At 44.6% G+C, this 52,877-nt stretch overlaps 2 protein-coding genes across 2 annotated transcripts; both read left to right on the forward strand.

Moving 5' to 3' along the window:
• The first annotated feature begins 14,335 nt into the window (after positions 1-14,335).
• Positions 14,336-18,894, forward strand: S100a11 (S100 calcium binding protein A11). Its single transcript, XM_059264860.1, has 3 exons — positions 14,336-14,444; positions 17,556-17,708; positions 18,577-18,894. Exons 2-3 carry the CDS (start codon positions 17,562-17,564, stop codon positions 18,730-18,732), a joined length of 303 nt encoding a protein of 100 aa, XP_059120843.1. The 5' UTR covers positions 14,336-14,444; positions 17,556-17,561; the 3' UTR covers positions 18,733-18,894.
• Positions 18,895-35,043: 16,149 nt separating this feature from the next.
• On the forward strand, positions 35,044-45,029 carry S100a10 (S100 calcium binding protein A10). Its single transcript, XM_059264861.1, has 3 exons — positions 35,044-35,173; positions 41,325-41,477; positions 44,626-45,029. Exons 2-3 carry the CDS (start codon positions 41,346-41,348, stop codon positions 44,785-44,787), a joined length of 294 nt encoding a protein of 97 aa, XP_059120844.1. The 5' UTR covers positions 35,044-35,173; positions 41,325-41,345; the 3' UTR covers positions 44,788-45,029.
• The last annotated feature ends 7,848 nt before the right edge of the window (positions 45,030-52,877 follow it).

A 52,877-nucleotide genomic window follows, 5' to 3' on the forward strand; every position in this document is an offset into this window, starting at 1 on the left:
ACACGCCCATCCTGCCCACCAAGGCTACTTAATCTTCGGCTGTGTAGGTATGTGGGGGATGGGACACCACAACAGCACTTCCCCCTACCTGCTAGCTCTAGCATCATTAGAGGCTGAGGGCCGGTGCGGGTGGGCGGAAGGGCGGGGAATGGGGAGAAGGGGTGGTGGGGAGTGGGGAGGCGGGAGGGCGGTGTATGTAGGGGCGGCGGGGGATGGAGGGGCGGGGAAGGGAGGGCGGGGAATAGGGGGGCGGGAGGGCGGGGAATGGAGGGGGAGGAGCGGTGTTCTGAAGTTTCCATTGCCCGAGGTATGGCTCTTATCTCTAAATCTGAGTCTGGCTGCTGAAGTCAGGAATGCTACGTCCTGCATTCTGGCCCCTGAGATCCCGCACTCAGCGCACCTGGCGGGGCCCAGCGACCCACCCATTCTCTTTAGGAGGGAAGGGGCTGGTGGTGCTGATTCAACAAATCTGAGTCATTTCCTGGTCGTTGCTTAGACACTTCGACTCTGCTCCAGGGCAAGACATCACCCAGCGGAATCAAGAGCATTTTTTTCAGACTCCGTCATCAAAACCCATACAGTTTCCTGCCCCCAGCCAGCTCTCTTTAACGGTTCCCAACAGTGGCGCAGAGCATCCACTAGGCTCAAGTCTACTGTCCACCCGGCCGGACCCTCACGGGTACCCCAGTCTCAGGATACTTGCATCCTATCCTCTGCACACTCTCATAGTCCACTGAACTGACACCCAATGTCTGCGCAGTAAAAATACACAAAGTCGTTTTCCCAAGTGCGCACTGTGGTCCTTTTCAGTTCGCTTTTTTTGGGGGTGGGGGTGGGAGTTGCCGCTGGAATTGGTAATAGGCTGGCATTTAATTTACAGGAATCTGGATTAAAGGCGTGTGCCACCTGCCCTACGTTTACACTGAAAATTCAAACTGCTTAGCTCTAGCCCAGTGTTTGATTTTCTCTCTTCCAGTAGGCCACGCCCTCCAAACCACAAGGAGAGGCACTAATAACTATGCCATCAAAAGTAAAATACATCTTTAAGAAATGTTAACTGGGAAATGGCAGACCGTTCCAGCAACCCGGGGCTAAGAAACAGGTAATTCCTGTTCGCTGGCTTTTTGCCTTAGCTCTGCATCATGAGATGACTAAGAAACCGGATTCCCACCAAGTGCTGAGACCAAGAGGAAAGAATGAGAGCTCCTGGACAGGCTGGGAAACTCAGGAGGGAGGCAGCCTGCCTCAAACAGCGCCCAGGGGCCACTGCTCCACAAGTGTCTCCTCAAGGTGAGACAAGCATGTCTAAACACTACTGTTTCATGCCTGGCTTTCCAAGCAGATATGCTAGCTTACAATCCTAAGAAGGGACTTGTTTTCCACTCCCTTAAAGCATTAACCCTTGAGGGGCAATTTTGTAGAATCCCAAATTTCCCAACGCTCAAATCTGGAAGCCACTGGTGTTCGATCTGGGAGGTTTTCTTCAGCGATATCTAGGCCTACAAATGATCTGGAGCATTTCTTGGGGAAAAATAAACTGCGGTTGCTTTTCAATACCAACTCACTGTTAAACATCCGATGTTGTGTCTCTATAATGAAAGTCAACTTAGTTGTTAAGAAGAATAAGACCCAGGCATGGTGGTGCCTGCCTCAGACAGGAGGATGTAGCGGTCAAGGCCAGCCTGGGAAATTTGAGAAATCCTGTCTCAAGAAAAAAACAGAAGAGTTGAAGAAGATGGAAATGTGCACTAATATGAAAAGATGTCCAAAGCAAATCAGTTGGTGAGTGCACCAGTGACTGTGTATCCTTAAGTCCAGCAATCCCTGTGTTTATTGTTTTTGGTTAACATACCAAAAAATGGGTTTCACGAGACAATTCATACATATTATTCCACATTTAATTTCCACATACATATCACTATACTTTGTTCACATTCACCTCCCCGACTGCCCTCCGCCACACCTTCTCTTCCCTCTTGGTTTGCTCCTTTCCCCCTGTTAATGCTCATGTGTCAGTTCCCCACCCCACCCCCCGCCCAACAAGACCGCCAAGGAGCCAACCTCCGATGTAAAGGTTTCATTTATTCCAGCCTAGGCAGGGACCTCCCCGACACCACTTTACAGTAGGTAAAAAGAGGGAAGGTCCTGAGCACCCACTTTAAGGGATTTATATAGAAAAGGTTCACATGCAGAATGTTATATATCTTGGGGGCTAGAGATGAGGTAAGCATAGGGTTACTAATTGCTAACAGGGTTCAGGGTATCTATAGAGACATAAATTTCTATTCCTTATATCCTGCTTTTGTTGACACATTCACATTTATTGTTGCAGTCCCATACTCTCTTGAGTTCAACTTCTGGTCAATTGAGCCCATTACTCCTCATATCCTGTTTTGCCAAGTCTAGGATACACAGATTTATTGTCCCAGCCTTATCTTTCTTTCCCATAGGTTTAACTTCTGGTCAGTTCAAAAACTGCTGGTCAGCAAATACCTCTAGAGGAAGAAGGGGCAAGGGGAAGGAAGGTCTCTCAAGATGGCTACTAATTTCTCTCTTTCACACCCAGTTACTATTCCCTTTCTCTTGTTGCCTTCTCTTGTTTCCCCAGCCTCAATTAATGATCTTAAATTTTATTTAAGAATTATAAATAAAACAGAACAAAGTAAAACCAGAGATCCGAGACTATGGGAGCCCCCCAAACCAGAGGTTCCAAGGACTCCGACCAACAACATCGAATTTCTAGGAAACAGAAGTGCTTTGTAGGGCTGGAGAGATGGCTCAGAGGTTAAGAACACTGGCTGTTCTTCCAGAGGTCCTGAGTTCAATTCCCAGCACCCATATGGTGGCTCACAACCATCTGTAATGAGATCTGGCTCCCTCTTCTGGCCTGCAGGGATACATGCAAATAGAACACTGTATACATAATAAATAAATAAATCTTTAAAAAAAAAAAAAAGAAGTGCTTTGTAGAGACAATTTTATTGGTTGCTTCACAATTACATGGTTGATTAGAGTCTCCTGCACTCACTACAGCTCACTTTCCCAGTTTCCCTTGTTATTTACCAGTGTGTGGAAATGTTCAAGGCCTGGGCTTGGGTTCCAGCTTGTCAGGAAACGCATGGGCTGGTTTGTCACAGCCTGGATATCCAGTGGCTCTTACTCAGGACATGGTTGGGGGAAGAAGGGGACATTGGGGGAACCCTGTAGAGACAATGGTCAGCTCCAGAAAGGATGGGCCCCTCAGCAGAGTCAGGATGAACAAGTAGCTACTTAAAGCCAAGAATCCTGACCCGCTGCTGTTTCTCCCCAAGTCCTGCTGTACACCTGGCTTCTTCCACTAATGGATTCAGCTCCAGGAATGCAAGCAGTGTAAAATCATCCATTCACCTAGCAAGTCCTTCTGTGTTTCAGTGATCCTTTTGAGAGAAGTCTCCAGGGACTAGAGAGGTTTTCCACTAGTTAAGGGTACTTGCTGCTTTTCCAGAGGACCTGGTTCAGCACCCACAACAGATAGCTCATAAACATCCGCAACTCCAGCTCCAGGGGATCTGATGCCCCTGGCCTCCACTGGCCACATGGCAGCACAAAACCATCTGTAACTCCAGTTTTAGTGGACCCAATGCCCTCTTCTGGCCTCTGAGGGCACCAATGTGAATATTATACACAGACATGCATGCATGCAAAATATCCATACATATAAAAAGAAATAAAAATAAATGTTTAGAAGAAAATTTTTTAAGTCAACTTGAGTCAAGTTTCTATGACTTGCACCCACAAGCCCTCTAATAGTTCCTTCTTGCTGTTCCTTCTGTATGCTGTGAACATGTGTTGCTATGATTGGTTAATAAAGAAGCTGCTCTGGCCTATGGTGAGTCAGGTTATAGCCAGACAGGAAATCCAAGAGGCAGGAAGAAGAAAGGAGAAGCAGAGGAGACACCAGCCTGCAGCCCAAAGAGCAACATGCCAGCAGACCACTAACACTATGGTCACATGCAATACATAGATGAATAGAAATAGGTTAATTTAAGGTAAAAGAGCTAGCTAGCAAGAATTCTTAGCCATAGGCTATACAGTTTGTAATTAGTATTAAGCCTCTGAGTGATTATTTTATAAGCAGATGTGGGACTGCAGTGAGAGAGATTTGACTACACATTCTAAAGACTAGGAACAGTCTGATTGTCCTTTGCTTTATATCTAGTATCTACTTATGAGTGAGTACATATCATGTTTGTCCTTCTGAGTCTGGGTTACCTCACTCAGGATGATATTTTCTAGTTCCATCCATTTGCCTGCAAATTTCATGATGTCATTATTTTTCTCCACTGAGTAGTACTCCATTGTGTATATGTACCACATTTTCTTAATCTATTCTTCAGTTGACAGGCAAATTCATAGAGACAGAAAGATTAGACATTATCTCAAGATGGAGAAGAAAGGAATATACAGCAATGATTTCCTAAGTACAGAGTTTCTGTTTTGTGTGATGGAAAAGCCCCACAAATGGACAGTAGTATCAGGACATAATATCATAAATATAATAAATAAATACAATTAATGTAACTAATGAATATCATAAATATAGTTATTGAATGAATACTGTAAATGTAATCAATGAGTACCTCAAATGTAATTAATATCGTGAGTGTAATTAATATCTTGAATATAATTCATGCCACTGAATTGTGAGCTTAAAAATGGTTACAATTGCAAATTTTATGTTCATTAAAAAAAATAAGGTGGAATGTAATCACCATACATTATATGTGTGTATGAAATTTAAGACAGCAATGTTCTAAAATAGAAAGTGGTGATGGTGTCATGGGCCATGAGGATGCTGGACTAAAGTATATCAAATTGTGCAAACAGGCAAATTGTATACTTTGTGAATTATTTGTCAGTAAATATTTTATAAAAACGTAAAAAAAAAAAAAAAGACTAGGAACAGCTGACCTAACCTATCCTCCCCTAACTGCCTCTAACTGTGGCAGGGAAGGGTTAATGCAGAAGAAACGAGGTCAGAGGACAAGAGTTAACTAACTGGTTTCCTGTTCCATATAAGGACTTTGTCCTCCAGAATGTGTCCTGAAGGAGCTGACGGCCTAATTAGGAAAGATGGTTAGCTGTCAAGATTGACTGTATCTCAAGGCAGCAGAAAAGTACAGATAAAGGGCACAGTAGTGATATATCCGAGAGAGAGAGAGAGAGAGAGAGAGAGAGAGAGAGAGAGAGAGAGAGAGAGTTCCCTCAGTTAGAAGATGAGTGAAGGCTTCCTAGAGAAGGTGGTTTTATGTTGTCATGTTTTCATTTTTATATTACGTGTGTGTGTGTGTGTGTGTGTGTGTGTGTGTGTGTGTGTGTGTATTTAGGGAAATGCTTGTCTGTGCCATGGTGTGGAGGTCAGAGGACAACTTGTGAGACTTTGTTCTTCCCCTCCACCATGGGAATCCTGGGAATTGAACTCAGGCCATCATGCTTGGCATCGAGAAGCTTTCTCTGCTGAGCCATCTCACCCACCTGAGGTATTTTGGTTAAGTCATTGTGTAAGTACTGTGTTAGCTTTCTAATGCTGAACAAGTGCCCCATAGAATCTATTAGGAGGGAAGAGCTGCTGGGATGACCGTTTGGGGAGTTCCAGTCCTTGCTCAGTCGGTCCTGCTACACTGGGGCCTATGGCAGAGTAGCACAGCATGCCAGAGAGCATGTGGTGAGCAAGCTGCTCTCAGCTCATGGCCAGGATACACAAGCATACATACACACCACATGTACAAATGTACACACACAACCAACACACATGCAAATATATACACACAACACATACACGCAATACTGTAGCTGGAGAGCTTCTCTCCAGGTCCTGCCGAGCCCTGGCAGTCCAACAGCCCACTTATAAAATAAACACACAGACACTTATATTATTTACAAACTGTATGGCTGTGGCAGGCTTCTTGCTAACTGTTCTTATAGCTTAAATTAATCCATTTCCATTAATCTATACCTTGCCACGTGGCTCGTGGCTTACCGCATCTTCACATGCTGCTTGTCATGGCGGCGGCTGGCAGTCTCTCCCTCCGCCTTCCTGTTCTCTCCTTTCTCCTCTCTGTTAGTCCCGCCTATACTTCCTGCCTGGCCACTGGCCAATCAGTGTTTTATTTATTGATCAATCAGAGCAATTTGACATACAGACCATCCCACAGCACAATACACATACAAATATATACACACAATGTACACACATATACACACAACATATATACAATTATATACACACAACACATACAAATATATGCACATACCACATACATAAATATATACACACAATACACATACGAATACATACACACAACACACACACTAATATATACACACATACACATACAACACATATACAATTATATACACACAACACATACACACAATACACACACACACACACACACACACACACACACACACACACCAACATATGCATTTCTCCAGGACCCTCCTGATAGGAGCCGAAATGGCTGAAGCCCTGGGGGGAACTTGTCTCCAGGGAAAAGATTTATAGCTGTCAGATGGCCTTGCAAGAAAGACTGAGCTGAGACAGGTGGACAGGGGGAAATTACACCTTGAAATCCATTAGTTTCACATATCTCTTGCTTTCTATTTAAGCCCTACCCTTGCGAGAAATGGTTTTGTTTTCTATTAAAGGTGGCTAGCCCACCAAGGGCTGATATTTTATAAACACCCCATCCTGTGAAATTTTGCTGTACGTGAATGTTTGCCTGCACAGCCCTGGGACTGGACTCTCTATCACCCCCTTCCCCTTTGCACCAATTATGAATTAGTCAATAGCATCAGATTGTGAGGCCCAGCTCTGGCCAGTGGGGTAAGACACAGTTACTGCCTGAATTAGAATAAAAGCCAGACGAACTTCCTGCTGTGGTGTGCTTGCTAGCCTACCTTAGGTTGTGCCTTGCTGGGTTACTTTCACTTAGTTGGTGTATTTCTTTGTGTGACACCAAGAATATTCTTTTCTGATGTCCTCATGTCAGGACCCTTGAAGATTGACTTGTGGGTATCGGGGGTTGGGGGTGGGGCGTGTTACTGGATCTCTTTGCCCCTTCTTCCTAATGTCCCTCTTCCACATTGAATAAATCTCCTTTCTCTGCTTTGCACTATAATTTGGATCCCTGATAATACAGACTGTGACCCCCCAAGTCCATGAACATTAATTAGCATGGCTGGAAACCAGTGATAATTGGTTCTTAACAGTGAAAAGTAGCTGGAAAGTCAACCCTGCCTACAGGTAGCAAAAGTTCCACTTGACTAGAGCTCATAGTGAGCACAAAGTAAACAACAACAACAACAACAGAAATAGTTGGAATTGAGCCACAAAAGAGTTTGAATTCCAAGATGAAGAAACCAGATTTTAAAAAATAATTAAGCAGCATAGAGACCCTCTGAGAGTAATTCACTAGTGTTGTCAGGTCACAATTGAGTGGACATGTGTCTTTTATGTCCTTGGAGTACATGTATGTCACAATTTTCTGTGGATCATTGTGAAAGAGCAAATGTCTCAATGGTGCCAACAGCAGTTGAAGACCTAACAATAGTTTTAAAGGGACAGTATAATGGCCTCTAACCACCAGCAGGAAAGAGGTCTGGAAAAATAGGAAGGAATATAACTGTGCAGGCAGGAGAAGAGGAAAACACACACTTTGCTCTCACCAATGTGGATAAGAATGCTGATGCTGCCTTAGAGATTATCTCTGCAACAAGATGAGGGAGAATTATGGGTGCCAGCAATTAAGGCCGCCGCTGTAGGAAGTGAGAGGAGGGAAGAGTCTGGAAGAGCAACAGTAATGATACCCTAAGTCTGCAAAGTGGTTACAAAGGACACTTTCATTTAATCCACACAGCAATAGTGTGAGGAGTTATTAACATTTGCATAACACTACCCCATTTAAAGAGCCCTTTTATATTTGTTATCTTCCTAATTATTAGTACCATTTAAAACACGAAAAGCCTGAAGCTCAGAATTGGAGAACAGCTGCAACTCACTAAGACCTTTGCTTTCCTTTTGCAGCATGTCCATTTCCGCTGTAGTGACATCAGAGATCCTGGGTCATTTCTCAGCTTTGCAGATGTGGCCTTAGTGCTCGAGGGAGCAGTTAGGTCTTATCTTTAAGAGGTAAAATTCTAGCTCTAGCTGAGAAGAGAGCCCCACCCTGAAGACTGGGTCAACACCTCCTGACTCAGGTGGCTGTTTTTTAAAGGTCTACTCTTGTTGTATTAACCAGATTACACTTGAGTATCTTCCAAGACCGGAATGATAACTTTTTAAAAATCTTTGTATACTCTGAATCCTACCTATTCAATAAATACTTGTTAAATAATTTGATGAATAAAAGAACAAAAATGTAAGACCTTCGAAATATCTTGAGAATCTTCTTTTAAAAAAATATGAAGAACCAAACAGTTATTGGGAGTGAGTTATTTAACACTGCCATGAACTTTAAATGGCACATTCCTTTCAATCCCATGGACAACCATTGTGTCATCCCATGTGCAAGTCGCTACAAATAACACAAACATGAGCAAAACAGATCTAAGACCTCAAGGAATTCACGTGGTGACTGAAAAGATAAAGCACTAACATCAGTTCTATAGACATATAGCAGAACATTATAAATTCTTGGGGTACAAAGGAGAGGGCATATGGATCAGCAAAGATTCATAATGGAAGAGAGTGGTTGAAGGAGCCATTGAATTTCACTGCAGGGAACTGACACTAGATCTGCCTAAAAGGGAGACAACACAAGGAATGGCAGAGATGTACAGAGGACTTGGGTAATAATCAGGGGTTCCACTTGATTAAAGCATTGATACCTGAAAGAAAATGGCAGGTGACATTTTGACACCCTCAGCACCAAACTATGAATGCCACACATGAGGCCCCTCAGACGCTGTAATCTGAACACATCCATCAGTGCAGATGGTCCACTCAAGCCCCTTTCTCCCAACTGCTGACTCCTTCCTGCTCCTTCCAGCTCTTCCTTTCCATCTCTGTGGAGTAAGTCCAGCTACCCCCAACTCCTCTGGGACTTAGTCACTTTTTTCCTGTGCATTTGGAGTCTTATTCTGATAGTTTTGCCACCGTAGATAAACCTACTTGAGTGTGTTTTTGTGGGATGTCTGACTTGTCACATGGGTGGAAGGATCTGAACTCTGGTCCTCATAATTGCACACTGAGCACTCTTAAACAGTGAGCCATCTCTCCAGCCCTTCCCATAAGTTTTTAAATCACCACTTCATCCTCATTTCTCTCTGGCTGCCTCTCCCTCCCTCCTCCTTTCATACTCAATGAGTCCATGAACACTCCACACTTCCCATCCCCACTCTTCATTTACCAATCGTTCCTCAGTCCACTGCCATCAGTCATTCTCCTTATCCTATGCCACATCTGCTCCATCAAAGGCCTCTAAGGATAAAATTCCCAAATCCATTGGATGTGTATCACCTTGTATTGTTCTCTGGCTCTGCGCAGTCTTTCTCCTTGTGAACCTCTCTCTCCCTGAGCCTTTGATGACACCAGAAGGTCTCCTACTCCCCAATCATTTTTCTTCTTACTTCTATGCTGGCACATCTTCCCACACTTGCCCTTTAGTTGCTGTTTATTCACTTGTGTTACACCTATAGAACAGAGCCTTTTCTGGCCTTGCTAATTACTGTCACCTCAGTGCCTAGACAGCTCCCTGCACACAGAGACCTTCCTGTCAGAACTGCTAAATGTTGGAAACACTGTAGTAATCAGGGCACCATCTCTGTCCTTCCTCTAGGGAGGAAGACAAAGTGAGTAGAAGATGCCAACAAAGTGTAGAAACAATGATGATACCAGAGGCTGTGGGAGAATGAGCTGGATATAGGACTTGCTTAAGCAAGTCCACATTGAATTGTCATGCTGGCCTCAGCTTCAAATGGAAGACAAGTGTCAGTATGGAACCATGATCTTCTACCCATCCCCAAATATCACACACTTTGTATTCTGTCCTGCCACCATGCCCAGCTACCAGCTGAATACGCAGCAGAACCCTTGATTCGTCTCTCTCTCTCTCTAACACGTATCCAAATAACAGCCAAGTGCTCTAGTTTGGTTTCTATCGTTGTGATAAACAGCAACTTTGAGGAAAGCATTTATTTTAGCTTACAGTCCCTTATGAAGGGTTGTCAGGGCAGGAACTTAAGGCAGAAAGTGAAGCATAAGCCATGGAGAAATTCTTCTCACTGGCTTGCTTCTCCTGACTTGCTTAGTTTACTTTCTTACACACCCCAAGACCACCTTCCCATTGATGACTGACTATGGTAGGCTGGGCTCTTCCACATCGATCATCAATCAAGAAAATACCCCCGCAGGCTTGTCTACAGGATAATTTGATGGGGACCTTCTCTCCACTGAGGTTTCTTCTTTTTAGATGACTCCATATTGTGTCAAGTTGAAAACAAAACCAAACCAAACCTAGCCATCATACCGAGCAAGGCTGAGATTGCCTTCCAGTGTTTGGCAGTATCCTGTCCGCATCACCATGGCCATCTCACTGTGGCTAGTAGAATGCCCTACTATGTTTTTAGCCTCTAGTCTCTCCTCTCTACTACCTTTTTTTACACTTATAAGAGTGAAAAAAAATCACCTCACTCTCCTGCTTAAAAATCTTCTTTGGTTAGAATCCAAATTCCCAGGCATAGCACTTAATGACCTGCATCTGCCTCATATTTACCATCATCTCATTTCAGGAAAGCCAGTGCTACTGAATCACCGGCATCTACTGATAACACACATCAGGTCCCATTCTTCTTTATAGTTGCACCAATTATTAAAACTTCCTCTGGAGATACTAATCAAATCCAAAGCATTCTACATGAATAACTCTGAATCTATATACCATTATTCTCTCCTGTATAGATGAGAGCAGGCAAATTAATGTAGCCAACATATCACAAGCACAGAGGATTGAACCCTAGCCTAAGTGCCACAGCCTGTAGCCCTAAAATGTTCCTATGTGGCCTGGCCTCACCTTGCTTCACAGTGGTACCCATTAACTGGTGACTTCTTATCCATTTTTGAATGCCCAACTCAAAATTGACGTTTCTCATGATACTTCCATTACTACGCCAGAGTTGGTTACTCATCCCTTCCCAGCAATGTCATGGTAGCTGGCCATGATCCTGTCAGCACATTCATCACACTCTTGTATGCCCATTAGGGATGTACTCAACCCTATACAGGAATCAACTTACATATGAGAATTACTCTGGACCGTGGAAATTCCCACATTTATTTCCTGATCAGCCCTTTCATTCACCTGTGTTACCTCATTTTTTTTCTTGCTACCAATTTACCAGTTCTTATGCACCCCCAACTTCTTAGCCCTTTTGATTGACTCATTGTTGGCCAACCTTACCAAACACCCTTTTTCCACAAAACTTCCGCCTTGGTCACACAGGAGTCTTTTTTTATTTTCAGTTACCAATTGACTTATTTTCTTCTCTTTGTCACGTACTTTTTCTAAATCTCACAGCTTGCACTTCCTCTTGGTGTTTTGTTCATAATTCCACTTTCTCCTGACTTTCTAGTTCTCTCTGTGCCTCAATTCCTTCTAACTGCCAAATTCTGCATGTGTTTCTAATTCCAGCTTGCAAGGATAAAGGACAGATTTGTCCCAGTTTATTTTTAGGATGAAGCCTTTACCACCTGCCATCCTATGCATCGGCAGGCCTTGAATCCAATCAGTTGTGACAATGGACACAAGGTCAAATCACAAGCAAACCTTGGACACCAAGTCTGCTCCTTCAGCAGAAGCTGTAAGGGAGGCATTTTCTCCCTAAAAAGATTATGATATGGGTATGTCCATGATTGGGGTACGCAGTAATTTAGACTAATGGCTCTTTAGTAACTTTTATTATAGATTTTTTGAGAATCTGATAAAAGCTATATATCTTCCTTTTGGAGATGGGGAAAATCTCTTATGCAGAAAACTGCTGTTGAATATTTTTTTTAAGATGGGTTAAATTTGTTTATTCTGTAGCACATTTGTTTTAATGATGCAAAGATATATTGCATTCCTTTATGTTGCATTTGTTTAACTCTGTGAAGGTGTGCTACTTTGCCTGTCTAAAACACCTGATTGGTCTAATAAAGAGCTGAATGGCCAAAAGCAAGGCAGGAGAAAGGATAGGCGGAACTGGCAGGCAGAGAGAATACATAGAAGAAGAAAGAGAGAGAAAGAAGATTGATAAGCAAGAGAGATCAAGGAGTGAGAAAAGAAGGGGCCAGCCACCCAGCCACCCAGCCAGCCATGGAGTAAGACTGAAAGTAAGCTTACAGAAGTAAGTAAAGAAAAAAAGCCCAGAGGCAAAAGGTAGATGGGACAATTTAAGTTAAAAAAACCAAAACCGAAAAAAGCTGGCTAGAAATAAATCAAGCTAAGGCCGGGCGCTATAAGAAAGAATAAGCCTCTGTGTATTTGTTTGGGAGCTGGGTGGCAGGCCCTCCAACTACAGGAAACCTCACACATACCTTTAGGATTTTAAAGAAGTCTAGCATCCACCTTCAATGCTCTGCCCCATCTGTGTGAAGTCCATCCCTGGAGATCCTCAAAGGCAGGCACTGTATCACACCCGTGTTTGTGTTTGCAGAGCCCAGAACAGTGTTTGGCACATAGTAGGTTCTCAGATGGAATCAAAAGAATAAGTTGACACTTTAATTTATTCGTTAGGGCTGAACAGGTTATTCAGAGCCAAAGGGGGCTAAGAAATTTAGATTTTAAAAAGTTATTTATTTTGTTATTAATTATTGTGTGTGTGTGTGGGGAACCTCATCATAGGTCACATGTGGAAGTCAAAGGCCAAGGAGGTGGCTCTCTTTTTCCATCTTGTGGGTTCCCATGATCAAGCTTAGGCTATTGGCTTGGAGGATGTACCCTTACCCTCGTAGCCAGCTCCCTGACCCTGGAAGTTTTGTTGATATAAAGGTACCAGAAAGTCACTTTGTTACTTTTATTGTATCACATCTTACTTACTTACTCAGTCGATCAAAGCTGCACATCAGGAAAATGTATTGTTTTTTATTGATTAAGTGTGTGTGTGTGTGTGTGTGTGTGTGTGTGTGTGTGTTTTATTGGAGGGCAAGGGCTCAGTTATAAAATCAAAGGAAAAAGGGAGTGGGAATGTAAATGAGATAGTGGGAGTGTGGTAGAATAATGATGGGTGGGTCCAAGTACAATAAAACTGACATTACAAGGGTCTTGATTTAAAAAAAAATTGTGTAAGAAAGACTTTTAAAAAAACATGGTGGTAATGTTTTCAAGTAAAGAAAATGGAAAAACGGCCACATCATTGGCAGAAATGGAGAAGTTGGGGAGGTATAGGGAGATCTAATTATTTCTTGAATTTTTGAGTTTGAAACACAAATGGGGCTTTTAAATGAGTTTCTTTTGGTTTGGATTTTAGTTTTCTTTTGAGACTCTGTAACCTAGGCTGGTCTGGAACTCACTATGTAGCCCATAGGTTGGCCTCAAACTTGGAGCAGTCCTCCTGCCTCAGCCTTGAAAGTGCTGAGATTACAGGCAAGAGCCACCATGTTGAATGGGGTTCTAAACACGCACTAGGAACTGTGAGTCGGAAGTAAAGATGAAATTGGAGAAGAGGATTTGGCCTCATGTACCCAGGAGTCAATACCAGAAGCTGGCAGCAGACTCTAGGACATATTCACACAACGCTCCACTCACATCTACTCTGCAGCTCTTGGGGTCCCCTCAAAGGCATCACTCTACGTCACAGTCCTAAACGTCTTCCTAAATAGTAAAGGCGACATGACTTGTTTCTAGATGAAAGCTCAGAGGGTTCTTGACAAAAGTACTGCAGTGATGTTATGGACCTAGGATTAGAAGCCAGAAGTGCTTCATATAATCCCCAACATGGAAGACCATATCTTAAAAATTTTTTTTTTTTAAATCACCACTGTTTATTAAATATCTTCAGTGTAGTATCATAGACAGCCCTGGCTCCTAGGGACCTTCTTGACAACTATTATCCATTCTTCTTCTTAACGGATTCTTCTGCTTATCCAACCTGAAGTGCAAATGGTCCCAGGCACGGAAATGACCTAGGAGTGTGGACAGACTTCCCCCAAAGGCAATGATCTTCGATCTTCGAGATTACAGGGGAGAGGGAGAGAGGCCTGTTATGTCCCAGGGACGACAATGGGTGTGCCTGTGCCTGAGTCTAGGCAAAGCGAGTTGGGAACGCAGCGGGGACAGGCCGAGGCCTGCGGAGGGGCGGGGGCGGGGGCGGGGACCGGCCCAGCCTGAGTCAGGCTGAGGGGCGGGACTGGGACCAGGGTCGCCACTCCTGTCCCCGCCGTCGTCAGCCACAGTTGCCGCCGGACCCCGCTCCTCACCAACTTGGTAAGCCTAATTTTTGAACTTTTAGATTTTTTTCCCCTTCCTCTTCAAAGAAAAGAACAAAGGGCAAAGCTACGCGTGCTCTTGGCCGGGTGTGTCTTGGACTAACGTGTGGACGTGGCAGAACATAGATCAGGAAGAAGAAACCGAGTAGGAGGCAATTAGAGAAGAGTGGAGGGCACGACGAAGCCCTCAAATTACACCCTAATGACAGGCCGGGGGAAGAAACGGGGATCTTTTTGTTCTCCCAGGCGAGATACGGTTTAGGGTTGGGTGCGGTCGCCTGACTGGCCTCGGGGCCCGGGTGGGTGCGGCCGCCAGAGTCCCCGGGCCGTGCGCCCCTGTGCTCAGCGGGCATCGGGGACCTCGGCCGAAGCCACCGATTCCGAGAATGCCAGGAACTCCACCTGAGAGCTGGAGACCTGGGGGAATTCTGGGCGGTGTCGCCAGGCCTTCGTGCAGACCAGAGAGTGAACGTTTCAGAACTTAGCCTTCCCGAGTTCTGGGGAAATCAGCTGCGGGAAGCCGCGGGCAAAGGGCCAAGGCACACACACGCACAGAAACTGCAGCCTGTTGCAGCCCGCGGAAGCGCGGGCAAGAAAGTGGGAGGAAGTCAGTCCCTCCCAGCCCGCTCCTTTCCTCTCCCCTTTACTCCCCTCCCTGCCATCTTTTTTAGCCACTCCCTGCATCACCTGCCTGTTTCCTCATTTTTTCTGACTTTCCTACTAGTTCGCCCCTAAAGTCTACTTCCCTTTGTCTCTCCAATGAAGCGGACAGCAGACTTTGGAGAGTGGCCCAAGTGGGTTTCTGCCCTAGCCCCAAGCTAAGCATAGATTTTGTTTTTAAATGGTTGGAAGACAGTCGAGAGGAAAATGATCCCTTGTGATACATGAAAACTATATGAAAATCAAATGTATAAAGTTGACAGGCACCCCCACACCCTTATACTTTATGTATCGTCGCCCTTGGCGCCAGGCTACGGTGAAAGAGTGACAGGACCATAGAGAGCTAAAATTATTCACAGCTGCCCCTTGATTTAAAAAGAGAAAAACTTTCGGACCCTGCTTTGGTGTGTCAATGTCTTATCACTTCCTACTCACTTTTTCCTTCTTCCCCTTTTCAGCACACAGGGTGCCTTGGGCCCAGCACCAACGGGTTGTAAGGTGGAGGGAGATGGATGAGACCCTGAACGCTGGAAGGAAGAGCGTTGGGGTTGGTTAAGAATGAAATAGTTAACTGGTGTATTTCACATGTTCCTGTCAAGGGGAGGCTTTCCTGTAATGTTGAATGTTTAGGGTGTGTTTTAAAGATTCTTTCAGTGTGTATTTTCTCCTTGCTCTCACTGTTCCCACCACACCAAGGGGTGCTGGTGTGGAGAGTGTCCTTTCTTTTAGCCACCGTGCCTTCCCACCCTTGCGATCCATCCGTTCTACAAGGGAAGGGGAAGGAAGCATCTGTAGGTGTGGGAGCCGGTCAGAGCTGGGCCCATCAGCCTGGAACCTTCTCCCCAATCCAAGCCAAACCTTCAGCTACCACGTGACACACTAATACTAAGGCAGGGAGATTTTAGTTCCGATAGGAGGAGCATGTCGTGCAAACACTTGTTTCTAGGCTATGGTGTTTTGTTTGGTCTCCAGGCCCTGAACCTACCAACACTTTTCTCTCCTTTAGTAAAAGTTCCCCATAGGGGAGTTTAAGTTCTTCAACATTGTGGCTGTTTAAAAGAATTTATCTCCACAGGGTTCAGGTGCTCTGAACTTTCCTAGGTGCAGCGGGCCACAGGAGTGCAACTTTGATGGTAAAGTGTCTAAAGACAGGAGGTGCTAGGAAGGGAAATCAGGGGCCATGCGGCTGCTAGCTTTTGTCATCTTTAGCATGTGTTATTGCACAGTCTGAATGCTTTCATCTTTTGTACCCAGGGAGTGCATTTTAGAGAGAAATCAAAGGCTAAATCCTAAGTTGCAATTGTTAACATGCATCCAAATTGTAGTTAATTACTATCAAGCAAGAAAGCTTCAGGGTGTGGCCAGGCGGGTTCCAAGAGATCCTGCAGTTGTGCTCTTATCCACCAGGGGGAGCACAACAACTCACTTCTGGGTTCTGGGCTCAGATTTCTGAATGACTCAACCCAGTAGAATTTCCTTTAGGAATTCTGCGGTGAGAAAAGCAGAGTCCTGCAGAGGATTTGAACTGATGTTCTTCCTGGTACAGCCACAGCTTTGGTTCAACTCTGTCATAAGAAATTCCAGCTACCATTCCTCTGGAAATAAGAGGCACTTGGATGAAGCAAAGGCAGATGTCAGCAGAAAGAAACCTGGGAGCCAAGAGCCGAGGGGGTGATCTGCCGTGGTAGTTCCCCTCTCATGCCTCAGTTCTGTACAAGTAAAGTTAATGGTATATAGCTGTCTGTTTTAAACACACACACACACACACACACACACACACACACACACAAAGTATATGTATGGTTTCACTAGTTAGGCCAGGTTAACCCAAACTCTTGATCCTCCAAGTATATGCATCCCCACACCTAGCGAATATACTTCTGCACATCTAATATGTCCTCTCTCCATCTTGGTGCACAATTCCAGATATGCTGTTCATTTTTCTTCAAAGAAATGCACAGGTTTCAAGAGTTTGGCGTTACTTTAATGGCGTCTCGATCATCACAGCAGCCTTTCCATGCTCTTGGGGAACAGGTCACTGTAATCTCCCTCCGAAGTTCAGTGTGTGTGTGGGGGGTGGGTGCACAGGTTATAGGTGTATTTACTCACCCTGTCTAAGTGTGTCTGGGTGTGAGTAAATACAGGCTATGCATGTATTTACTCACACTGTCTGAGACTATTAGAAAAGTTTCTCCCTCGTCTGAACCATGTAGTGTTTTTAAACACTTGGACTTCCATGTGGAATGCCTTACCGCACCGGCAACACATACAGTGGAGCTAAGAGAAAAAAGCTGTTGCTTTCTGTGGTGTCTGCACTTCTCTGGCCCCCTATAAATGGGCCAGACACTAAGAAACTGCTTCAACCTGAAACGAGGCACTGTGATCCTCCAGCACTCTCCATTCTCTAGCTATATATTTAATGAGCTCTGCCTTTTTGTTTTCTTCAAAGGCAAAAATGTCCAAACCTACAGAGACTGAGCGATGCATCGAATCCCTGATTGCTGTTTTCCAAAAGTACAGTGGGAAGGATGGGAAAAGCTGCACACTCTCCAAAACTGAGTTCCTCAGCTTCATGAACACAGAGCTGGCCGCCTTCACCAAGGTACCTGTCCCTGCCCCCATACACTGATTGCTCACCGAACAAAACAGGAGCCTGGCAGAATGGCCAAGCATGAAGGATCAGCATCTGTCTCCTTCTCCCTAGCTCCAGGCCAAGGGTCCATTTCTCAGCCCTTGCTGAATCCCTGGATCTTGGGGTGAGCCCCATGTGATCCATAGCAAGTGCCTGGCACCGAGAGTGGCATGTGTAATGGCATGTGCCATAACAGAAGCACTTCAAATTTTATTCCTCCACCCCAAGACTGTAGGGCAGCCCTGTCCAATCAGGTTTTCTGCAATGATGGAAATAATATTCTATCTTCACACAATTGATGTAGTAGCCACCCATCATTGGTCATGACAGAAATTCATTCTACTTGAAATATGGCTGAGGACTTTCTAAATTAATCTAGATGCAAATATAGATAGTGGTGATTGTGTGTGTGTGTGTGTGTGTGTGTGTGTGTGTGTGTGTGAGAGAGAGAAAGAGAGAGAGAGAGAGAGAGAGAGAGAGAGAGAGAGAGACTCAGGTGGGGGATGAGGCTTCTTAGGCAGGACCTATAACTTTCTACCTGAAACCACTCATTTCCATGTGATTTACATGTGGGACTTGCACACAACAATTTTACTAAGTTGAATAACCCTTAAAGTCACAGAAAAAACACAGGACAAGGAGCAAGGAAGTCTGGGTTCATGTCCAGGTCTGCTGCTAAAGCAGATCCCTTCCCCTCTTTGAATCTGTTACTTCATGTTGAAAAGGGGAATATTAATAACCCCTTTCCTGGACCTTATACTCTATTGAGAATAAGATGTGGCAGCATATTTGAAAGCACTGTAGAAAGTGAAATATAAAGATGGCCTTGTCTTTGCAGAACCAGAAGGACCCGGGTGTCCTGGACCGCATGATGAAGAAGTTGGATCTTAACAGCGATGGGCAACTAGATTTCCAAGAGTTTCTCAACCTTATTGGTGGCTTGGCTATAGCATGCCATGATTCCTTCCTCAAGGCTTCCCAGAAGTGTATCTAACCCTCCCACTTCCCAGAAGTGTATCTAACCCTCCCACTTCCCTTCAGCCACCAAGTCATCACATCCTCCCCCATCCACACCTGCACTGAGCCCACCACACTCACCATAACATGCAGCTCATTCTTACTAGCAGAAATAAAACGATGCCATTTTTTTAATGTATGCTGAGAGTTGGTAGATTTATGTAGGGGAGGGTGACTTATAGGAGGAATGTAATGGAAGCCGTTACCAGAAACTCCCTAGTAAACAGTGAAGATGTCTCTTGGGTGTGCACAAAATCATAACTATTGAGTGATACAACCAGAGTCAGCTCATATTTCTAAGGTTGCTGGACAGAGGCCATTTGTTGCCATCATTCACTTATTAAATGTCTATGTCACAGGCCCTGAGAATACAGTCAGACAGCCAAGCTCCTGCCTTGGATTTCTAGTGGGGAAGAGAACTAGAACCAAGGATTGTCTTGTGAGGACAGATGTCCCAAGAAGGAAAGGTAATGGGCATGTCACGGTGGCTGGATAGTGCACTGCTGATATATGAAAGACAGAAGAAGCAAGCATTTCAAGGCTGAAGAGGACATTTCAGGAGAAGGAACTCGGAAGGTTAAGGGACAGAATGGGGCAAGAGCTGTCAGTGCTTTGTGTTTGGTATGGACTTCCTCACCTATGACTGGCTCTAGCTGATAGAATGTCTTCTGTCTCCAGCTCCCCTGCAAGCTGCACAGAGAAAGGATGGTGAGGAGCCAGTAGATAACAGATTAGAGAGAAATGAGGTGAGAGAAGCAGGTTTCAGCAGTGCCTTATGCTTCTCAAGGAGTTAAGCAAAATGGACCAGACTCAGGTTGTTTTAGCCTGTGAAGATCCAAAATAAAAATTAGTGCCTCAGGCTAACTAGTACTATGCTTTTTAGGTATAAGTATAGCTTCCTCTAAAGGACTTCCTTAATTGGCTAGCGGCACATGAATGGGGGGATGTTTGTAACCTGTAAAGGTCTCCATATTCATTTTGCAGGTGCATCCTGTATTAAAAAAAATAATAATAATAACAAAACCCTAAAATTACCCCCAATGAAGAGATGGAAAAGTACCAAGCATATTAATGTTATACTGGTCTGTTGACCTACAAGAAATCAGTGACTCCCATTTGAGACATCAGGGTCCTAGGGGACTAACTGGGAGATCTTTACTTGCCTGGTGACACCAGATTCTGGTAAGAAGTAAGACCAATTAGTGTCAAGCTATTAACTGAAAATTTCAACAAGAAACCCTTATGGAGTGCCTGCTCCCTGCAAAGAGAATGAACGGTAGAGAGATGCTAGGAGAAGGGGCTGGTTTGCAAAACTGATGAGTTCAAGAGAGTGCTGTGCTAAGTGTGCATTGGACGGTCTAGGTACCAGGGACACACATCTCCTTACCTGGTTCTGCCGCCTGAGCTTCAAATCTGCCTCCTATGCCCCTTTACACAAAACAATACCAGGAGTTTTTGTTTCATGTAGTCATGAATTAAGCAAATACTAATTTGAACAGTGAGTAAGACTGTTCATAGCATCTCCCATGGAGTAATGAAAAAGGCAGAGAAGATTCTTGTTCTTGAGAACCTTGCACTCTCAGGTTCAACCTGTCCCAGGCTGAAGTTACTTACCGTCTTCCTCACCTGCAGCCCATCCTCTCTACTGGCCTCATCTCAGGCAATGACACATAGTGGTCCCACCGAAGAATGCAGAAATCAGCTTCAAACTCTTTTCTTCCATGTCTTACTTCCCCATCTGCCGGCAGCCAGTAACCATGTCAGAGGAACAGCAGGTGGCAATTGGGGTTCAAGGTGTCAGCCCAGCAGTAGAAAAACTCTCTGATAGGAATAACCTCATTAGGCAAGGCCATGAGACTATAGACACCAGAATGTCTTTCGGTTCTGTTATCCCTCTATATGTTTGCTGCTATAGTCTTTTCTATGGTATTTGACATGGTATATATGGAGGTGGGGAGTCTCCCACTGCCTGTATTGTAATATGTTTATCTCATGATAGCATTCTGATCTACTGGGCACTTATATCTGTGGATTGTCAGGAAGATGACTCCTCCTTAAGCTATATTGTCTAATTGACACAGAGTTTTGATGAATAAAAATAAATACTAAGATGTTTCATAGCTAAGGCCGATAAGCTCCATGAGGCTGATAATCACACTTAAGAGCTGTTTTAGATCACAGCCCAGATTCACGATTTAGGAAAACATTTGAGTCTAGGAGAGAGGCTAGCTCAAATTCCTTCAATCTTAAATGCTGAGAATTGCAGTCATAGGTTTCTTGTGCACCATTAGGTGATACTAGCCTCAAAATATCTTTAGACTAGACCAGATGCCTTGCTAATGGTTTTTAAGATAAACAATCCCAGATAAGCAATTTTTAGTTCACAAGGATATAGCTGAGCTGCCTGGCTAGATTGTAAATACAAAAACAACCCAATTATTGCTAGTGGGCAAATGATTAATTTTTTGCACCCATTCCTGACCTCAATTTGGTCAGGGCTTCAAAAACCGATTTGACTCTGTAGCCCCAAAATAAGGGCTACAGACTTCTTTCAATAGTCAAGAGTCACACACAGGACAAAGGGTACATTTTGAGATTTAAAGCAAAGTACATTTTGAGATCTAAAGCATCACAGAATCTTCAAATGCAGACTTGAGCTGATACTAAAAGATATATGGTATCTGAGCCTGAACTAGAGAATCTATGACACCCTTAGTGTCTTGTTGTCCCAGCACTTACCAGGCAACTCTAAGATCTAGGAGAATTCAGAATTTATGACTTCTTCTTCTTCTTTTTTTTTTTTTTTTTCGAGACAGGGTTTCTCTGTGTAGTTTTGTGCCTTTCCTGGAACTCACTTGGTAGTCCAGGCTGGCCTCGAACTCACAGCGATCCACCTGGCTCTGCCTCCCGAGTGCTGGGATTAAAGGCATGCGCCACCACCGCCCGGCGAATTTATGACTTCTAATTACAGAGTGTTTGTTCAAATTGTTCACATGGTCATTGGTTAGTTTGATTTGCCTTTTCCCTTCCTGGGACATGCTTTTTTTTTTTTTTTTTTTTTTTTTACTTATAATCATTCACTTGAGAAGTGGTACATAACTTCTCTATGACTCCTGTATTGTCCGAAAGAGTTAGTTGGGATATATAAGTTGTAAAAAGACACGAGAGAGGGGAGCAACAAAAGAGAACAACATGTGAGAGAATAAAGAAAGGAACCATCAAAAGAGTGCACGAGAGTCCTAATTTTCCCTAAACCCTCAGGTAGAAAAGTCATAGCAATCTGAAAGGATTTTAGCATGTAAATGATTAAAAGTCCAAATAAGTAGAACAAAAAAAAAATCAAATGCATAGAAAATGAGAACAAGACACATGAAGAAAAAAGAAACAAAGATTCTGTAAGTTAAATCATTATGCAAATATATAAAGGCTCCTGAACTGAGTGTTCCACCTTCAGTTCATGGCCCAGCTCCAGAGATATGGAGGGACTTCTTCCTCCCCACTGAGCCCCAGGAAGACTTGAGTGACTCACTGCACCTGCCCACCTCACAAGGACCCTATTGTACTGCCCAGTAACGGTGAGAGAAGCGGTGGGAAGAGGACCACACCCGAGTAGTAACTGTGATCATGCATACTTTGATTCTGACTCTTCTGAATCTCATAAGCCTCGCCCTATCACCACTAAGGGCATTCCTGGATGGCCACAGTCAAGGAGGAATGTTGGGAGGGAGAAGCAAGTCTGCACTGGCTGGGAAAGGCCTTCTGAATGACCTCAGCAGCCTGGGAACACAGCCAGCTGGGGGAGAAGGGAGCATCAGCTCGCCTGCCTGCACAGCCTCCTCCATTGGGAACAAAACCAAAGATAAGAAATGTCCCTGTTCCAGAGTCACTGCCTTTCCCCACCAGCAGCTTACTGTCATGACACCTCGCCTAGAGGTCGCCACGGTTTCTAGTAAGAATGCAGAAAAACAAACAGAAAGGACAAGGACTCAGGAATGCTGCAAGTCCACCAGCTGATTAATTTTCAGCAGAGGAAGAACCCCAGCGTGAAACCCTGAGAAAGGTTAAATTAACACCACTTTGGCAGCAGAAGTTGCAGGGTGGTCAATGCTGGCTCCCGCTTCTCACCCCTCCTCATCCACATGATGCATTCTCCCAGGAGCCAGAACCCCGTCCCCAGGAACCAACAGCCTGTTCTCAGCCTTTATCATCCTAAATGAACAGAACTGTGGGAGACACTGTCGATGGAACCCCGACATCATCGTTATTCCTACAACCCCACAATACCAGGCAGCACTCGTCCTTACATTCTAGAAAGCCCGCCATCCATCCCACTGGTTGTGTGATAATGGGCAAGTTCTGAGTCCCCTCTTCCTTCCTTAACTGGAAAACGGAGATAGAATAGACACAATTTGTTGACTGACTCTTAATTTTTCATTATTTTTATTTCATGTATATGGGTAGTTTGCCTGCATGTATGTGAGCACATTATATGCATGCAGCACCTGCAGATGCCAGATGACATCAGATTCCCTAGAAGTCCAGTTACAGATGGTTGTGAGTCACCATGAGGGTGCAGGTCCTCTGGAAGAGTGCTCTTAAATGCTGAGCCATCTCCCCAGTCCCCTAGCTGGTTGTTTTTAAATCTCCTGTCCCCTTTTATTTTCATCACAGAAATTTAAAAGTGTAGTCTGGATCACAGGTCTCCCTTGCATGCTTCCTGTTGATATTAATGGTAAAAATGGTCATAGCTAACAACTTACTGATCATTCACAGCACAACAGAGGAACTTTCTATCATTATCTGTTACTCCTCTTGACAGTCCTATAATATAAGCTCCACCACTAACAACTGTTTACAAGTGGGGAAACAGAGGCACCAGGAGTCAGGACTTTCCCCAGGTCTCAGAGCAAATAAGATGCAAGATCAAGCCAATCTGACTCTGAAGCCTGCCTGGAACCAGCAAGCTCTTCTTCCCTGTTCTCTCTCTCTTCTGTTTGCCCCATCCCACAGATTCTCCTGTGTTTACCTTGGCTTCTTTCTTTCTTTCTCTCTCTCTTTCTCTCTCTCTCTCTCTCTCTCTCTCTCTCTCTCTCTCTCTCTCTCTCTCTCTTTCTTTCTTTCTTTCTTCCTTTCTCTCTCTCCTCTCTCTCTTTCTCCTCTCTCTCTCTCTCTCTCTCTCTCTCTCTCTCTCTCTCTCTCTCTCTTTCTTTCCTTTTGATGTTGTTCATTTTGTTTTGTTTTCTTTAAGAACCCTTTTCCTACCCTGACCAGACAGCAATGCCTCTGCCCTAAATTCTTTCAGCATGGTCTGTGGAACACATCAGGGCTCACTGACATGCTGGTTTGGTCCTTTCAGCAGTAGACCCAGATCTCTGAGTCTAGGCGAGGCCTGAGACACTGCATTTCTGTCAACTGTGAGGCAGTTGTGAGTTCTCTGCTGCCTGTCATGAACCACACTGTTGAAGCCAGGATCCATAGATACACACATATACTTTTACCAAGTGTATTTAACAAAATACAGACAATAATGATCTTTGAAGACCCTTTTTTTTCTCTTGATGTTTCTATACTGTACTTTTTTACTTAATGAAAACTCCCACACCCCTTGGCTCTGTGTGTGTGTGTGTGTGTGTGTGTGTGTGTGTGTGTGTGTGTGTGTGTGCACTCTCACATTTGTGTACCCATGTGTGCACACAAGTGTGTTGGAGGGACATACGTGCAGTGTGAGAGTGAGAGCTCAATGTTGGGTCTTCTTCTACTGCTCTCCACTTTATTTTTTGAGACAGGGTCATTCACTGAACCCGGAGCTCTGAATGGACAGGTCAGCAAGCCACCAGCTGCCTTACACATGCCTTTTTTTTTTTTTTTCTGTTGTTTGTTTTTTGGCAGTCATCCCTCTTAGATTGAGTTCTCCAAGAGAAAGACTGTATCTTTATTTTTTTGTCCATTGTGTTTTGTAGTTCCAGGCCTATAGCTGGCACTCAGTCAATATGTAAATAAATGTACCTTTCCAAAGTGAGGCGATCAAATTGATCTGTTTCTCAGTATACACAGGGCAATTGGTTCCAAGTCTCCTAAGGGTAAAATCCAAGGATGTTCAAAAATGGCACAGCACAGTATTTGCATATTGCCTATGCATGTCCCTTCATATTTTTTAAGATAGGCTCTAGATTATTCATAATATATAATACAATATAAAGGTTATGCAAACCATTGTTTCACTGTGTTATTTAGATAATAGTGACATCTTCATGTTCAAAACTGATGGTTTTTAAACTTTTCTTGCATATTTACCATCTATGGTTAGTTGAATATGTACCTGCAAAGCTCATGGACTCGGGTTCAACTTTATTGGTTATTGTCCTCAAATTGATGATAAAGAAACAGAAGTTAGGTGACTTTTCCTAAGTTACAGAGCTAATTAATGGGAACCCCTGAACTCAAATCCCAAATATCTATTTTACTGCAGCTTCCCCATTGAATATGAGTGAGAAAAAATATTTTGTCTCGTGTTGGGTCAAGGTGATGGACACATGTCTCATAATGGGAAACCACTTTGTCCTTAGCAGACCTTGACAAAGCTCAGGCTAGTGCGTCCACTGCTACCTTTAGAAACTGATGGAGTCAAGAATATGAACATCTTTTAAAAAGGGTCAGGCATTAACTTATTTGATTGTTAGAATAGGTCATATATTTTAGAAGTGGAAATGGGGAAAGAGAGGGAGGGAAGGAAGGAGGGAGGGGAAGATGGAAGGAGGGAGACAGACAGCATTCAGACTGAGACAGATTGCAGTACATAGGAAGAATCCACACATCCACTCTTGCTCTCCTCAGATGCCGATTGGACTTGTAAAAGTGTGCCAGATCACTCTCCTCAGTCATCACTGTAGTCCTCTGGTTTCCACTCTCCATCAGTCTCCACTTAGAGACTGCACTATCCCCTTAGACAAGCATCCTGTCCCCCAGGAATCTTCCAGCACTGAGGGAGCAAAGTTGTGCACAGGTGGTGACAAGGGGCAGGAATCAAGGGGCCACACCCAACTCTAGGCTAGGGAATTCTGTGGAGCTTCAGGGGGAAATAAACACCTTCTACTCAGAACCCTAAGACTATGTACTCCTACAGCCAGTCCTCAGTTGGCCTGTCAATCTTTGATTCCCTTCACCACCTTCCTTAAATGCAAGGAATGCATCACTTTTGTCTGTCCATACCCTGGAGCTTTCAGCTCCGTGTCTGCACCCAACTCCCCACCATGCCTGTAGACAGATGGCTGAGCCTGTCATTCTGCCTAATCCCATCCATGAAACGTGTGCCAGGGGCCGGGTTTTTCCCAGGGAAGTGGTTCTCCATGAAGTCACAGTTGGGAAAGCCCCAATCTACACCACTAGGTTTGGATTTAAGGCCAACTCCATGAGATGGAACCCATGCCTGACACTACTAGGGTGGCCAGGAACCTGAGACTAGATAGGTCAAGGATCTAGAGGAAACCAAATACTATTGCCCTGCTAAGAGAACATAACAATAAAATGACTTCTAATGACATTTGATATACTCATAGAGAGAAGCTTCTTCCTGCAGTAGATGGGAGGTAACACAGAGACCCACAACTGGACAATATGCAGAGTGAGAGACTTTGGAGCACTCAGTCCTAAATGAAATGTCTTCATCAAACCCTTCCCCTTAGGGCCCAGCAAGTTATACAGAGGAGGAGGGGGAGGATGGGGGGAGGATGGGGGAAGGAAAGAGTGTAAGAGCTAGAGGGAATGACTCCAAGAAAACAGTGCTCTCCAGCACAATAAGATTGACATAGGTATGAATTCACAGAGAACTGTGTCACCAAGCCCAGAGCATATACAGGTTCAAGGCAGAAGGAGTCCCAGCAGTGAGATTGGGTAGTGGACACAGGCACCCACCCCTAACCAAGAACTATCTGTAAATGATACCATTTGTGAAGGAAAAATTAGTTTTCTCCAAAGGGGTCTCACTGGATATATTCACCAAATTTTCAGGATAAGCTCCATGCCCAGGAGTAATTGACCAGCAAAAACCAACTCAGCGGTATTTTTTGTAGGCTTTTTGTCTCATATTGCTTTATTCGGGCTTTTTTTTTTTTTTTTTTGTCTTATTGGTCTTTTGCTTCTATAGTTTAGTTTCTAATTTTGTACTTTTGTTGGGAGGTTTTGCGTTTGTTTTAGAGGGTTTGGGTTTTTGCTTGTGTTTTAAAGAGAAAGGGCATGGAGTTGTGTGATTGGGAAGGCAGGAGGGTCTGGAGGAGGTGAGGGAGGGAAAGTGTGACCAGAATATACTGTACGAAAACATTTTCTTCAATATAAAAACAAATCGAACTCAATAGGTTATTATTTTTGATGGAAATTAAAAAAAAAGAGGACACGAAGTCGAGAGGGGGTAGGGATGGATCTGGGAGAAGTTAGGGAGAACAGGGTATTATGATCAATGTACACTATATGCATGTATAAAATTCTCAAAGGCTTAATACAATATATTTAAAATAAAGATGCATAAGATACAATGGATTATTACTAGAATCACAACACTAATCAACCAAAAATGATGTTTTTTTATTCTGGGGTTGAATCCAGGGTCCCAGGCCTGCTAAGCATGAGTTCTACTTCTGAGCTACACCACCAGCCTCTTGAGATAATTCTACAAAACAGAACACGGTGAACTATAAAATCATCCGGCATCTTGAAACAAACAAACAAAAAACTGAAAATCCTCTAAAATCATTGTGGCATTTCATCAGGAGAGACATAGACTTCTCTTTGGCTCTTGTATGACATGACCAAGGTACACCTCTGCAGTGCCCATAGATTACCAACCACTAGAGCTTCAGCAGCTAGGTTCTAGACTGTCAGGGAACCTGTGCTCAATGGCATCAGGATGAATTTACTTAGAAATCCACCAATGAGACTGAATTCTATGCCAAAACTCAGTTTTGACACATCTGGAACCCAACAGAGTTCAATCAAACATTTCTCTGTTCACCTTTTTTAAAAAGCACCCAACGCATACAGGATTCCTTTCCCCGCGGCTCTGAGAAGTTACCAAAAACGAGAGCACACAAGGCAGGATGCAGACCTCCATCAGCCTGTGCTCAGCCAAGTAGGTCGTCTTCTCAGCTCTGTATTGGATTTTCGGAATACAAACACTGTCTCTGCTTGAGCCACTGAAAATCACACAAATCCCACCGAGTAGCTATTCTCTCTGTGGCCACCAGAGGGTCCCACAGCATTAACTAGAAGACGAGGTCACACCCATTCCCAGCACAACACCCAGTTTCCAGCCAATAGGAGGGACTGGGAGGCCAGTCCTAAAGGCTTTTACAGTCCGCCAACATTTTACAAGAGGTTTGGGCCACTGGAGTTCCAAGGAGTTAGGTTTCTGTGAGTCTGAACATTGCCAGGCACATTTCAGTTTCACTAATTAACAAAGAGTAGCTATAGTTCAAGTAACTGTTTCTCTCAGATGCGGTCCCCAGGGTTTCTGCCAGTGGCATTTGTGTTAAGGAAGGGAAAGCTTCTAGACTGGCAGTTGGCAGCCACGAGGGGCATGCTGTGTCTCGCAGGTCTTCCCTCAGTGCCAAGCACTGGATTTGGGCACGCTAGCATTCCATTCCAGCCTAATTACTCAACTCAGGGTGTAAGGGTGTGTTTTCTCCTCCTTGGAAGAAAGTCGTGGTAATAACCGGAAAATCAGTTTTGCTGAGGACTAGAAAACGGTAGAAAATTCCATCTTCCCTTGGCCAGCTATTATTCTAGCAAACTCAAATGTTAGAATTGATTATCATTCTGGTTCTGAATCTTCTTTTTTCCCTGGCTTATTAATCTGGTTCTAAATCTTTTTTTCCCCTAGCTTATTAACAAACTGGAAAGGGGGGCTGGAGAGAGAGAGAGAGAGAGAGAGAGAGAGAGAGAGAGAGAGAGAGAGAGAGAGAGAGAGAGAGAGAGAGCGCATTTGTTAAGAGCATTGGTTATTCTTCCAGAGGTTCTGGGTTTGATTCCCAGCAACCACAGAGTGGCTCTATAACTCCAATCGTCGGGATCCAAAGTCCTCTTCTGGCCTTTTCAGGTACTGCATGCATGTGGTGCAGAGCTGCACATGCAGCCAAACACACACACACACACACACACACACACACACACACACACACACACTGAAAGCTAAAAGTTTTTAAAGAGACTGGAAATATTCAGGAAAAATATTTTTAAACAACCAAAAGGTTTATTTAAAGGATTATTTCAAAATACAAGGCATGAATGACTCCTTCAGGATGGCTGCAGGGTAGGAATTTGAAATCCAAGTCACAGGTGAAGAAAAGATGCAGCAGAGACTTTCCCATTGCACAATGCACTCACATCACAGAAGCAGGTTCAACAGAGGTCTGCCTGGCTGTCTCCCATGCTCTACCTATTAGTAAAAGCCATATCTAACTTGAGAGGAGTACTTACTAGATGACAGGCACTCTGCTAAGTATTCATATGTATTTTTTTTATTTATATTCATAAAATCCCTGTGAGGTGGGTGTCTGCTATCAAGTCTCTTTCCAGAAGAGAAAGCTGGGCCTCAGGAGCTTGGGTAACATATTCAAGATCTCATAGATAATGAAGGGCAGAGAAAATATGATTCACTCCCAAGTTTATCTTAATCTGCTGAGCCTGCTCCAGTTGGTAGCTTGTTGTTTGTTCTAGTGCCAGCAAAATATTTGAACAGGTCCCTGTAAATGCTACCTTTGTAGGCTCATCTCCCGTCACTACTGCCCTTATTCAGGGTGCTTCAGACACAGGGGTGATTTTTCAGTTCTGCTATCAGACTAACATTCACATCACCTTTCTTCCTTCCCTCTGGAGACCTCCCATCTCTGCTAGCAACTCTAGTGCCTCTACTGCTTCTAACTCTGGGTTTCAATGTCCCCAACTCACAGCAGCCTTCTCTGACCTTCTACCTAAAACAGGATCTGTCCATTCTTCTCATAGAATCTTATTTTTTTTTCCATTATGGCACTCATTGCAAGTAACAGATTTTAGTTTTCATCTTCATTTGCATTTCATTTGTCCTTTCCACTACAAAATGATGTCTTAGTTGGGGTTAGTATTGTTGTAATGAAACACCATGACCAAAAACAGATTGGGGAAGAAAGAGTTTATTCGGCTTATGCTTCCATACCATTGTTCATCATTGAATAAAGTCATGGCAGGAACCTGGAGGCAGTTGCTGATACAGAGGCCATGTAAGAGTGCTGCTTACTGGCTTATTCTTTATGATTTGCTCAGCCTGCTTTTTTCTTATACTAAGGACCACCAGCCCAGGAAATGGCACCACCCACAATGGCCATCCTCCAACAATCACTAATTAAGAAAATGCCCTACAGGTTTGCCTACAGCCCAATCTTATGAAGGCATTTTCTCAGTTGAGGTTCCCTCCTCTCAGAAGACACTAGCTTGTGTCAAGTTGACATAAAACTATCTAGCACAGCTCATCAGGTCAGTGATTTTCTGTCTGGGTTCCAGTAGCCATTACTGTGGGAATTAATAGGTCACTCCATAAATATTTCACAGATTATAATCATTCACACTTGCATCTTTCCTCCAGAAGGAAGTGATGATTTCCAGTACTAAGCTAAGGGGACTGGAACACGGTTCAGCAGTAATTTCAGTAATAGAACTGTTGCTCTTTCAAAGAACATGAGTTCAATCCCCAGCACTCACATCAGGCAGCTCACAACTGCCTGTACTTCCAGCCTCAGGGGATCCAACATCCTCTTTTAGCCTGTGCAGGGACCTGCACACATATGACATACACTCACAATGGCACACATACATACACATGAAAAATAAATCTCTTTTTTAATGAGAGATCTTTTGTAGGATAAAAAAAAAAACCAATAACACTAGTCTTTTGAATTCCGTCACTTTAAGGTAGCAGTAAGTTATGCAGCCTTGACTGAGTCGTCCCCCGCCCCCCCCCCCACACCTTTGGTAGTGGCAAACAGTCCAGCCTTGTTTTTCTAAAGCTACTTCTCTTGCAAAAATAGAAGATTACACAGAAGAGGTGGGACCTGCTGGGACCGAGCTGGACAACTTCATGTTCATTAGACAGCTTGGTCTTCTCCTATGCACTAGAAGATGAATCCACCCCCATTTTACCCACAAGGAAATGGGCTGGCTGTGGTGATGTGCCTAGAGCATAGGGCTAAGTAGGAGAGTTGCTCACTTCCTGTTTACATTCTGCAGTGGCTTCTCATTACCGTGGAAACAAGCTCCCACTTCCTAAGTAGGTGCCAACAAAGGCACCAAGTACCAGGACTCTGAGCTTTAAGAACTTTGCATTTTCCCCATGCCACTGGGGCAGTTTCTGGAATCAGTATACTCCTGAGCCCATACCAACACCTGCTTTTTCTTCCTATCTACCCCCACAAAAACATGTTTGCTACTGGTTCTTTAAGAGCCACATAAGCAAACTCACAAAAAGATACATTTCCTTGTAGGAATTCATATAAAGCAAACATGTGGCCAAGATATTGGTTCAAAATTGTTCCTTTTATATATTATATAAAATTTATATATTATGTGATTTGTTATTTATGGTAGTATAATGGAAACAACTTAAATGCCCAACTCTCACTATTTTGAGGTACACTGGTGCAGTCATATTTATTTAGATCAGTTTCTTTTCTTTTCCTTTTTGTGTTGCCAGCAAGAAGAAGTCTTGACCAGATCAACACAACTGAAGTCCCTGAAGGACTGTTATGACTCCTCCAAGAGTATTGATAAATTTTCTTCAGCTGATTTATGTGTACCTAGTCTCTGGGTAGACAGAATGTTAAAGTAGGCTGTACAGATTTCTGCATGGTACCACACATGAAGAAACAGTATAATCTCCAGGACCTGTGAACACTTCATCCCCTCAGTGTTTAGGACAGATTGGTCAATGACCTTGTACTGCCCAAAATACTAGCACTCCAAAAGAATGTCTCTCTATTCACTCAGGTTATGTTGTAGCAAATAAACACCCTAATTCTTAGGTCTTTCTTATCCACATAACTGGCCCAGTGATGGGTTCCTGGTCAACAAGTAATTTTCTGCCATATAGTGATTAAGGGACCCAGGCTCTTCCCAACTGTGGCTCTTCTGTCTTTAGATCCATGGAGTCCAGCAGACATAAACAAAAAATATGGGGAAGTCACCTATGCTACCTGAGTCTAGAAATGACTCACATCACTTGCAAACTCATTCTGTGGATGATTAGTCACATAGTCCCAGTTGGATGCAAGAGGTGCTAGAAACATAATCCCTGGCTAAGCGGCCACTTCCCAGAAACAATTCTATCCGGTGGAAGAAAAAAAACAGACATTTCTAGTGAATAGCCCACACCTCTATGCTCCAGCCACAGATTCAAAATGGCTGAGAGCCACTGGTAATGGGGTTTTATTGCTATGCCTCATAGAGAAGGAGGGAGAATCTCTAGTATCACCTTACTAGATGGTACCTAAAGCCTGGTGGGCAACTTGTAAATTGCTTCCTTTCATTCCAGGGGCCGCACTGCATCCAACTCCTGTTCCTCCAGTGCCGTTCAGTTTGCTACTCTCTGCACATCTTCCCTTCATTGCTTGCTCCAACTCTATCCTTCAGGGAACAGCTCCAGCTCAGGAGCTGGTCTCTGCTCCAGTCAACTGTTGCTAGGGAAGCAGGCCTGGCCTCACTTAATCCATGTGGGTGACAAGGCATAGCCATCTTCCCCAGAAAGAACTTGGCTGGGATCACTTTTTCTGGAGAGGAGGGTTTTGCTTTTCGGTTTGTTTTCGACCACTTCACTATGCAGCCCAGGCAGGCCTCAAAGGCACAATCTTCTTGCCTCCCACGTGCTAGGATTATAAACATGCATCACCACACCCAGCTTCCTAAAGAATCATAAGCATTGGAAGCTTCATGGACCTATCAGTACACAGAGCAGCTAAGAAGCTCCATGGGGAGTTAGCGAGAGAGACTTGCTACATTCTCCATCTTCATGGCTCTGTTTATCATGTGCCCTCAGCATTCACACGCTGTTTCAAAAACTCAGCTTCTTAGTGGGACTGCACACACCAGGACTTCAGAATCCGAGAGTTCTCTAGCAAATTGAAGAAGACAGTTACTAATTGAATGAAGAAAAGGGGAACTGAGTGAGCGAACACGATGCTCTTGATACATAGAGACACAGAAAAGCAGAAGTGGACTAGAGATGTAACTCAGTAGTTGAGGGCTTAGCTAGCATGTAAGAAGCCCTTAGTTTAATCCCTAGTACCTCAAAAACAGAGAACGGGCAGGGAGAGAAATGAATACTGTGGAGCAAAAAGAGAATGCTACCAATTTTTAAAATCAATTTAATCATAATTGTGTAAATATATGCATAAGACCAGAAAGAAATACACCAACGTGTTTATCCTTTGGTTCGTGCATTTATAAATACATTATTTATTGTTTTAGTTGCTATGTTTTCTAAGCCCTCCACAAAAGGAATATGATGCTTGAGTGAGTAAGCAGGACGGCTCAGAGAGTAAAGGTGTTTGCTGTGCAAGCCTGATTGATGGCCTGAGTTCAGTCTCCGAATCCCACAGTACTGGGAAAGAGCCGATTCCTAAAAACTGTTCTCTGACCTCCACATATGTGTTCTGGCACACATGTATGTGGGGGTCGTGCACATACACAGACACAGGCACATAATAATTTCAAAAAACATTCATTTAGACACAGTGAGTGCCCATAGACATTTTTTTAAAGGCTGTAACATTTTTACAGATTAAAGAGTTACAGTGACAGCTAGATTATTTGTTGAGTTTTCATCAAAAATTCCTTCCTCAATGAAGCCCCTCTCCAACATTCTTGTACTGCTCACCAATCACTGGGAATTATGTTTACTATCTCCCCAGAAACTTGGGGTTCTTTGAGAGAAGAGACGGACTTCTGCATCTCTGAGTCCCCAGGGACTAGCACACACTACACATCTTAAGGCTTGTGGCCCAAGGGAAGAAAGCCTGTGAGTAGGACTATCCTAACTCCAACTGCATCTTCCCTGGGACCAAAGGGAAGGGGCAGGAATTCCTCCATTAGTGCCGATGACCTGGGGCCTTGGAGGCCTGCAGGAAGATTGGAAAGAAACGCCCCATTGAAGAGCCAGAGCTGAGGTTTAGGAGACCCTGGAGAAAACAGAGCTGATCCAAGTTGGGTTTTCCTGACCCCTGCCAAGACTGTCACGTGGTAGCACTTGGAGGATTCCCCGATTCTGTTCATTCCTTTGGAATCTCTCACCCCTCCAGGACTTCCTCCGGGAACAGGGGAAACCCCAGTGCTAGGGCCTGGGCTGTGTCACCAAGAGCTGCTAGTAGTCTGGGTTCAACCCCAAACCACAATTAAAGTAAGTATGGGGGGCAGTAAACGCCAGTTAGGAGAAACTTCGATGTCTTCCAAAGAGCTTTTTAGGGTCAAGAAGAGTCAAGAAGGAGGCCCTGAAACTGTTTTTAGCGATACTGGCAACAACTGAAACTCCACTATAGACCAAGCAAAGACACAAGTTGTAGCAGGAAAGGTGAACCCTTTTCCAAGAGCTCTGAGATGCCCCGAAACTGAGCAAATAGTACGCACCACCAAGGTTAGGCAGGAGCACAGGGGCCTAGCTTCTGCGCTTAACCTTGGAGACCAGATCCAAGAGCAAACTAGGTGGCCTGTTTTGAAAGCCTCCCAGGTCTTCAGGAATCCACGCATTCCTCCTTGTCATCTAGAAAATGATTTCTAAACTTGTAGGTTCTGGTAGAACCGCCTGGCTCTGGGTCTGGGCCAGTGTGCCCCGCCCGCAGGACGGCTGGATTCTTATTTCTGTACTCACCCACTTTCTAAAACCAAACCAAACCCGAGAGGAAGGGCACGGCCCTGGGTGGGGATGCCCTGAAATATTCGAGACTAAGAGCATTCCTGCTCCCAGGGACGTTTACAATAGGTCTGTCCCTGGGGACGGGCGAGGTTCGCCTGTCAGCAGAGCAGAGTGGGAAGGGTGTGTGACCAGCGTGTGTGTGTGTGTGTGTGTGTGTGTGTGTGTGTGTGGTGTGTGTAGGGGGGAGGGAGGGAGGGAGGGAGGGAGAGAGAGAGAGAGAGAGAGAGAGAGGAGAGAGAGAGAGAGAGAGAGAGAGAGAGAGAGAGAGAGAGAGAGAGAGAGAGAGAGAGAGAGAGAGAGTGCTTGGGAGGGGTGGGGGGCAGGAAGGGAGGAGCTGGTGGGGAGCGCGGCTGCCTGCCCTCCAGGCTCCTCCCGCTCCGGGGCGCCTCCGCCCTTTGCACCCGCCCCGCGTACAAAGACGCCCCTCCGTCTGCGATCGCCTCACCGCTGCGTGTCCAGCTCTCCCCAACGACTACTGCTGCGCCTCGGGGCCCAGGTGAGTCCCGCACCCCACACCTACCGGCGGAGAACCCCATACCCGCTTGATCGGGACTCCAGCCCGACTTTGTGAGGTGCCGTGCCCCGTGGGCCTGGGTGGGGCCACTCTCTCGCTCGCAGACACCCCCAGACCCGCTAGGGCGGAGGCGACGCTTGTCTGCAGCTACCCTACCCTGGCGCTGGGGCCGCTGTTCCTCCGACCTCCTCCCTTTAGCTATACTGTTTTTCACTCTCACCTTTCCTACTTTGCAACTAGTCTTAAGAGTTAACTAGAGTTAAGCAGACCCTGCTCTCGCTCTGTCCCAGCTGGCATGTTCCTTGCAGCTTTGGCCTGCAGGCAGATCTCAGTCCAGATGTTCCTAGCCTCCTCTCCACAGCAGGGCTGCCTGAACCAATCTGGACCAGGGAGGACTGGTGGCTTGGCAGCTGGAGGATTCCCTTCTTAAAGGGTCCTGCTCTGCCTTACCCCAGTGCAAGTTGCAGGTTGGTGGGGAAGGAACTTAGGGCTAAGACCGGGTCTTCTATTTGTTGTCTTATGAAGAAGTACTGCGGTGAGAGGGAGTGAGGCGACTTTTCTCTACCAAGTTTTCCTCTTGGAATTGAATTAAATAAAGGGAACCAGAAAGAGGTGGAGTGAGAACAGGCTTGGTCAAGAATCTTCAGTCCCAGATTAACTTGATGTGGGACTGTGAGATGGATGTCCATTGGTACCTGCTTCACGGCCTGAGCTTGGCCACAGGAATGACCTCTTTTCCTAACCTGTCTGGGAGGACTCTGGAGAACTGTTAAGAGGATGGCAAGGCAAACAGAAGTAACAGACCAGCAAAGAGCCCAGAGACAAATTCTGAAATTCACTAACCCACCTCCCTTCCTTCTCCCGCGCCCACCCCAGGGAAGCTAGATTCTGCAGGGTGGGGTTAGCACAAAGAGTTCCAGGATTCTCCTAGTGATCTAAGGCCTGTGACTCAGCTGTGAGACCAAGGGCGCGGCCTGGCTGGTTGATACTCTGCGGATGGTTTGGACAGAATACTCCCTGAAGGAAAAGAGGAACTGTGCCATCTTCCAGGGCAGTTTCCAAGAGGAAGTGAGTCACACTCGAACTGGCCACCAACCTGAAGGAGGGGTTTCTTAGCTGAGCTGCCTGGGAGGGTAGTAATTAGACTGACAGGACCATGACAAGACCGTTGATAGTTGCCACCAGGTAACTGCCCTATGGCAGCAGGCCTCAGCTTTGCTGGGGTTTGCTTCTCCGATTGGAGTTGGTGCTGCATGTTTTTCCTCCTGAAGCTTGAGTTTCAGCTTCCAGGAGTGGGTTTTTACCTCTTGTACTCCCAAGTGGGATGGAAACGCCCCGTCAGAGAGCTTGGCCTTCAGTGTGTTTCAGCAAACTGCAAACGATAGTGCCAGGAGCTGGAGCAGGAACAAGTTCATGTAACTCGCTGAGATTTCATTACCCTAGTCCTCCCCCCCAGATCCCCAGCAATGTCTATTAATCATCATTTCTACATGGCATCGATGCTACTGACCGTCAGAGAGGACTTCCTCACTGGTAACCTTTGATCCACCACCTAGAGCTTGCATTTCAGCTCACTGGCATTTTTGGTCTGCTTGGCATAGAGCAGTTATTTGGGTTCAGTCTGATTTCTGGGCGATCTGTTCCCTGTCTTTTCCTGGACACAACATGAGATGGGCCCTTGTCCTCCTATGCCTGGCCTCTGAGCAGTCACCCGAGTGTGGTCAGACTCTGGGCTGGGTGGGGCTGAGGCTGGATGCCTCTCTTCTTTCCACTGACAGCTCAAGAGAGAGAGAGAGAGATTTTTCGAGCACTAAGCTGATATGCCCTTGGACACAGTCCATCCATTTAAGCATAGCTAAGGGAAACAATGGGATTCTTTCAGAATTATAAAATATAAATTAGTGTTCACAGTGCTGGGAAAAGCTGGACTAAAATATGGGTGCTGTCTTAAGCTTCCCATTTTCTCAGGCCTGGCAACTTAGGAATCATACATCAAAAGCAAAAGGAAGTAGCATGCTTAGCCTGTGTGAGGCTCTCATTCTCTAGGACCACCCCCATTCTTCAAAGAGAGGGAAGGAAGGAGGGGGGGATGGGTAGAGAGATGGGTGGATTTGCTTTTAAAGACAATGTTCAGGATTTTCTACCTCTTCAACTAAATAATTCCCATCTGTCACCGTAGCTATTGTTGGTTGGTTTTGGCTGAATCATGACAGCTTCTCACGGGAAAATGGGTGTTCTTGGTTGGGTTAGAGTACGTTTCTCAGTTCTTTATTCCTATTGCATTGCATCTAGAACTTTCTTTTGCAGATCATGTCTGTAGTAAGCAAGTTTTATTTGGTGAGAGAACCTGAGCCCAACACCATTATTTTAAAACTCACTCCTCCTCCAAATATTCTTTAAGGGTCAAATATAAGAACGTCCTCTGGGTTCAATTAAAAAAAAGAAGAAAGGTTCTTCAAATTCCCCTAAACAAAAGAACGGAAACTACAATTGTTTTTAAATAATGAATGTTTATGTTCACCAACACCCTAATGCATTCTGGGTGGCTCCAAGAAAAGTAGAATATGGACATAATACAGATGAACAAAGTAAATCAGGCCTCCAGCTTCTGAGATTTATAGCCTAGACCTGGGCATAGGTCCAGGACAGACATTTGGGATTGCTCAGGAAGAGGGACTCCCTCCCACATTCTGCCCCTCCCAGAAAGACCAACGGAGAGAATGAGAACATTGTTGGTACCTAACCTCATAAGTGGGGTGTGCAAGGTAGGTGTTCAGTGTAAGAGAAACAAAAACCAGAATTGCTTTCTGCAGAGAAAGAGGCGGTTGAGACCCATTGCTCAGGCTAACGTGTGAAGGGCATAAACAGTCATCAGAACAAAATGGCTGAAGGAAAGGTGTGTGGGCCGGCCTGGGGAGCCAGTGAGGCAGTGTGATGGATGAAAATACGAGAAAGAGCAAGAGTGAGAAGCCTGTCCATCCTACCCGACCTGCTTAGCAGGACACACGTTGTTTTTTTTTTCCTTTGTGTCTGGAATGTGCTCTTTGTACTCTGCCTTGCCATTCATAGGTGAACCCTGTTAGGACCCCTTTCCCAGCCCTTCCCAGAGCTCACCTCCCCTAGCTGCTGAGCTCCGAGCTGCAAAGTTGTCAGCTGTCTAAGCATAATCTCATCTGTATCTCAGCTACTTGGAGCTCTTCATTTAACAAATAGTATTTAGTCATCTCTCAATTAAAGCAAAATGATATGGGGTTCTTAACCAAGGCAGCTGTAGGGCCAAGGTGGATTGTGACAACTGTAGCAGATTGTGTAGACCAGGTATGGGATGGGGTGTCAGGGACACTGAACAGATTCCCCTACCTCTCAGACCAAGTCCCAAGGCTCTTGGGACAAAGTGTTACCCAACCAGAAGGGGAAGGCCCAACCCATCTGGAGTGGAGTTTGTGGGGTGTTCGGTGGAGTGGGGGTGCCAGATTCAAGTTCCTGAAAAGCTTGCACTCTAGTACCTGACTATGGAGCTATAGTGAGCCCTGTAATGCAAGCCCCACCCAAGCAGTGGAGGCTAGGCTGGGACCACTTCACCAGAGAAGAACTGCATCATTCATTCAAGAGAACAGCGTTATCACACTTCCCTTTTGTCTTATTTTTCAGTTTGTTGTTTTGATTCTTGAGACAGGGTTTAGACAGCCCAGACTGGCCTAGATAACTCTATTTTTCCTGTCTCAGCCCCATCCCACCTCTGAGTGTTGGGTTCATAGTTCTTGGGACTGCCCCTACCACACCTGGATCCTTTGCCTTACTTTAAAACTTTCTCCAGAATGTTGTTTGTAGGCCTGGTCAGGGCCCTCTGGAATCAAGGGCATCTCCTGTGAAGTTCAACTCTGTTTTTACTTTCCGGCCATCCCCTAACTCTGTCTTCTCACTGCAGGTCTCTTGAACAAGCAGGAAGTCGGTCGGCTGCTCTGTTCACTGGTGTGTGGACTGAAACAGCTAGGGAGTCAGGGAGGGAGGACCAAAGGGCAGATATGAAGCTTCAGGGAGGAACTCTACCACTTCCTAACCAGCCGGGGAAGAAAAGAAGGAGTGGCCTGACCTCAGACTTGAGCACCTGCTCTTGGCTAGGGCAGCCTGATCTCACCCTCTTGAAGAGGACATTCAAGTGAGCCCAGGGCTTCCTTGACTTTCAACTTGCATTTCTGGGGAGTACTAAGTTGACCTGTTTTTCTGTTTGGGGGAATCCCTATTCTGTCCATTCCTCTTTCTTCTCTAGCCCTGCAATATACTTTCCCAATGCCTGTGAGGAAAGTACAATGGGTGTCCACCTAGTCTTAACATCTGGGACATCATCTGGAATCTTGGCTTTCAAAAGAGGTCAGAGAGCTCTGTGGCTCCAAACTGTGGACACAGACTTTTAAATTTTCTCCCGTGTCTGGCTCCTCTCCTGGATTGTTGAAGGGCTGAGGCAGCATCCCATGTCCTTCTTGAGGTGACTTACTCAGTTCAGTTCTCTTCAATTGCTGCACTTCCAAAGCAATCCAGGCAATGTAGACTCCCTCTGAGCCCTCTGCCTGCACCAGAACCCCCTATCCGGGAGTGGGGAGGTAGGGCAGATCTGAGCAGTGTAGGAAGAGAGGAAAAAAGGCGTGGCTGTTCTGCATTTCACGGCACCGTACACCTTGAAGTGTAAACCTATTGCTATCCAAGTCATGCAGATGAATCATGCTAGATCCTGATTGACAGTGTTCTCAGAAGTGGCATTTTCCGTAACTGGTTCTTGTACTTTATTGGAGATCAAGAGGTCAACATTACAATCCTTAAATCTAACTTTTCAATGCTAGTGTTCAGCACTACACATTTGAATCTGTAAAAGATAATACTTAGAAGGCAGGCCTAGTGGCTCAGACCTGCAATACCACCTACTCAGGAGGCAGAGGTAGGAGGATCTCAAATTAAGGCCATCCTAGGTAACTCCTTGAGACCCTGTCTCAAAATAAAAAGTGAAAAGAGAGCTAGAGGATAGTTCAGTGATCGGGAGGCATGCACAGCATGAGTGAGGTTCTAGGGTTCAGTGTGTGTGTGTGTGTGTGTGTGTGTGTGTGTGTGTGTGTGTGTGTGTTGGGGTGAGTTACAGAATTTAGGGCTCTGTACTGAACAGGCCTCTGTCAGCAGCAGGAATCAGACCAAAGCACAGCCCAAATTCCCATTGTTGCTCTGCAGTGGGGGAAGGCTCCAACCTCTCCCTTCATCTGTAGTCAAAACTCTATGTGGACACTGAGCTCCATTAGGCACTGGGTCTTGATGAAACATTGGCCTCTGTTCACTGTACCAGAATACAATGACCTAACATTTCCTTTTCTCTCTTTAAACTCTTCGTGAGGAAAGGCCCTTGCTCTCTCACTGCACCCCAGCTTGTAAGGAAAACACTCTGCATAGTCCTACCAAAAATATATGCGGCTCCCAAAGGAGTCTGTGTAAACTCTTCCCTATTCCTTCTCTGCTGAACTTGGTAATGAACTTTATGAAGCATGTACTCGGGGCTGGGGGCAGGGGTGGGTGGTGGGTGGTGGGGGGTGGAGTTGGGGGTGGGGGGTGGGCAGCCGCATTTACTGCCAGAGAGCAGGTCCAAAATGTTAGGAGAGTACACATTTCCAGCAGACACACCCATCCATCTGTAAGCACATTTCTAATCTCTGGAGTCACACTGGTCCAGGTTCCTAAGTCATGCATGGAGGAATGAAGTTTCTGTGTTACCAGATTAGACTTGTGGCTTGTTGGTGTTCAGCCATTTCTAAGAGTCACATTTTTAGCACCAAGGGAAATAAGGAAACATCTTCTTTCATCTGGTGCTTTCCAGTCAAAAGGAGCAGCTCTTGTCTTGCTTCTCCAGAAAGTTAGGCCTTCTTATCATGATTAGGAACCATACAGAGTAGCTGACAGCCAGACAAATGCCATGCTCTGAGGTCCAGTACCTGAAGTTTCTGTTGCCACCTGCAAAAGACCCCAAACAGGGCCTGAGATTGAATTTTATTGGAAAGGTGATTAGACCATCTACTTCATCTTTCCCAGTCACCTTCTACAGACGTTCAGTACATGTAGGTTAATGAAAGCTCTGTTTCTTTACATCCTTTAACAGGTTTCAACAGACCTCTTCAAGATGCCGTCTCAGATGGAGCATGCCATGGAAACCATGATGCTTACGTTTCACAGATTTGCGGGGGACAAAGACTACTTAACAAAGGAAGACCTGAGATTGCTCATGGAAAGGGAGTTCCCTGGGTTCTTGGAAGTAAGTGTTGAAAGTCTCAGAACCAGACGTGGAAATCAAAGTGCCCTTCCCTTGTTCTTCCATCCCTCCCCTGTAGGGTCACTACTTGGAAGTGTTTCATTTGCTCACTTAGTAGACAGTGTTAGAATATCACAGGGGCAGCAAAGTGGAAAAGACTCTCCCCCTGCCCTCAACCTGCTGATAAGAATATCCACGCCCCGCTGAGTGCAGATGAGGGGAAAAGACTCTTCACAAGGGTATAATGGATCAAGGGATGTTGCACCTCAGGTCTAACATGACAGAGGTTCCACAGTCTGGTCATATGCCACTTGGAACAACTTTCATTTCCTTTAGGTGTGGGTGTGAGAGGCAGTTTGAGCCCAGAGTCTCGTTCATGCAAACCTGGAGCTCTACTGGAGAAACTCCCTCTACTCAAATCTTAAATCCCTATGGACAGAAATAATTTTCTTCTTTTTCCAGCTGTAAGCCATAAAGGGATCGTGTTCATTATTGGCCGAATAAGAGCAAAATGTCACTCTGGAAATATAGCTTTTTACAATGAAAAGGTCAATTTAGGAGCCTAGAAGCACAATCTAGGTTATACCTCCCTTTGGTCAGACTGAACAACTCCTGAAGACCAGGACTCTTCCGATACGCCACTCAAGACATTAAGTCAGCTAGGCATAGTTGTCTTTTGACTTTGCGGGCCCTCAAGAGACAGTTGTTGAATTTAATGTTCACCCAAGACAAAACATTGCTGGACACAATAGTAGACTGTGGTGCAATCCCATCTTTTTCTGGAAAGAAAGGCTGGCTCTTGTACTGGGTGTTCAGTAATGCATTAGTCTCTGAAGGGTAAAGGGAAGTGATGGTAAAAGGCTGGGTCCTGCCTCTTATCATCTGCCTGCTAAATAGGATGTTACCTAAGGCCCTGACTCTTACACTAATAAACACAGGGCTTTGCAGGAGACTGCTTTTACACATCATCAATATCAGTTAAATAAGTGGCCTGGCCCCTCCCTCTGAGCTGCAGTCACCCCAGCGCCACCTCAGTGAGCAGGAGTACATAGTTCCTCTGTCAGCATAAGGTGCTGAGATGCAGTCCCGGAAAATGAGAGCACTGAACACAATTATTTGCATGCCCACTTTTAACTTGTTATGATCCTTCTAGACAAGCACAAAATGCAAGAGCAGAAAGTTCTCCTTGTAAGCCAGTCCATCACATCAACAGAGGCATTCTCAACGCTGAAACACCCGTTAATCGTGTGTGACACAAGGCACAAACCCTTTCATACTCAAGGCTTTGTGACATGAGAAACGTAAAGGATGTTTGTAATGGAGTGTGCTAAACACAGCAGAATAGTTTATTTCAGGCACAGACAGGGTCATAATTCTAGACATGCACTCCCTGCATTAAAAGCATTTGTTTCTAAAGTAGATGGCTTATGTCATCCAAATTTCACTCATTCTGACCACAGCCAGGAAGCAGGGGGTGAGGCCAGAATTAGTTACATAGAGAAGGTTTCAGCTGCTAGCTAGGAGTTTGTAGCCTCAAGTAGACAATATGACTCCTTTACCATAAGAGATCTCTGAGTGCAATCTGTAAGCATCCAGCACACTTAACATATTGCACATCAGTTCCCCCACTAATTATGCAGTCATTGGAATTCATAAGTACTTTGTGCCTTTTAACAGCCCCTAATGCATTAGAGGTTATTTCCCTCTCTGAGATAGCAGGGACCTATAGGAGGAACCACACTTTTGCACTTCTAAACAACGTGACAGCAAGAGGGATAATCAAGCTAATCACCAGTGAAACAAGATGAAAGTCAAGGCATCTGCCTGTCTCTCCCTGCCCCACACATTCATGCTATGCACTGAGGAGTTTATGATTCTATCTTACAAACTCATTTGAGTGTGTGTGTGTGTGTGTGTGTGTGTGTGTGTGTGTGTGTGTAGGCCAAAGGTATCATCCCTCAATCACTCTCTACCTTAATTTTTTTTTTTTTACATTTATTTGTTTATTTTGTATGTGTCTGTGTGTGTGTGTACCATAGCATGAGTATGGAGGTCAGAGAAAAACTTGGGAAAGTAGGATCTCTTTCCTTTGTGTGGGCTACAGGGATCTAGCTTAGGTCATCAGACATAGCAGCAAGTACCCTACCTACTGAGCTATCTCACAGGCCTATCACATTTTTTGAAATAAGCTCTCTCACTGAACCTTGCCCTGGTCAATTTCGCTAGACTGGCTGGCCAGCTAGCCTCATGAATCTTTCTGTCTCTGCCTCCCTGTTGCTGAGGTTCCAGGAGCATGCTGCTGCACCAGCTTTTATGTGGGTGCTATGGATCCCAACTCAGGTTCTTGTGCTGGCACCTTACCAACTGAGTCACCCTCCCAGCCACACACACTTGTATAACATCCAATGACGAGAATAAGATGGCATAGGTTTACCAACTCAAAGAATGGAAAGAGGGCCAGGAGCTACGTGCTCACTGGTGGAGCATGTAACTAGCATGTGGAGGCCCTGGTTTCAGTCCAAGAAGAATGGAAGGTATCTTAGAGAGGGCACTCACATCCAAACTCCTCTATTTGTAGTTGATATGTGAAGATAAGCTAATCGGTGTGATGGACTCAGGCTACATAGCTAATATGATAGCTATGCTAGCATACTTGCTGGGTCCCAGCTGTGGGAAGGAAAAAAGAGCTCTCTACATCTTCTCTAAAGCTAGAACCCAGTGTCCTCATTAGCACCTGCTTAGAACAGATACAACGGTGACCTGAAACTTACTCCCTAAGTTATCTGAGGTGGCTTCTTCATGAAGAGTTCCCCTTTTATGGATCTGATCATGGTATCAGGGATGAAAATTTGTTTTTTTGTTTTTTTTTTTAAATCAAAGTTTGAAGTAGAAAATGGTGAGTATGGTTCTTAGGCACAATCTAAATATGATGTTACTAAAAGTGGATTCCCAAGAAAAACAAAAACATGCTGATGAGTTACAAAGGTCACTTAGGACCTTAAGACAAGAGCTTAAGTTCTTGAGAGATAACGCTTATGCACACAGTTGTCAGCAGTTTGGATCAGATAACATTAAGTCACCTATGTCATTAACTGATATTGGTCTCCTTTGTTCTCTCTCTCTCTCTCTCTCTCTCTCTCTTTCTTTTTAGAATCAAAAGGACCCCCTGGCTGTGGACAAAATAATGAAGGACCTGGACCAGTGCCGAGATGGCAAAGTCGGCTTCCAGAGCTTTTTATCATTAGTTGCAGGGCTCATCATTGCATGCAATGACTATTTTGTAGTACACATGAAGCAGAAGGGAAAGAAGTAGGCCAAACAGAGCCCTGATACTCCCTCCCTGATGCGTGCTCTCCTACAGGGCCACTTGAGGACTCTGCCTCACTGCTTCTCAAGAGCAGATCAGGACCCTTAGGAAATGTGCAAATAACATCCAACTCCAATTCGACAAGCAGAGAAAGAAAAGTTAATTCCGTGACAGAGAAGCTTTTGATTTTTATATTGTTTGCATCCTGCTGCCCTCAATAAAGAGTGTCCTTTTTTTTTAGTTCTGAATTTGAGGTGGTGTGTTTGTTGCTTCTTCTGAAATGCTTACTCCCTGCTTCTTTGGCTCATGAAGAGTCAGCAGGGCCTTGGGCAGCCAGCACACAACAGGGCGCTCTTCATAGAACCAGCAAAATGAGAACACACTCGCCATTCAGGCTCGGTGTCTGACTTTTCTATTTGCTCTTGAAGCTATGTCTGTGTGAAGGACCAAAACTCAAAGTGTTACAAGAGGGCTCTTCAAGAACATATTCCAATTCTGTAACTCCGCAGCCAAGTCAGTTAAATGAGTGCCTTTGTAGCCAGCACCTTGGATGCCTGAGATGTTTGAACCCATTTTTTTTTTTTTCATTGCAAAACTACAGCAAAATCTAGGGCCAGAATAAGCCCATCAGAAAATGAGCAAAAAGAGGAAGGGATATAATGACACTTTAGTGATAAGGTCCCAACAACTGTGATTTAGTTAACTTCCAGATGTCCAGAAATGTGTTAGGCATGGCATAGATAGACTGCATGGATTCTGGATGAAAATCAAGTAACAGTACTGATGCTGACAAATAACACAATGCTTCCCCCAGCCTTTTGCATGCCTGTTATGAGCTTCAGTACATGTATATTGCATATTACATGCTTATTAATGGAGAGACAATATATGAATTCCATGAATTGACACACGTAACTGTTCCAGTTAACTAGGTCGACAACAATGGAAACACTTAAAACAAATTTTTTTCGAAGCAGGTCTCACACTTCCAGGCTGGCCTCAAATGTGTTATTTGAAGTGTTATGTAGCTGAGAGTGACCTTGAACTCCTGATCCTCCTGCCTCTCCTTCCTAAATGCTGAGATTGTAGGTGTACACCACCATGCCCAGTAAAACAGTCACCTTTAGGACTGGATACATCAATGTCATTCCAGGGAAAACTTTCAATGTAATTCTAGGAGAAAGTTCAGTACAAACTCATTCACTGTTGTACGGAAAAATTGATAAAAACGGGAACAGGATAGTTCAAAGCTAGCTTTAGAGAAAAATCTATAGTAAAGACAAGAGTGAAATTTCAAACATTTTGTCCCCATCATTGGGTAAACAAGGTACAGAAAAATCACAGCTTTGGAACCGTAGGATTATATCAGCAGACTTACCAAGGCACTGATTAAATGGAGGAGTGGAGACAGCTGTCTAAAAAGTTTAAATTGAACCCAGAAATGATTCCCAAACTCATGTTCTAGAGTTGGACCACTAAGGTTGCTACTGGTTCAGGAAACTGCCTACTGAACCGAGAAGCCATTGCTACACCAAGCTGTAGCACGAATCTTAAAAGGTCTTATTAATAAAAACAAACCTGGGGCCAGGTATTGGGGTGAACGCTGGAAGATCAGAGAGACAGAACAGGCCACAGCTAACCTCACCTGGCCAACTTCTCAGCCGATCCTGTTTCCTCAAATTGGATACCTCTAAGTCCTCATCTGGAATGAATCTCAGCTGAACTGCTGCTTAACCAGGCTCTAGTTCCTGGTTTTCACACCTTTTATACTTTTCTGCTTCCTGCCATCACTTCCTGGGATTAAAGGCGTGAGTCACTATGCCTGGCTGTTTCCAGTGTGGCTTTGAACTCACAGAGATCTGATCTTTGTCTCCAGAAGGCTAGGATTAAAGGTGTGTGTGCCACCATTTTCTGACCTCTATGTCTATCTAGCGGCTGTTCTGTTCTCTGACCCCAGATAAGTTTATTAGGGTGCACAATATTTTGGAGAACACAGTATCACCACACCAGGCAACTCCAGAATCTTACCACCTGTGGCACAGTCCACACAGACAAGAGATGCCTGTTGCCCTGCCTCCTTCCATACATGACTTGGTCCCACATCCAAGCTTCAATCAACAAAGTTCTAACTTCATGAGAGTCAGAAATAGAGTTTGATCTTTATCGAACTCTGCATACCTGCGCTGGCATGTAGATCCATCCTGTCTGTCACAGTGTAAGAAATAAAACCTAATGTAATGGTTGATTTTCGAAGTTCCTTGAGTCTACTTAGTTCTAGCTACAGACGAGAGCACCAGACCCCTGCTAATGTTTGCTAGCCTAGATACCCCTACCTAAACTAGAAATTTAGAATAAAAATTATTTTACTTTATTTTTATTTATTTATTTATTTATTTTACATCCCTAACCCCAGTTTCCCCTCCCTCTTCTCCTCCCAGTTCCTCCCCCACCCCACCTTTATCTACTCCTCCTCTGTTTCTTTTCAGAAAACGGCAGGCCTCCCATGGATATCAATAAGCCATAGCATGTCAAGTTGCAGTGAGACTAGGCATCTCCTCTCCTATTAAGGTTGGACAAGGCAACCCAGTAGGAGGAAAAGATCCCAAAAGCCAGCAAAAGAGTCAGAGATAGCCCCTGCTCCCACTGTTATGAATCCCACAAGAAGACCAAGCTACACAATTGTAACATACGTGCAAAGGGCCCAGCATTAGGCTGAGCTCAGGGAATCCCGCTGAAGAGGGGGATGAAGGATTGTAGGAGGCAGAGGGATCAAGAACATCACAAGAAAACCCACAGAATCAACTAACCAGGGCTCATAAGGGCTCACAGAGACTGAACCAACAACCAGGGAGCCTGCCTAGATTAAAAAATTATTAATGACCAAACTTGCCTAACAACCTGGAAATGTGACAAGTTCATGCCTCTAACAGGCTTCAAAATAAGTAGAATGTAAAACACAGAGATAAAGCCAGCATGACCTTTGTCCAGAAATAGACAAATGCAAGGGGCAGATAATAATAAGATTGCACACTTCTGATTGCTCAGACAATGAGAAACGTGGGGGAGGGACCTGTGTTCAGGGATTAAGAACTGTTGTTTGCACTTCTGTGGAATATCCTGCCAGTTTATCTCTGTTGGAGGCCCTCAACTTTGTAGGGTTGTAAACTAAACTGCCTCACATTTGCTGCTCTGAGTCTCCAGCGCTCGTTACTAGGTGGGTGTGTTGCAGGGGGAGGGCTATCTTTATTCCTTATAATAATGAACAGTTTTAGAAAGATTTATTTATTTTTATCCTGTGTATTTATGATGTTTGGATATGTTTCTATGCACCATGTGTATGCTCCTGGAGGCCAGGATCTCCTGGCATCAGATCTCCTGGAACTAGAGTTGTGAGTGGATATATGGGTGCTGGGAATTGAACCAGGGTCATCTAGAAGAGCATCAAGCACTCTTAACCACTGAACCATTTCTCCAGCCCCAATGATTCCTAATTTGAAGAGAGCTTCCAATGTGGAGATTAAAGAAACTGGCTTTGAGGAGAAGAGACCTTAAGAAGTAAGGTCTTTGATGGCCACAGAGATTAGAGAAATCAGCTGGCCCATCATAGTGGAGAAAGGCTCTCCCTTCCATGGGGACGAGTGCCAGTATAGACTTCCCAATTAGGTTTCCCTGCCTCTTGGGAGAACTGCCTTCAGTGAGCATGGTTAGTGGTCAATCCACGAGTGGGAAGGTAAAATTAACACAAGATGGTGAGCATGAGCCCAGATACTCCAATCCATGAAAACATGCACATTGCCAGGGGTGTCCAACCTTTTGACATTGCTGCACAACACTGCTGTCATCTACAGAGTTTATACTCAAGAACGGTGCAATCAAATTCTTAAAAAGTCACAAAAAATTCCTCAGTGTTTATAACGTTGTGTTGGACTACACTCATAGTCCTCCTAGACTACACTAATAGTGCTCCTGGACTGCACTCACTCATAGTGCTCCTGGGCTGCACTCATAGTGCTCCTAGGCTGCACTCATAGTCCTCCTAGACTGCACTCATAGTCCTCCTGGGCTGCACTCATAGTCCTCCTGGGCTGCACTCATAGTCCTCCTGGGCTGCACTCACTCATAGTCCTCCTGAGCTGCACTCACTTATAGTCCTCCTGGGCTGCATGTGGCCAACAGTTGTTCACCCCAGCCCGTGAAGGCTTTTTCCTTACAACAGAAGAAGAACTATCCCAGCAGGAGGAAGAGGTCAGAATGAGGAAAGGAATCCTAACATCTGCTCTTCACAGTGGATATGTAGACATGGGGAAACAGTGTGTTCTTCCCAGCAGATTCCCCCAGACTCTGGCTTTCAGAGAGGTTCCTGTTGCCAGGGAATCTGTGTTCAGGATGGGTGTGGCCATGTGTGTTGGGGGAGGGCTGCAACACCTTCCTGGATTTAGCCCCATTGGTCAACGTGTTTACTGGGAAGGAGTATGAGCAGCATTTATGGTGTGAAACCCTACGTGGCTGTTTGTGCCAACTAAAACAGAGTTCCCACAATCTGACCTGCTGAAACAGCCGCCTGAGCTTTGGGGCTCGAGGCCTAACAGCTCCCAGAAGGCAAAGCTGTAACTCTGCCAACCACCAAGAAGAGGAACCAGCTGGAAAATTCCACTCATTCTACTACATGACTGAGTTGTAAACTGGATCTTATCCTCTCCACACCTAGTTGTGAGGGAGGAACAGACAGCAGTGTAGAGAGTCTTTTTCAAACACACTGGGGAGCTGATCCTGTAAACCAGACAGCTAATGTTCTCTCTCAGACTTGCTCCCTTGTGAGCCCCCTGAACACCAGCCAGAAATCTGTGATTCAGTTTTTTCCTCCCCAGTCTGGAATACTTCACTCTCAAATTGACTAAGGATTTTATCCAGCTCTTAACCCCAGGGAGACAGTAGAGGGTAGAAATGCACATACTTGGCACTATGTGAGCGACACTAGGCAAACTTCAGTGGCAGAGACAGACGAGCAGATGGCCACAGCAGCTGCTCAAGATTGTAATCTAAGTTGCAAGATAGTAGATAAAGAAGACAAAAAGTTTAATAACACCCAACAGAAACTGGCAAAGATGACACATGATGGGTACTCTGGGTCATTGTTGACAGGAATATAATCTATACAGCCTTTGAACATGCAAAAGTTGACAAAACGGGGTCCTTTAATGCTGTGGCCCTTTGATGCACTGTCTTTGATCCAGTATTTCTAATCTGGGGACTTTATCTTAATAAAGTAAGCAAAGACACAAAATTCGCAGACAAAGATATTTGATCCAGCATGACTTAGAATAGGCGCAACCTGATTTATGGTATAACTTGATTTGTGGTGAAACCACTTTATGCAATTATACATACAACAGTGAAAACCATGACTTTGGAAATATTAAATGAAAATGGAGACATGTCTATACCAAGTAAAGCAGGCTGCAAAATTAGTATATAATAGGATTCCTTTAATTTAAAAGTGTGTACTTATTCTTGCATATACTCACATGAACAGCAAAGACTAGAGGAAGCACATCTACCTAGATTTTGTTTCCAGGGTAGGAGTTGCTGGGGGAGGGGATTGCCATATCCATAAATATGTTTGGTATTATTTTAATTTTTTCTATATATGCTGTGATGTCATCTAATTTTTCTGCAATAATTCTACTTTTCTAATCTGGAAAGCAAAACCTCCAAATAACGTATTTTGAATAGTATGCATTGCAGGCATAATTTTTTTCTTTATTAAGAAATTTTCTACTCACTCTACATACCACCCACAGATCCTACCTCCTTCCTCCTCCCACTCTCAGCCCTCTCTCCCAAGCCACCCCACATCCCCACATCTCCCAAATCAAGGTCTCCCATGGGAAGTCAGCAGAGCCCAGCACACTGAGCCTAGGCAGGTCCAAGCCCCTTCCCACTGCACCAAGGCTGCGCAAGGCATCACACCACAGGTACCGGATTCCCAAAGCCTGTTGCAGGCATAATTTTATATGCCTGAAATTTCAACGCTCTGGGAGGCTAATGTAGGAGCATTGCCATGAGTTCAAGGTCAGCCTGAGTACGTGGTGAGACCCTGTCTCCAAACTAAACAAACAAACAAACAGGAGCTAGAGCTTGATGTGGTTGGAACAGGCCTGTCATCCCAGCCCTAAGGGAGGTAGAGTAAGAGGATCAGGAGTTCAAAGTCATCCTGGCCTACAGATGTGGACCAAGGCCAATTTCACCTATATAAGAACCTGCTACATGTAACCCTGCCTTAAAAAAATAAGAGTATGTGTATTTATTGACGAACTACTACCTAAACTAAACTACTTTCTAAGTGTCGTCTTATTTGGTCCTCACCATACCCTGCCAAGACATCATAATATGAATTTCAGAGATGACAAAATCATGACAAGACCTACTACCCATTTACAGTGTCAACATTTGAAACTAGAAATCCTGTTTCTTTTCTTCTATTTTGCAGCTGACGGGAAGTATGATTCCTGTCAATAGGAATTCTTTCAAACAAGTAAGAGGTCACTGGGCAGGTGAAGCTAGTCAGAGGAGAGTCAGCAGATGATCAGAAGCTCTCTAGCTCTCGAAGGTTAGAAATTTGGGCAGCAACTAACAGTCACTGTGTTCACTCTGTTCTAGGCATGGTTGACTGTTTCATAAGTATTAACTTGTTTGCTCTTTCTATCTTGAATGAGGTAGCTGCTATGCTGTTCTTGCTTTTCAGGTGATTTGATCAAAGGTAGAGCTGATTGGTGATGAAGCAGGATTGGATTCAGACTATATAAGGTTTTAGTCCCTCTTCTTTGGCCTCCAAACAGAGCAGGAGGGAACAAAGGAATTCCTAGGATCTCAAGTACTCAGGAGGACACAGTGTGGCTGGCTGAAGGGGAGTGCACTCACATGGAAAGTGTGCAGAGCCAGGCTAAGAAGGTGTGGTGGTTTGAAAGAAAATGCCCCCCCCAAGGGAGTGGCACTATTAGGAGGTGTGGCCTTGTTGGATGAAGTGTGTCACTGTAGGGGCAGGCCTTGAGGTCTCTTTTGCTCAAGCTTCCCTCAGTGTGATAGTTAGTGAACTTCCTGTTACCTCCAAGATATCAGACTCTCGGCTCCTGCACCACGTCTGCCTGCATACCACTGTGCTCTCTGTCATGATGATAATGGACTGAACCTCTAAAACTGTAAGCAAGCCACACCAATTAAATTTATTTATTTATTTATTTGTAAGAGTTGCTATGGTCATGGTGTCTTTTCATAGCAATAAAAACTCTAACTAAGGCTAGGTGGTGGTGGCACACTCCTTTAATCCCAGCACCTGGGAGGCAGAGCCAGGCGGATCTCTGTGAGTTTGAGGCCAGCCTGGTCTACAAAGTGAGATCCAGGACAGGTACCAAAACTACACAGAGAAACCCTGTCTCAAAAAAACAAAAAAAAAAAAACCAAAAAACAAAAAAAACCCCAAACTCCCCCCCAAAAGACCCCCAACAATAACAACAAAAAACCCCAAACTCTAACTAAGACAGAAGGGTAAGTGATCCTACAGGAACAATAAACAGTTAAAAAAAAAAAAAAGGAGTATGTGGCCTGTGTATTGGGGTCCCTCAAGATCCAAACACTACAGATCCAAAGTTTGAGTTATTACTAGTCTTTTGGGAGAAAGAGATGACTTGTACCCAAAAGGAGCCTATCTGACCACACATATGCTCTTCACTGTTCCTCCCACATTCCCATTTCAATCTCATTCCAGCTACAAATGATAAGCAGGGTGAAGATTCATATTTTTTTTTTCTGAGATGTTTTAGGAACAGAAGAGGAAGAGTGGGAAACTAACCTAGATAAGCCATGACAAATTTAAGAAGGAAAAACTCAAGAAGACAGAACCATTGGGTCTGGGTGAGAAAGACCCCAGACTATGAAACACTCAGCCTTTTTATTTTATTTTATTTTTTGAGACAGAGTTTCTTTGTTTAACAGCTCTGGCTGTCCTGGAACTCACTCTGTAGACGAGGCTGGCATTGAACTTATAGAGATCCTCCTGTCTCTGCCTCCCAAGTGCTGGGATTAAAGGCATGCACTAC

The sequence above is a fragment of the Peromyscus eremicus genome, chromosome 6 (genome assembly GCF_949786415.1).
Source record: "Peromyscus eremicus chromosome 6, PerEre_H2_v1, whole genome shotgun sequence".
Taxonomy (NCBI): domain Eukaryota; kingdom Metazoa; phylum Chordata; class Mammalia; order Rodentia; family Cricetidae; genus Peromyscus; species Peromyscus eremicus.

Excerpts from the sequence above, each read along its gene's own strand:
- S100a11 (XM_059264860.1), top strand. The coding sequence starts at position 17,562 with ATGTCCAAACCTACAGAGACTGAGCGATGCATCGAATCCCTGATTGCT. Across the intron at positions 17,709-18,576 it reads AGCTGGCCGCCTTCACCAAG|AACCAGAAGGACCCGGGTGT; the intron begins GTACCTGTCCCT and ends TTGTCTTTGCAG.
- S100a10 (XM_059264861.1), top strand. The coding sequence starts at position 41,346 with ATGCCGTCTCAGATGGAGCATGCCATGGAAACCATGATGCTTACGTTT. Across the intron at positions 41,478-44,625 it reads AGTTCCCTGGGTTCTTGGAA|AATCAAAAGGACCCCCTGGC; the intron begins GTAAGTGTTGAA and ends CTTTCTTTTTAG.